Here is a 72,089-nt window from a genome sequence, read left to right as displayed (position 1 = left end):
CATCAGTCAATCCTTTAAACAATCCGTCTTCAGGTATTTCTTGGTCCAGTCTTGATGCTTCTCCTTCTGAATCTTGCTCAGCAGTGGTCGGGCTCAGCCTTCCTCAGCTCGGCCATGTCTCTGAGCACTGGAGACCTCGTACTTCTTGGCCTCCAGGGAGGTTGCTTTTCTGGAATATGACAACAGTGGAGGATAATGGCTTCCTGTCCGCTTCACGTTTGATTTTTCTCATATCTTTAGCAGTTAATGGGCATCTTTTTTTCTCAACACGTTTTTTTTTGCCACCATGTTGACTATTTTCAACAAAACTGGTGCTCGTCAATATGTTAACAATTTCAAGTGTTCTGCTTCCCACTATTACAATTTTTGGCTTTTCAGAGTCAGTTAAGGCCAGGTTCATACTGCATTAAAGCAGCCCATTTAAAGCATAGCGTTGATGGGCTGTGTTAACGCTGTAGCATACACGCCATCACGTTATGCTATACCGCTAGCGCAGATGATTCATCTGCGCTAGCGGTGACGGAGCCTCAGACGCTGCAGCCCACGTCCGAGGCTCCGTCACTGAATGACGGCACATCGCTAGCGCATGCCGATTATGGCATGCGTTGGCGATGCACCCGATAATAGGGGTTAATACAAGCGTTAACGGACTGCGTTACACTGCGTTATGCTGCGGTGTAATGCAGTCTGTCTAATGGACTGCCATAACGCAGTGTGACCCCAGCCTAAATCTCACTTGCCTAATAATTGTGCACACAGTGAATGTGGGCAGCCAATTATTAAAAAAGCACTCTAATCAAAATGTTATCCTCTTAATATATTGCAATCATTATATTATATAGCACGGTGTACTTATAATTGCTAATTTTGCCTTCCTACACATTTAACTCTTCTTTTTTCTGTTCTTTGCTCCATGTAGAAACAGGAAGTCACTTGTCCTTGCATGAGTCATTCCCCTCTTCAACTTCTAACTCAGCTGCTCCCTCTTCCCCCTGCCAGGGACTTTTGCAGTGACTCATGACTCATACAGGAAAAAAGCGATGTCCTGTTCCTACATAGAGCTTAGGAGGATTCAGCTCTATGTAGAGCTAGTCAGTTTTTAATCACATAATGTTATAGACCTAATGGAAAAAAGAAGAATTAACTGGGTAGAAAGGCAAAATGAGCAATTGTAAGTACACAGTTCTTTATTATATGATGACTGTAGTATATTAAAGAGGATAAAAATGTTGATGGGATGAGGAGGAGTGCTTCTTTAAAGTTCTGAATTGTTGTAGCACTGACATAGTGCATATAATGCTTATCGGACATCTCAGCTTTAGTACGAGGCATTTATGTCTCATCAGGTCAGATGGATCCTCTAAGCCATTGCATCCAGATGAGCATCCGTTGGGCAGCGCAGAGAGTTTTCAGAAAAATACAAAGCGGACCTAATAAAGTTGTATCTCAGAATTCAGTAGCAGTGCTGAGTTTGTCACAAAGTCCAGGCAGAACTGGCTCAACGGTATAAAAGCATCAGAAATGAATTCGCCAATGAGTCCTAATGCAGAATTGGCAGAGCAGCATAGCAGAATTGACTTGGTGACAGAGCTAAGCTTGTCAGAGAGTCCTAATACAGACCTGTCAGAGCAGTTAAGCAGAGTTGACGCAGCAGAGCTGAGTATGACAGAGAGTCCTATTGCAGAGCTGGCTCAGCAGTAATAGTCCACAGTACTGGCATGGATGCCAAGAACCTGAATTCTCTATGGTCAGGGAGAGTGACATTACAGAAGCACATTGGGTTGCAATGGCAATCTGGTGCGCAAAAGTGCTGAAAAAGCTAGTGGCCACATTGGATGGTGTAACACTAGCTGCGGGATCCAGGAGAGATGAATAACAATGTCTTTACTGTTGTCTTTAATGATGGGTCGTCAGTGAACGATCCGGTACAAAGAGCCGGCTGCCTGCTGTGAACGATGGGATCCGGCACCCCAGTGAGAGCCACTGAATTCTCTGAATAGCTCTCACTGGGCGTAAAATTCCAGTGTTCTGCAGAACACCTGACCCAAACTCCCCCCATTCATTAATTAAATTGGCCACCTGCAAGTGGGCGGGTTTCAGCAATGGGTAGACGGCGTTTCGGCCACATTCATTTTTTTTAAATACATATTTAAGAGGGACCCTGTTATGATAAGGTAATTCAGTACCACAATGGACATAGAGATCAGAGCACATACAGTGACCTGACAATAACCCAAAAACATAGAACGAGCTCTGAGACGTGGGAACTCTGCTGACCGCAATCCCTAATCCTCTCCAACCACACTAGAGGCAGCCGTGGATTGCGCCTAACGCTCCCTATGCAACTCGGCACAGCCTGAGAAACTAGCTAGCCTGAAGATAGAAAATAAGCCTACCTTGCCTCAGAGAAATACCCCAAAGGAAAAGGCAGCCCCCACATATAATGACTGTGAGTTAAGATGAAAAGACAAACGTAGAGATGAAATAGATTTAGCAAAGTGAGGCCCGACTTTCTGAACAGAGCGAGGATAGGAAAGGTAACTTTGCGGTCAACACAAAACCCTACAAAAACCACGCAAAGGGGGCAAAAAGACCCTCCGTACCGAACTAACGGCACGGAGGTACACCCTGTGCGTCCCAGAGCTTCCAGCAAGCAGGAAAAAACAAATAGACAAGCTGGACAGAAAAAAACAGCAAACAAAATAGCAAAGCAGAACTTAGCTATGCAGAGCAGCAGGCCACAGGAACGATCCAGGAGGAAACAGGTCCAATACTAGAACATTGACTGGAGGCCAGGATCAAAGCACTAGGTGGAGTTAAATAGAGCAGCACCTAACGACTTCACCACATCACCTGAGGAAGGAAACTCAGAAGCCGCAGTACCACTTTCCTCCACCAACGGAAGCTCACAGAGAGAATCAGGCGAAGTACCACTTGTGACCACAGGAGGGAGCTCTGCCACAGAATTCACAACAGTACCCCCCCTTGAGGAGGGGTCACCGAACCCTCACCAGAGCCCCCAGGACGACCAGGATGAGCCATATGAAAGGCACGAACAAGATCGGGAGCATGGACATCAGAGGCAAAGACCCAGGAATTATCTTCCTGAGCATAACCCTTCCACTTAATCAGATACTGGAGTTTCCGTCTTGAAACACGAGAATCCAAAATCTTCTCCACAATATACTCCAACTCCCCCTCCACCAAAACCGCGGCAGGAGGGTCAACAGATGGAACCATAGGTGCCACATATCTCCGCAACAATGACCTATGAAATACGTTATGTATGGAAAAAGAATCTGGGAGGGTCAGACGAAAAGACACAGGATTAAGAACCTCAGAAATCCTATACGGACCAATGAAACGAGGTTTAAACTTAGGAGAGGAAACCTTCATAGGAATATGACGAGAAGATAACCAAACCAAATCCCCAACACGAAGTCGGGGACCCACACAGCGTCTGCGATTAGCGAAACGTTGAGCCTTCTCCTGGGACAAGGTCAAATTGTCCACTACATGAGTCCAAATCTGCTGCAACCTGTCCACCACAGTATCCACACCAGGACAGTCCGAAGACTCAACCTGCCCTGAAGAGAAACGAGGATGGAACCCAGAGTTGCAGAAAAACGGCGAAACCAAGGTAGCCGAGCTGGCCCGATTATTAAGGGCGAACTCAGCCAAAGGCAAAAAGGACACCCAGTCATCCTGATCAGCAGAAACAAAGCATCTCAGATATGTTTCCAAGGTCTGATTGGTTCGTTCGGTCTGGCCATTAGTCTGAGGATGGAAAGCCGAGGAAAAAGACAAGTCAATGCCCATCCTACCACAAAAGGCTCTCCAAAACCTCGAAACAAACTGGGAACCTCTGTCAGAAACGATATTCTCTGGAATGCCATGTAAACGAACCACATGCTGGAAGAACAATGGCACCAGATCAGAGGAGGAAGGTAATTTAGACAAGGGTACCAAATGGACCATCTTAGAGAAGCGATCACAGACCACCCAATTGACTGACATATTTTGAGAGACGGGAAGATCTGAAATAAAATCCATAGAGATATGTGTCCAAGGTCTCTTCGGGACCGGCAAGGGCAAAAGCAACCCACTGGCATGAGAACAGCAGGGCTTAGCCCGAGCACAAATCCCACAGGACTGCACAAAAGTACGCACATCCCGCGACAGAGATGGCCACCAAAAGGATCTAGCCACTAACTCTCTGGTACCAAAGATTCCAGGATGACCAGCCAAAACCGAACAATGAACCTCAGAGATAACTTTATTCGTCCACCTATCAGGGACAAACAGTTTCTCCGCTGGGCAACGATCAGGTTTATTAGCCTGAAATTTTTGCAGCACCCGCCGCAAATCAGGGGAGATGGCAGACACAATTACTCCCTCTTTGAGGATACCCGCCAGCTCAGATAAACCCGGAGAGTCGGGCACAAAACTCCTAGACAGAGCATCCGCCTTCACATTTTTAGAGCCCGGAAGGTACGAAATCACAAAGTCAAAACGGGCAAAAAACAACGACCAACGAGCCTGTCTAGGATTCAACCGCTTGGCGGACTCGAGATAAGTCAAGTTCTTATGATCAGTCAAGACCACCACGCGATGCTTAGCTCCTTCAAGCCAATGACGCCACTCCTCGAATGCCCGCTTCATGGCCAGCAACTCTCGATTGCCCACATCATAATTTCGCTCAGCAGGCGAAAACTTCCTGGAAAAGAAGTCGCATGGTTTCATCACCGAGCAATCAGAACTTCTCTGCGACAAAACAGCCCCTGCTCCAATCTCAGAAGCATCAACCTCGACCTGGAACGGAAGCGAAACATCTGGTTGACACAACACAGGGGCAGAAGAAAAATGACGCTTCAACTCTTGAAAAGCTTCCACAGCAGCAGAAGACCAATTGACCACATCAGCACCCTTCTTGGTCAAATCGGTCAATGGTTTAGCAATACTAGAAAAATTGCAGATGAAGCGACGATAAAAATTAGCAAAGCCCAGGAACTTTTGCAGACTTTTCAGAGATGTCGGCTGAGTCCAATTATGGATGGCTTGGACCTTAACAGGGTCCATCTCGATAGTAGAAGGGGAAAAGATGAACCCCAAAAATGAAACCTTCTGAACACCAAAGAGACACTTTGATCCCTTCACAAACAAAGAATTAGCACGCAGGACCTGAAACACCGTTCTGACCTGCTTCACATGAGACTCCCAATCATCCGAGAAGATCAAAATGTCATCCAAGTACACAATCAGGAATTTATCCAGGTACTCTCGGAAGATGTCATGCATAAAGGACTGAAACACTGATGGAGCATTGGCAAGTCCGAATGGCATTACTAGATACTCAAAATGGCCCTCGGGCGTATTAAATGCAGTTTTCCATTCATCGCCTCGCTTAATACGCACAAGATTATACGCACCACGAAGATCTATCTTGGTGAACCAACTAGCCCCCTTAATCCGAGCAAACAAATCAGATAACAACGGCAAGGGGTACTGAAATTTAACCGTGATCTTATTTAGAAGGCGGTAATCTATACAAGGTCTCAGTGAACCATCCTTCTTGGCCACAAAAAAGAACCCTGCTCCTAATGGCGACGATGACGGGCGAATATGCCCCTTCTCCAAGGACTCCTTCACTTAACTCCGCATAGCGGCGTGCTCAGGCACAGATAAATTAAACAGTCGACCTTTTGGGAATTTACTACCAGGAATCAAATCGATAGCACAATCACAATCCCTATGCGGAGGTAGGGTATCGGACTTGGGCTCATCAAATACATCCCGGTAATCAGACAAGAACTCTGGAACCTCAGAAGGGGTGGATGACGAAATAGTCAGAAATGGGACATCACCATGTACCCCTGACAACCCCAGCTGAACACAGACATGGATTTCCAATCTAATACTGGATTATGGACTTGTAGCCATGGCAACCCCAACACGACCACATCATGCAGATTATGCAACACCAGAAAGCGAATAACCTCCTGATGTGCAGGAGCCATGCACATGGTCAGCTGGGTCCAGTACTGAGGCTTATTCTTGGCCAAAGGCGTAGCATCAATTCCTCTCAATGGAATAGGACACTGCAAGGGCTCCAAGAAAAACCCACAACGCCTAGCATACTCCAAGTCCATCAAATTCAGGGCAGCGCCTGAATCCACAAATGCCATGACAGAATACGATGACAAAGAGCAGATCAAGGTAACGGACAGAAGAAATTTTGACTGTACCGTACCAATGGTGGCAGACCTAGCGAACCGCTTAGTGCGCTTAGGACAATCAGAGATAGCATGAGTGGAATCACCACAGTAGAAACACAGCCCATTCAGACATCTGTGTTCTTGCCGTTCAACTCTGGTCAAAGTCCTATTGCACTGCATAGGCTCAGGATTAAGCTCAGGTAATACCGCCAAATGGTGCACAGATTTATGCTCACGCAAGCGTCGACCGATCTGAATGGCCAAAGACATAGACTCATTCAGACCAGCAGGCATAGGAAATCCCACCATGACATCCTTAAGGACTTCGGAGAGACCTTTTCTGAAAATAGCTGCGAGCGCACTTTCATTCCACTGAGTGAGTACGGACCACTTTCTAAATTTCTGACAATATACCTCCATCTCATCCTGACCCTGACACAGAGCCAGCAAATTCTTCTCTGCCTGATCCACTGAATTAGGCTCATCGTACAGCAATCCGAGCGCCAGGAAAAATGCATCGATATTACTTAATGCAGGATCTCCTGACGCAAGAGAAAATGCCCAGTCCTGAGGGTCGCCACGTAAAAAAGAAATAATGATCCTAACTTGTTGAACTGGGTCACCAGAGGAGCGAGGTTTCAAAGCCAGAAATAGTTTACAATTATTTTTGAAACTCAGAAATTTAGTTCTATCTCCAAAAAACAAATCAGGAATAGGAATTCTCGGTTCTAACATAGAATTCTGAACCACAAAGTCTTGAATATTTTGTACTCTTGCCGTGAGCTGATCCACACATGAAGACAGACCTTTAATGTCCATCGCTACACCTGTGTCCTGAACCACCCAAATGTCTAGGGGGAAAAAAAAGGCAAAACACAGTGCAGAGAAAAAAAAATGGTCTCAGAACTCCTTTTTTCCCTCTATTGAGAATCATTAGTACCTTTGGCCTCCAGTACTGTTATGATAAGGTAATTCAGTACCACAATGGACATAGAGGTCAGAGCACATACAGTGACCTGACAATAACCCAAAAACATAGAACGAGCTCTGAGACGTGGGAACTCTGCTGACCGCAATCCCTAATCCTCTCCAACCTACACTAGAGGCAGCCGTGGATTGCGCCTAACGCTCCCTATGCAACTCGGCACAGCCTGAGAAACTACCTAGCCTGAAGATAGAAAATAAGCCTACCTTGCCTCAGAGAAATACCCCAAAGGAAAAGGCAGCCCCCACATATAATGACTGTGAGTTAAGATGAAAAGACAAACGTAGAGATGAAATAGATTTAGCAAAGTGAGGCCCGACTTTCTGAACAGAGCGAGGATAGGAAAGGTAACTTTGCGGTCAACACAAAACCCTACAAAAACCACGCAAAGGGGGCAAAAAGACCCTCCGTACCGAACTAACGGCACGGAGGTACACCCTCTGCGTCCCAGAGCTTCCAGCAAGCAGGAAAAAACAAATAGACAAGCTGGACAGAAAAACAGGTCCAATACTAGAACATTGACTGGAGGCCAGGATCAAAGCACTAGGTGGAGTTAAATAGAGCAGCACCTAACGACTTCACCACATCACCTGAGGAAGGAAACTCAGAAGCCGCAGTACCACTTTCCTCCACCAACGGAAGCTCACAGAGAGAATCAGGCGAAGTACCACTTGTGACCACAGGAGGGAGCTCTGCCACAGAATTCACAACAGGACCCATTTAGGATCCTAAAGAGCCGGCTCTTCTTGGTGAGCGGGGCCGAGAGAGCCGTATCACCAAAAAGACCCGGTCTGCCCATCACCAAAGGGTAGCAGACTGGACACTGTTACAAGGTTGTAGTCAATTGGTCACAACCGCTTTTGGGGGCAGGGGAAATTGGTATTGAGGCAGTTCTGAGTACAAAAAAGACTGCCCTGAAATCTGCCTGTATATTTAACTTGTGCAGAATGTAATGCATAGCAATACAGAGGTAATGCAAATAATGATATGAACAAAGTAAAAAAAGGGCACATTAAGAATATGTAAATATCAGTAAGTTTTCAATTACATATTGAAAGTAATAAAGCATATAAAACACATATCGTTACAGCCAGTCTGTTATACACAAAAAGTAGGACCAAAATATTTTTGTTTGTTTTTTTTTGTACATTTTTTCTTTTACTTCTACCACAAAATAATAAACAAACACTCTAAAGCCAAGAACTGAAATGACAAGAATGACAAGAATGGCAGAGCTTCCAGAATGTGGTTGGACAATAATCAAATTAGTTTTTACTGTGGTCGTTTGAGCAAAACACAATAGATATGAAAGAGAGAAGAAGCTGCCTTTCATTTACGCTGCGTTCACACATTGGGACTATTTTCCATTGGAAAAAAAGTCATGTTTTCTCTGAGATTTTCCAAAATAGAAACAATTGTGGTTCTACCGTGATTGTACCATTTGTATGCATTTCTGGTTATGTGTTAAAAAATCAACATGCTGCTACCAGAAAGAAAAAAATAGCTGCATCCTTAAAGGGACTTTGCAGATATATTGATGATCTAGTGTAGGCAGTGGCGTAAATAGAGTCCTATGGGCCCCAGTGGAATATTTGGACTTGGCCCCCTCCCTTCATGTTGGTCAGATGTATGGGCCCTTGTAGCGTTCTAAGTCATATAAAGACATACATGTTGCCTCCCTTCCCCTATTATGTAGTAATGTCCATAATGGGACCCTTCTTGGTATATATTTCATCCGCGTATATATGTACCGTACCCTAGTATATATGTTCCCCATCCTGGTTCCCTTTCTGGTATATATGACTTCCATCCTGGTATATACAGTGGGGCAAAAAAGTATTTAGTCAGTCAGCAATAGTGCAAGTTCCACCACTTAAAAAGATGAGAGGCGTCTGTAATTTACATCATAGGTAGACCTCAACTATGGGAGACAAACTGAGAAAAAAAAATCCAGAAAATCACATTGTCTGTTTTTTTATCATTTTTTTTGCATTTTATGGTGGAAAATAAGTATTTGGTCAGAAACAAACAATAAAGATTTCTGGCTCTCACAGACCTGTAACTTCTTCTTTAAGAGTCTCCTCTTTCCTCCACTCCTTACCTGTAGTAATGGCACCTGTTTAAACTTGTTATCAGTATAAAAAGACACCTGTGCACACCCTCAAACAGTCTGACTCCAAACTCCACTATGGTGAAGACCAAAGAGCTGTCAATGGACACCAGAAACCAAATTGTAGCCCTGCACCAGGCTGGGAAGACTGAATCTGCAATAGCCAACCAGCTTGGAGTGAAGAAATCAACAGTGGGAGCAATAATTAGAAAATGGAAGATATAGAAGACCACTGATAATCTCCCTCGATCTGGGGCTCCACGCAAAATCCCACCCCGTGGGGTCAGAATGATCACAAGAACAGTGAGCAAAATCCCAGAACCACACGGGGGGACCTAGTGAATGAACTGCAGAGAGCTGGGACCAATGTAACAAGGCCTACCATAAGTAACACACTACGCCACCATGGACTCAGATCCTGCAGTGCCAGACGTGTCCCACTGCTTAACCCAGTACATGTCCGGGCCCGTCTGAAGTTTGCTAGAGAGCATTTGGATGATCCAGAGGAGTTTTGGGAGAATGTCCTATGGTCTGATGAAACCAAACTGGAACTGTTTGGTAGAAACACAACTTGTCGTGTTTGGAGGAAAAAGAATACTGAGTTGCATCCATCAAACACCATACCTACTGTAAAGCATGGTGGTGGAAACATCATGCTTTGGGGCTGTTTCTCTGCAAAGGGGCCAGGACGACTGATCCGGGTACATGAAAGAATGAATGGGGCCATGTATCGTGAGATTTTGAGTGCAAACCTCCTTCCATCAGCAAGGGCATTGAAGATGAAACGTGGCTGGGTCTTTCAACATGACAATGATCCAAAGCACACCGCCAGGGCAACGAAGGAGTGGCTTCGTAAGAAGCATTTCAAGGTCCTGGAGTGGCCTAGCCAGTCTCCAGATCTCAACCCTATAGAAAACCTTTGGAGGGAGTTGAAAGTCCGTGTTGCCAAGCGAAAAGCCAAAAACATCACTGCTCTAGAGGAGATCTGCATGGAGGAATGGGCCAACATACCAACAACAGTGTGTGGCAACCTTGTGAAGACTTACAGAAAACGTTTGACCTCTGTCATTGCCAACAAAGGATATATTACAAAGTATTGAGATGAAATTTTGTTTCTGACCAAATACTTATTTTCCACCATAATATGCAAATAAAATGTTAAAAAAAACAGACAATGTGATTTTCTGGATTTTTTTTTCTCAGTTTGTCTCCCATAGTTGAGGTCTACCTATGATGTAAATTACAGACGCCTCTCATCTTTTTAAGTGGTGGAACTTGCACTATTGCTGACTGACTAAATACTTTTTTGCCCCACTGTATGTTCCTCTTCCTCGGCTCATCCTGGTATATACTGTATGTTCCTCTTCCTCGGCTTATCCTGGTATATACTGTATGTTCCTCTTCCTGGTAAATATAACCTCAATCCCAGAATATATGATGCCCATCCTGGTATTTATGCTCCCTGTTCTAGTATAAATGTGCCCCATCCTGATATATATGTTCCCCATCCTGGTATATATGATCCTCATCCTGGGCCCATCCTGGTATATACTGTATGTTCCTCTTCCTCGGCTTATCCTGGTATATACTGTATGTTCCTCTTCCTCGGCTTATCCTGGTATATACTGTATGTTCCTCTTCCTCGGCTTATCCTGGTATATACTGTATGTTCCTCTTCCTCGGCTTATCCTGGTATATACTGTATGTTCCTCTTCCTCGGCTTATCCTGGTATATACTGTATGTTCCTCTTCCTCGGCTTATCCTGGTATATACTGTATGTTCTTCTTCCTCGGCATATCCTGGTATATACTGTATGTTCCTCTTCCTCGGCTTATCCTGGTGTATACTGTAGGTTCCTCTTCCTGGTAAATATGACCTCCATCCCGGAATAAATGATGCCCATCCTGGTATTTATGCTCCCTGTTCTAGTATAAATGTGCCCCATCCTGATATATATGTTCCCCATCCTGGTATATATGATCCTCATCCTGGGCCCATCCTGGTATATACTGTATGTTCCTCTTCCTCGGCTTATCCTGGTATATACTGTATGTTCCTCTTCCTCGGCTTATCCTGGTATATACTGTATGTTCCTCTTCCTGGTAAATATGACCTCCATCCCGGAATAAATGATGCCCATCCTGGTATTTATGCTCCCTGTTCTAGTATAAATGTGCCCCATCCTGATATATATGTTCCCCATCCCGGTATATATGATCCTCCTCCTGGGCCCATCCTGACATATGACCCCCATCCTGATCTATAAGTCCTCTATCCTGTATGTTCCTCATCCTGGACCCATGTTGGTAAAAATGACCCCCATCCCAGTATATATGATGCCCATACTGGTATATACCGTATGTCTTCCAGCTTGGTTTATATGTTCCTCATCCTGGGCCCATCCTGGCATATATGTCCCTCATTATGCGCCCATCCTGGCATATATGTCCCTCATTATGGGCCCATCCTGGTATATAAGCCCATCCTTGGTATTCGGTGGGTCTTTGAACCGCAATGCATTTCAGCTGAATGTGTGACCTTGGACGCACATCCAGCTGAAATTTGCGCTATCGTCAGAGGCCCCCCTCCACCTCTGGGCCCGGGCGCACACTTTGCGACCTCGGTCGTTACGCCCCTGAGTGTAGGCATCAGATGGGTGAGAGTCATGATTACGGTAGCTTTTTGCACCTCAGGCAGTAGAAGCAGCATAAGGAGCCAAAGGACCAGAGCTCAGTTCACAGTGTAGTGGCCATTCTCAGGTACTGCAGCTCAGCTCCTATTGAAGTTCATAGGCTTCAGTAAGGGAGTGGAGCCAGCACAGCACAGAACTGACTGCTTTATTGGATACTCGAGCCTAGGAAACAGAGCAGGACGCTTTTTCTCCATGTGTGTACCCGGCGGCCGGTCTGTGCTGCTTGGAAGCAGAACCTGCTATACAGTGTATTTAGAAAAACAATGATTCCTGCACTATAATCATGTTTCTATACAAAGTTTGACTGGTTCAGGGATAAAATGTTATGAAAACTTCCCGGACGTTGTATATAATACATAAGTCAGAAAATTGTCCCTGCAGTCGTCAAATTGAGCATTCATTCTTCCATTTTGCTGACTGAATGCATTTTTATAGGGTTAATCATTACTTATAGCTATGGATACTCCCATTTTAGTTACTTGATAACCCTTCACCGGGTCTCAGTATAAAGCGATCACAGCCATCCGTCCGGCGTTACTGACTGGCCATATAGTGGAGTCATGTTGGGCGCTGATGGTCCCGAGACCTCTTCACACAAGCGAGCCGTACGATCTGTGTAAAGATTTGTCACTACATGTTAGAGCGCGGCTTTGGGGATGAAAAGGTTTATAGCACAATCACTTCTTAAGTTTCTATATGTCTGTTTTTCAGTGCAAGAGACTTGGGGAAGTTTCCAAAGTGATGTAGTACGAATGATGCAGCACAATGTCACTAAAGGGAAGCCATTATCAGGAAATGATCTATTCTTTTAATCAGGTTTTTGTGTTAAATTTATTTATTTTTTTACACATTTCAGTTTTTTTTATATCACAATCTGTATTAATAATAAGATATAGATATTTTACAATTTTCACATTGGTCAGTTGGGTGTTTTTAGTCTCTAACTTTCTCTTTTTTTCCAGGAAATACACATGCGCATTAGCTGCAATAGACCCAAGGCTGACCCTGTGTTTTAAATTGAAGCATCTCATAAGCGTGTGAAAAGGTCATTGTAAAGAGAGGGGGAACAGGGTCCGCAGTGATGTATAGCCTATTGTGATGGTGTAGGGAGGTGTTACCTGTCATTGTGACCTGTAATGATAAAAAGCTTGACGATAAGCATTAGCCGACCATCTGGGATAACCACATAGGTTTGCTATACAGTATTAGCATCCTCAGGCCAATGGCTGTCTGCTCCGCCACACGGAGGACAACGGGCTGTCTGATGAGATCACTGCATTACATCCACTGCAAGACAAACCGTAAAATGAGACGGTGTTGAGAATGGGGAACTGAGGATGAGGTGAGTATAAGGTTTTTTCTTTATTATTATTTGGCGGGCTGTAGTGACATCATATGGGGGATTGTACTGTGGGGCCATCACACTGTGAATAGGCGAGCTATGGGGGCATTATACTGTGTAAAGGGAGCGGTTGGGATCACACTGTATATCAGGGCTATAGAGCTCTTATAGTGTCTGTAGAGAGCTGTGAAAGTATCATACTGTATATAAGGAGCTGTAGGGGCATTATACTGTATATAGGGTCTGTGGAGAGCATCATACTGTTTATAGGGGGCTATGAAGAACTTGTACTGTATATAGGACCCCTGAGGGCATCATACTATTTGTAGTAGTCTATGGAGGCATTATGCAGTATATAGAGAGCTGGGGACCATCATAGCGTGTATAGAAAGCTGTGAGGGACATCATACTGTATATAGGGAGCTGTTGGGGCATTATACTGTATATAGGAAGCTGTGGGGGCATTATACTGTATATAGGGAGCTGTGGGGGCATTATACTGTATATAGGAAGCTGTGGGGGCATTATACTGTATATAGGGAGCTGTGGGGGCATTATACTGTATATAGGAAGCTGTGGGGGCATTATACTGTATATAGGGAGCTGTGGGGGCATTATACTGTATATAGGAAGCTGTGGGACATAATTCTGTATATCGGAGAACTTTTGGGCCATCAAACTATATAAAGAGCTGTGGGGCCATCATACTGTGAATAGGCGAGCTATGGGGGCATTATTCTGTGTAAAGGGAGCTGTGGGGAGTTCATTGTACAGTATATCGGGGCTATGTGGGCCTTATAGTGTCTGTAGGGAGCTGTGAAGGAATTATACTGTGCAGTGGAGGAAATAAGTATTTGATCCCTTGCTGATTTTGTAAGTTCGCCCACTGACAAAAACATGAACAGTCTATAATTTTAAGGGTAGGTTATTTTTAACATTGAGAAATAGAATATCAAAAATAAAATCCAGAAAATCACATTGTATAAATTATATAAATTTATTTACATTTTCCAGTGAGAAATACTGTATATACTCGAGTATAAGCTGAGATTTTCAGCCCATTTTTTTGGGCTGAAAGTCCCCTTCTTGGCTTATACTCGAGTCATACCCAGGGGTCGGCAGGGGAGTGGGGGCTGTCTAATTATACTCACCTTCTCCTGGCGTGGTCCCTGCAGGTCCCTGGCTCCCCAGCTTCTTCCTGTACTGTGCGGTCACATGGTATCGCTCATTACAGTAATGAATATGCTGCTCCACCTCTCATAGGGGTGGAGCCGCAAATTCATTACTCTAATGAGCAGTAACGGTGACCGCTCAGTACAGGAAGAAGCTGCAGCACCGGGGAAACAGGGACTGCACAGCGCCAGGAGCAGGTGAGTATAACGGGGAGGGGAGCACAGCGCTGCGCGATATTCACCTGCTCCCCGTTCCGGCGCCGCTCCGTCTTCAGCATCTTCTGCAGTGACGCACAGGTCAGAGGGCGCGGTGACGTGGTTGGTGCACGCCCTCTGCCTGAACGTCAGTGCAGAAGACGCTGAAGATGGAGTGGCGCCGGAACGAGGAGCAGGTGAATATTGAAAGTGCTGGGGGCCTGAGCGACAGAGAGGTGAGTATGTGATTTTTTTTTTTATCGCAGCAACAGCAAATGGGGCAAGTGTCTGTATGGAGCATCTTATGGGGCCATAACGTTTGTGCAGCACTATATGGGGCAAGTGTCTGTATGGGGCCATAATCAATGTTTGTGCAGCACTATATGGGGCAAGTGTCTGTATGGAGCATCTTATGGGGCCATAATCAATGTTTGTGCAGCATTATATGGGGCAAATGTCTGTATGGAGCATCTTATGGGGCCATAACATTTGTGCAGCACTATATGGGGCAAGTGTCTGTATGTGGCCATAATCAACGTTTGTGCAGGATTATATGGGGCAAGTGTCTGTATGGAGCATCTTATGGGGCCATATTCAACGTTTGTGCAGCAATATATGGGGCAAATATCTTTATGGAGCATCTTATGGGGCCATAATTAACGTTTGTGCAGCATTATATTGGGCAAATATGTCTATGGAGCATCTTATGGGGCCATGATTAACCTTTATGCAGGATTATATGGGGCATATTTTAATATGGAGCATCTTATGGGGCCATCATAAACTGTATGGAGCATTATTTGGGGCTCCTGATTCAATATGGATATTCAAAAACACTTAACCTACTGATGTCTCAATTAATTTTACTTTTATTGGTATCTATTTTTACTTTTGACATTTACCAGTAGCTGCTGCATTTCCCACCCTAGGCTTATACTCAAGTCATTGAGTTTTCACTTTTTTTTTGTGGCAAAATTAGGGGGGTCGGCTTATACTCAGGTCGGATTATACTCGAGTATATACAGTAAGTATTTGATCCCTCTGGCAAACAAGACTTAATACCCATTTTTAATGTCCTGGCAGAGGGAAGGAGGTTGTCACTCAGAATTTTATGGTACAAGGCTCCATCCATTCTCCCATTGATGCGGTGAAGTAGTCTTGTGCCCTTAGCAGAGAAACACCCCCAAAACATAATATTTCCACCTCCATGCTTGACAGTGGGGACGGTGTTGTTTGGGTCATAGACAGCATTTCTCTTCCTCAAAACACAGCGAGTTGAGTTAATGCCAAATACCTCAATTTTTGGCTCATCTGACCACAGCACCTTCTCCTAATCACTCACAGAATCATCCAGGTGTTCATTGGCAAACTTCAGATGGGCCTGCATATGTGTCTTCTTTATCAGGGGGACCTTGTGGGCACTGCAGGATTTTAAACCTTTACGGCGTAATGTGTTACCAATGGTTTTCTTTGTGACTGTGGTCACAGCTGCCTTGAGATCATTAACTAGTTCCCCCTGTGTAGTTGTGTAGTTTTAGGCTGATTTCTCACCTTCCTCATGATCAAGGATACCCGATGAGGTGATATTTTGCATAGTGACCCAGATCGATGTTTACTGACAGTCATTTTGTATTTCTTCCATTTTCTTACTGTTGCACCAACAGTTGTCTCCTTCTCACCCAGTATCTTACTTATGGTTTTGTAGCCCATTCCAGCTGTGTGCAGGTCTATAATCCTTGTCCCTGACATCCATAGAAAGCTCTTTGGTCTTGCCCATGTTGTAGAGGTTAGAGTCTGACTGATTGAGTCTGTGGCTAGGAGTCTTTTATAATTTTATAAAGGTGACTATGTAAGACAGCTGTCTTTAATGCAGGTAACGAGTTGATTAGGAGCGTCTAACTGGTCTGTAGGAGCCAGAACTCTTAATGGTTGGTAGGGGATGAAATGAGGTACTTATTTCTAAATGCAAAATGCAAATAAATGTATATACAGTAATTTACACAATGTGATTTTCTGGATTTTATTTTTGATATTCTATCTCTCAATTTTAAAATTAACCTACCCTTAAAATTATAGACTGTTCATGTCTTTGTCAGTGGGAGAACTTACAAAATCAGCAAGGGATCAAATACTTATTTCCCCCACAGTATATAAGGAGCTATGGAAGCATCATACTGTCTATAGGGGGCTATGAAGAACTTGTACTGTATATAGGACTTCTGAGGGCATCATACTATATATAGTGGACTTTGGGGGCATTATACTGTTTATAGAGAGCTGGAGACCATCATAGTGTGTGTATAGAAAGCTGTAAGGGACATCATACTGTATATAGGAGGCATCATACTGTATATAGGGTGCTGTGGGGACATCATTCTGCTTATCAGAGAACTTTGCGGGCTTCAACTATATAAAGAGTTGTAGGGCCATCATACTGTATATATAGAGGGGCATCATACGCTAAATAGGGAACTGTGGAGACATCATGCTGTACATAGAGAGATGTAGGGGACATCTTACTGTATATAGGAGGCTAACATACTTTATATAATGAGCTGTGGGAACATCATTCTGTATACCGGAGAACTTTGAGGCCATCAAACTGTATATAATGAGCTGTGTGGCCATCATACTGTACATAGGGGCCAACATACTGTATATAGAGAGCTGTAGGGGAAGTCATATTTAATATAGGGAGATGTGGAGGCAATCATACTGTATATACAGTGAATATAAAAAGACTACACACCCCCGGTAAAATGCCATTTTTTTGTCATTTCAAAATATCATAGCAAAAAGAATAATTTCAGAACCTTTTTTCACATATAATGTCACGTATAATCTGTACAATTCAATTGAAAAATAGACTGAAATATTTTCAGTGGAAAAAGAAAAATATAGAACTAAAATAATGCGGTTGCATAAATATGCACACTCTTTAATTAACCCCTCTGTGACCTTAGACGTACTATCCCGTCGAGGTGCCCTGGGCTTATCTGACCCTGGACGGGATAGTACGTCATAGCCGATCGGCCGCGCTCACGGGGGGAGCGCGGCCGATCGCGGCCGGGTGTCAGCTGCTTATCGCAGCTGACATCCGGCACTATGTGCCAGGAGCGGTCACGGACCGCCCCCGGCACATTAACCCCTGGCACACCGCGATCAAAGATGATTGCGATGTGCCGGCGGTGCAGGGAAGCACCGCGCAGGGAGGGGGCTCCCTGCGGGCTTCCCTGAGCCCCCCGCAGCAACGCGATGTGATCGCGTTGCTGCGAGGGTCTCCTCACCTCCCTCCCTGCTCGAGCCCCGGATCCAAGATGGCCGCGGATCCGGGTCCTGCAGGGAGGGAGGTGGCTTCACAGAGCCTGCTTAGAGCAGGCACTGTGAAGGCTGCAGCGCTGCATGTCAGATCAGTGATCTGACAGAGTGCTGTGCAAACTGTCAGATCACTGATCTGTGATGTCCCCCCCTGGGACAAAGTAAAAAAGTAAAAAAAAATTTTTCCAAATGTGTAAAAAAAATAAAAAAAAATATTCCAAAATAATGAAAAAAAAAAAAAAATATTATTCCCATAAATACATTTCTTCATCTAAATAAAAAAAAAAAACCAATAAAAGTACACATATTTAGTATCGCCGCGTCCGTAACGACCCGAACTATAAAACTGTCCCACTAGTTAACCCCTTCAGTAAACACCGTAAGAAAAAAAAAAAAAAACGAGGCAAAAAACAACGCTTTATTATCATACCGCCGAACAAAAAGTGGAATAACACGCGATCAAAAGGACAGATATAAATAACCATGGTACCGCTGAAAGCGTCATATTGTCCCGCAAAAAAAGAGCCGCCATACAGCATCATCAGCAAAAAAATAAAAAAGTTATAGTCCTGAGAATAAAGCGATGCAAAAATAATTATTTTTTCTGTAAAATAGTTTTTATCGTATAAAAGCACCAAACCATAAAAAAATGATATAAATGAGGTATCGCTGTAATCGTACTGACCCGAAGAATAAAACTGATTTATCAATTTTACCAAACGCGGAACGGTATAAACGCCTCCCCCAATAGAAATTAATGAATAGCTGGCTTTTGGTCATTCTTCCTCACAAAAATCGGAATAAAAAGCGATAAAAAAATGTCACGTGCCCAAAAATGTTTTCAATAAAAACGTCAACTCGTCCCGCAAAAAACAAGACCTCACATGACTCTGTGGACCAAAATATGGAAAAATTATAGCTCTCAAAATGTGGTATTGCAAAAAATATTTTTTGCAATAAAAAGGGTCTTTCAGTGTGTGACGGCTGCCAATCATAAAAATCCACTAAAAAACTCGCTATAAAAGTAAATCAAACCCCCCTTCATCACCCCCTTAGTTAGGGAAAAATAAAAAAAAATGTATTTATTTCCATTTTCCCATTAGGGTTAGGGCTAGGGCTAGGGTTAGGGCTAGGGTTAGGGCTAGGGTTAGGGCTAGGGTTAGGGCTAGGGTTAGGGCTAGGGCTAGGGCTAGGGTTAGGGCTAGGGTTAGGGCTAGGGTTAGGGTTAGGGTTAGGGCTAGGGTTAGGGCTAGGGTTAGGGCTAGGGTTAGGGCTAGGGTTAGGGTTAGGGCTAGGGTTAGGGCTAGGGTTAGGGCTAGGGTTAGGGTTAGGGTTGGGGCTACAGTTAGGGTTGGGGCTAAAGTTAGGGTTAGGGTTTAGATTACATTTACAGTTGGGAATAGGGTTGGGATTAGGGTTAGGGGTGTGTCAGGGTTAGAGGTGTGGTTAGGGTTACCGTTGGAATTAGGGTTAGGGGTGTGTTTAGATTAGGGTTTCAGTTATAATTGGGGGGTTTCCACTGTTTCGGCACATCAGGGGCTCTCCAAACACGACATGGCGTCCGATCTCAATTCCAGCCAATTCTGTGTTGAAAAAGTAAAACAGTGCTCCTTCCCTTCCGAGCTCTCCTGTGTGCCCAAACAGGGGTTTACCCCAACATATGGGGTATCAGCGTACTCAGGACAAATTGGACAACAACTTTTGTGGACCAATTTCTCCTGTTACCCTTGGGAAAATACAAAACTGGGGGCTAAAAAATAATTTTTGTGGGAAAACAAAAAGATTTTTTATTTTCACGGCTCTGCGTTATAAAGTGTAGTGAAACACTTGGGGGTTCAAAGTTCTCACAACACATCTAGATAAGTTCATTGAGGGGTCTAGTTTCCAATATGGGGTCACTTGTGGGGGGTTTCTACTGTTTAGGTACATTAGGGGCTCTGCAAACGCAATGTGACGCCTGCAGACCAATCCATCTAAGTCTGCATTCCAAATGATGCTCCTTCCCTTCTGAGCCCTCCCATGCGCCCAAACGGTGGTTCCCCCCCACATATCGGGTATCAGCGTACTCAGGACAAATTGGACAACAACATTTAGGGTCCAATTTCTCCTGCTAACCTTGGAAAAATACAAAACTGGGGGCTAAAATATAATTTTTGTGGAAAAAAAAATATTTTTTATTTGCATGGCTCTGCGTTATAAACTGTAGTGAAATACTTGGGGGTTCAAAGCTCTCACAACACATCAAGATGAGTTCCTTAGGGGGTCTACTTTCCAAAAAGGTGTCACTTGTGGGGGGTTTCTACTGTTTAGGTACATTAGGGGCTCTGCAAACGCAATGTGACGCCTGCAGACCATTCCATCTAAGTCTGCATTCCAAATGGCGCTCCTTCCCTTCCGAACCCTCCCATGCGCCCAAACGGTGGTTCCCCCCCACATATGGGGTATCAGCGTACTCAGGACAAATTGGACAACAACTTTTAGGGTCCAATTTCTCCTGTTACCCTAGGGAAAATACAAAACTGGGGGCTAAAAAATAATTTTTGTGGGAAAAAAATTTTGTTTTATTTTTATGGCTCTGCATTATAAACTTCTGTGAAGCCCTTGGTGGGTCAAAGTGCTCACCACACCTCTAGATAAGTTCCTTAGGGGGTCTACTTTCCAAAATGGTGTCACTTGTGGGGGGTTTCAATGTTTAGGCACATCAGTGGCTCTCCAAACGCAACATGGCGTCCCATCTCAATTCCTGTCAATTTTGCATTGAAAAGTCAAACGGCGCTCCTTCCCTTCCGAGCTCTCCCATGCGCCCAAACAGTGGTTTACTGCCACATATGGGGTATCAGCGTACTCGGGACAAATTGGACAACAACTTTTGAGGTCCAATTTCTTCTCTTACCCTTGGAAAAATAAAAAATTGGGGGCAAAAATATAATTTTTGTGAAAAAATATGATTTTTTATTTTTACGGTTCTGCATTATAAACTTCTGTGAAGCACTTGGTGGGTCAAAGTGCTCACCACACCTCTAGATAAGTTCCTTAGGGGGTCTACTTTCCAAAATGGTGTCACTTGTGGGGGGTTTCAATGTTTAGGCACATCAGTGGCTCTCCAAACGCAACATGGCGTCCCATCTCAATTTCTGTCAATTTTGCATTGAAAAGTCAAACTGCGCTCCTTCCCTTCCGAGCTCTCCCATGCGCCCAAACAGTGGTTTACTGCCACATATGGGGTATCAGCGTACTCAGGACAAATTGGACAACAACTTTTGAGGTCCAATTTCTTCTCTTACCCTTGGAAAAATAAAAAATTGGGGGCAAAAATATAATTTTTGTGAAAAAATATGATTTTTTATTTTTACGGTTCTGCATTATAAACTTCTGTGAAGCACTTGGTGGGTCAAAGTGCTCACCACACATCCAGATAAGTTCCTTAGGGGGTCTACTTTCCAAAATGGTGTCACTTGTGGGGGGTTTCAATGTTTAGGCACATCAGTGGCTCTCCAAACGCAACATGGCGTCCCATCTCAATTCCTGTCAATTTTGCATTGAAAAGTCAAATAGCGCTCCTTCCCTTCCGAGCTCTCCCATGCGCCCAAACAGTGGTTTACTGCCACATATGGGGTATCAGCGTACTCAGGACAAATTGGACAACAACTTTTTGGGTCCAATTTCTCCTGTTACCCTTGGTAAAATAAAACAAATTGGAGCTGAAGTAAATTTTTTGTGTAAAAAAGTTAAATGTTCATTTTTATTTAAACATTCCAAAAATTCCTATTAAACACCTGAAGGGTTAATAAACTTCTTGAATGTGGTTTTGAGCACCTTGAGGGGTGCAGTTTTTAGAATGGTGTCACACTTGGGCATTTTCTATCATATAGACCCCTCAAAATGACTTCAAATGAGACGTGGTCCCTAAAAAAAATGGTGTTGTAAAAATGAGAAATTGCTGGTCAACTTTTAACCCTTATAACTCCCTAACAAAAAAAAAATTGGTTCCAAAATTATGCTGATGTAAAGGAGACATGTGGGAAATGTTACTTATTAAGTATTTTGTGTGACATATCTCTGTGATTTAATTGCATAAAAATTCAAAGTTTGAAAATTGCGAAATTTTCAAAATTTTCGCCAAATTTCCGTTTTTTTCACAAATAAACGCAGGTACTATCAAAGAAATTTTACCACTATCATGAAGTACAATATGTCACGAGAAAACAATGTCAGAATCACCAGGATCCGTTGAAGCGTTTCGGAGTTATAACCTCATAAAGGGACAGTGGTCAGAATTGTAAAAATTGGCCTGGTCATTAACGTGCAAACCACCCTTGGGGGTAAAGGGGTTAATACTATGTTGAAGGACCCTTTGAATGTATGACAGCATTTAGTCTTTTTGGGTAGGAGTCTCTCAGGTACTAAAATATGAAAGCATGGAGGTTATAGTTCATAAGGGTGGATGTTGTGGAGAGTTTAGTTAATAAGGGCGAGCAGTGTGGAGGTTATAATTCCTAAGGAGGGAAAGGGTGGAGGTTATAGGTCATAAGGACAGATAGTGTGGTGGTTATAGATCATAAGGAGTGATGGTGTTTTATATTTCATATAGTTGGAATATTTCATAGGAGAGGACAATGTGGAGGCCATTTATCATAAGAGGGACAGTGTGGGAGACATATTTTAGGCAGTCATTGAAAAACGGACAACACGTGGATGGCATTCAAGTGCTGTTCTTTTGTTTTCACAGATCTATTGTCATGCTGCTGCAGTGCGGTATAGCACAACCTCAACCAGGGGGAGCTTGAGAGGGACGTGAGACTGCGCACACAGAGTAGCACCACAGAGCAGCAGCACAGGTGCCACCAAGTGGCGAGAGAGTGGTCAGACAAGCTGAGTCAAAAAACAGTCAGAAGTAGAAGTACCAGAGGTTGCAGCAGTAGCACCACAGAGCAGCAGCACAGGTGCCACCAAGTGGCGAGAGAGGGGTCAGACAAGCTGAGTCAAAAAACAGTCAGAAGCAGATGCACCAGAGGTTGCAGCAGTACACCTGGTCAGGATCAAGCCAGGGGGTTCAGCAATGGTCAGAAGCGGATAAGACAAAGACAGAAGCCAGAAGCGAGTCCGAATACAAACCAAGTCAAAAACAAGAGAATCAAACCATCAAACAGGGAAACACTGGGAAAAGGGCAGACAGGGAGTCAACAGACATGGGGCAAGTCAGGGATAACAGTAGGATAAATCAAGAGCTACCAGAGTCAGGTACACATGCAGAAGGCAGAACTATAGCTGACACCGCCAGCAGGGTGCATCGGAGCTAAATAGCAAACCTGAACCCAGAATGAGGGAGAGCAAAGGTAACGCTTGACATGATCTGCCCGGAAAAAGGGCAGACAGGATTAAACCCTGGAATGGATCATGACATCTATAGACTTGCATGGGCAATTTTGAGCCAACACTTGGATCTATATTGGACAAGTCTACTTGCTTTTGTGAGGATCACTCAGAGGTAAAAATCAGATGTGAACTACGCCATAGACTATTATAGGTACGAGTGCTATCTGTCACAGACATGGATAGCCCTCGTATAAGATAACCTAATGAGTGAAGGAGCCCTACGAGTAAATTTACACTGGCCAATTGTAGCAAAACGGTGTTCCAAGTAAAGCTCCTTTCTCAATAACTGTTCAGTGTAAACAGATTGCCGATCACCCGAAGAATGAGCAAAACATTTGTTTGTTGGGTGAAATTATTTTTAAGCTTGCTTAAAGATCATTGTTATCAACAGCAGATCATCCTGTATAACCAGTATGTGCCATCGAGAACAATAGCAGCTTATAAGTACAGAATGTCGTCAAATATCTTGAATTCCAGAATCCTGGGTGCCCACATTGGTACTCCATGGCAGGCGGACCAGGATTCTGAGCACCTTCCCATTTTTAAAGTCATGGAGGCTTTAAGATTGTCATGAACCTTAAATAACTGTTCCTCCTGACTCCCCTGACAAAGATGTACGCCTGATTCAACAATCTTGAATGTGGTTTTAAAGGAAAAAGGAAAAATTAGCTACTTGACCCATGTTGTGGTCATTTATCTCCTGCGGAGAACCAAACGTGTTGACATTTAACAAGGTTTAACCCGAACACACCCAAGCGCAATGCACAATTGAGCCAAAACTGGTAAGATCTTTCCACTAAAAAGTGTTTGGGTAATAGGCCTAATATTAGACTGATACTCCTTGTTCTTCACATGGACTGACTCAGACCCAATTTGCTTCTATAGAAGTATAAACTGGGTATGCTCCCCTTGTAACATCACCTATTGTGAATGATGAATCCTGTTTTATCTACTGTTTATAGAAGTGGTGCATGTCATTGTAATCCTGTCTGTGATGACAATGAGACTGCTGAAAAATCTTCTGTGAAGAACAAGAAGTGTGGTTCTATTATAAGGCCTAATGGCCAGTGTAAAAATTACTGAAAAATGTAAAATGCATCAAACATTTAAAAAAAGAATACACTAAACATAACAACTGGACATAGAAGCCATCAGACTTGGTAACCAGTTCTAGTGCTAGTGGGCAAGTAATAAAATTTGCCCCAGGTTGTACTAGGATGGGTGGCTAATGGTGGTTAATAATTATCAGCAAGTCTAGTTTATTGTCGATATGTTCTGATAGCTAAATGAGGCCATGCATGGCTACTTATATAAGAATGTCCGACGTGATGTATACAGGTTCTTGGGCCCACACCCTGAAGAATACAAAGACATTCTAGACTGAGAATTCTTCTGGAGCAGGCGGCTTCCCGATGGCTCACCCCATTGTTTTCATTATTACGTAAGTCTATGAATATGCATTGCCCTTTGTTTTTGGCATGTGTGAGTCGCCAAGGCTCCCTATACAGAAGCTGAATGAGTTCGTAGATCCCTATGCACCTAACATATGCCCAAAAATGTTCTTTCCAAGACGTATACCTGCAAAGAAAACTTTGCCCTGATTCATCATGCAGTTTTGTGTTGTAAAACTTGTCATTTTGCAACTTTTGACGTCTTCACACCGTGTCCACCAAAATGGAAAGTGGGAGCAGCTAAGCCATGTGTCCAAGCATGGACGACAAATTCTACGTAATTTCCGCAAAACGAGTGGTGTAAACTACGACAGAAATGGACTCCAGGCCCTGAATGAAGTACATACCTTGTGGAGGCACAACCGTCTCAATGAATTTAGGACATCTTACTCCAGCCCACTCCCGTTTTGAACCCCAATCATGATGAATCAAGACCTAGGTGTGATCAGAACTTTATTTCTTTCTATAGCACGTATCCTATTTTTCTATTTCTATTGCTATTATAAAATAAAATACTGATTATTTTATGCTCCTGGCAGACCCAGGATTTTCAGAGAACGTGACGACAGCACCTTATCGAATACCATATATAAGACTGAGCTAAAACGTCTCTGGAGTCATGTCCCAAGAAAATATCAGAACTTAATCTCCAAACCAAAAGCATTTCAGCTTCTTAAGAAATTATTCATGAGAGAACAAAGATGTACCTGCATTACTGAAACATACCCTGCAGCTAAAATCAGCCTCAGGCATATTTGCTATAATTTCACAAAAATATAGTTTCACTCTCTGACTTTGCACAATGATAGTAATACTTTAAGACCAATATTAAGTTACAGTGCGTGAGATCACTGATCTCCTTCTAGGTATCATATCAATGGCATTTTCCTAAAAAGTAGTGTACGGTGTTTGCTTTGCTTCTTTCCTGTTGTTGTGCTTTGTTGTACGTTGCTTTCTCCATTCATAAACAGAACTGCTTGCAAAATGTTGCAGGTTGCACTTTGAAACAGGCAGATTTGTGGATTTACTACAACTTCTGACATGCTGTTTTAACCAAACAACTTTGCTGCAACTGGGTAACTGGTATTTCAGTTCCCACACTGTGTGTTCTTTGGTAACCCTAAATCTTCAGAATTCTTTTTTTTGTTTTCCTTTTGCTTTAGGCTAGGCTCACATTGTGTTAAAGCAGCTCATTCAACACATGCGTTAAATGGGCTGCGTTAACGCAAGTGCCGAAAAGCGATCGCGCTAGCGCTGATAGAGCTAGCAGATGCTCTATCTGCGCTAGCGGTGACGGACCTGTTAACACTGCAGCCCGCGCAATGACGGCACATTGCTAGCGCACGCCCATTATGGCATGCGTTGGCGATACGCCCAAAATAGGAGTTAATGGCAGCGTTAACGGACTGCGTAACGTCGCGTTGTGCCGCGGTGTAATGTGGTCTGTCTAACGGACTGCCAGAACGCAGTATGAACCCAGCCTTAGGCATTAGTGGATTAGAAAAGTATTGAAAACCATAATTACAATCCAAAAAAATAAATAAATAAAAAATATTTACAGCGCAACTTTAGATTACGTATAGAGTTGATCCCAATGAAGTAAGTGCTAGCTCTGAGCTCACTTCCCCTGCCCTGCTGTAAGCATCCAATCGGTCAATACTTTGAAGCATCTAGAAGTCCATCTATAGCATTTTTCGAGACTCACAGATAAGAAATACATGTTTAAAATCTTTGAAATACTCTAAAGGGCAAAAGCACACATAATAGGGCAGTACTGTTTGGAAAAATAGACCACTGAGGGGGTGGGTGCACTCACCTGTTGGTGTCATGTCAAGGCCCAACACCTGAAAATCCACTGCTGCTGTCCCTTGGCTGGAGGCAGAGGCGTAGCTAGGGTTTTGGTTCATGGGGGGACGAAGCTTCTGAGTGGGCCCCTAACCAGGTAACCTTGATTACAACTGGGTGACGCACCCTAATAGTGGAGGAGAACCTCAGCAGATGACAGCGATATTACTGAAGATAATCTCTATATAAAGACCAACACTGATATTACCTCCATATGGTCAGTGGTAGATACCAGTCCTGCAGAACATATAACAGATCACTGCACAGTTACAGATGGTGACTTACCGCTGACGTTCTCTTTGATGGAATCGTTCACTTTTCCGGTCTTTTCCATCTGGCCCAGACCGACACAACCTCTTCCACCCAGGACTCGTCTGCAGAGAATACAACAAAGACACATTTCACTTCTCATATTTTCAGCCCGTCACCATCTATTCCCAACCTCCACAAACTCCTCATCCTACGAGTACCCCAATGCTACTGCCGTATGTGACCCTATTACTGCACCTATTGTGTGGTTCTCTGTGCCTTCTAAATTCTAAAGCACCCCTCTATAGTATAGTAATGCCGGGTGCAAGTGCCCTAGGAAATAGTGCCCACATTTTGCTCCCTATAAAGTAATAATGCCCTGTGTGCCCCTTTGATAGTCACAGTAACCTGAGTTCCCTTATAACAATAAGTGCCCACTTTACATTTACCAATACCAATGTCCCGAGTCTCCGCCCTGTACAGCTCCTCTATACACAGTATGATGCTCTCTTATACATAACATGATGCCTCCTCACTGTAATGTACCCCCGTTCAATATACTGACCCCTTAGTAGCCCAAAATCCCTGCTGCAGTGTGTGCAAACTTGGTCACGATCTACAGGAAACGTCTGATCTCTGTAACTGCAAACAATGGTTTCTGAGAAAACATCACCCCCTGACGAAGGAACTTTTTGGGTCCGAAACGCACTTCGGGGTGCACATAGTCTCACATTGGCGGTCCTGGAAATATCTTCCCCAGCTTTATAAGTAAGTAGCATTGGATCATATGTTCGTTTAGTACTTCTTCTATGGAGATTTCTTCTATGGAGATTATGTATGGCATACATAGCAAACCGTATCCTATATAACCTGCACATTGCACCTTCTGGTTTGCATTTCTTGCATACTCTATACACATAGAATTTGCATAGCAACTCATTCCTTATACAATTTGCACGTAGCACTTTCTTTTTTGCATTCTCTGCATGTTATATGTTATATCTAACACAAATAAAATCACTTCACCTGTGGGGTAATATACACCTCTATAATATTTTTTTAGTTTTTTACTTACACATTTTTTATACATTCAGGTTCTGCTTTGTATTTTCTTATATATAAACTTTTTTATATATTTTTTACATATGATCCCTACTTTTATACTTACAATTTTATTTACCGGGGTATCCAGTTTATCTAAACAAAATAATTTTTGACCTGCCTGGTGCAAATTGGAAATTGCACTATATATATATATATATATATATATATATATATATATATATATACCTCTTTAATATGTGCACATAAGAAAAACATATGTTATAATTATACATATACATAACTATTTTATTTTAATATTTTATTGGTTACTGTCTGTTACTATACAAAAATAAAAGTGATATATTTAAATATTCCCTGAGATCCTTCTTCTGTTCTGGCTTGATTCATGTTCAGTGCATGTTTTCTCTGTTCTTTTAGTGGTTCCACTATACTACTTTGACACAGGTGGTGGCCGGGTTTACTATTTGATATTTATTTATGGGTGGACTATTGATACATTGGCTATTCCTTTATATGTAATACCTGGTTTTACTCCTGTGTCCACTTTAAACAATGGTTTCTGTACGAAAAATTAAGTTCTATTTTTCTATTGTATCATATACTTATTATTTCTTGCAATAAAATGCATATTAATTATGTAACAATGTGATTTTCTGGATTTTTTTTTAAGATTCTGTCTCTCACTTTTGAAGTGTACATACGATAAAAATTACAGACGTCTCCATTTTTTGTAGGTGGTAAAACTTTCAAAATCATCAGTGTATCAAATACTTATTTTCCCCACTGTAAAGGTTTTTATCACAAAATTAGAATAAAAATAAGAGACACCAGGCCCTACAATGCAGACGAGCTGAAGGCTGCTATCACAGCAACCTGGGCTTCCATAACCCCTCAGCAGTGCCACAGGCTGATCACCTCCATTCCACGCCGCATTGATGCAGTAATTGATACAAAAGGAGCCCCGACCAAGTATTGAGTGCATTTACTGAACATACATTTCAGTAGGCCAACATTTCGAGTTTTAAAATCATTTTTCAAGCTGGTGTTATAAAGTATTCTAATTTACTGAGATAATGACTTTTGGGTTTTCATTGGCTGTGAGCCACAATCATCAACATTAACAGAAATAAACACTTGAAATTGATCACTCTGTTTTCATCCAATATCCAGATTAATATCGGACATGTCTCTGTGATTTTGCGCTGACCGCTTAGTCCACAAAAATAAATCAGACATGTGAACAGTCCTATAGACCATACTAGGTGTGAGTGCTATCTGTGAAGAACACGGAGAGAACTTGTATGCGAAAAACATGAGCCCTAACCAGAAGGGAAAGACAAAACTAAAGTGCAAAAACAAAAATTAGGTCCGACAGGAAAGGATTATTGGCAGTTTTTTCAATTAAGTCACCAATGTCCAGATATAATGACTGACACTTCTCAATGCATACTAATCCAAATTCGGTCTAACCTAACAAAACAGCCGAAATGAAGCGATCCAGAGTAGCAATAAAATATATTAAAGGGAACCTGTCACCTGAAGTTGGCAGGATCGGTTTTCGGTCACATGGGCGGAGTTTTTGGGTGTTTGATTCACCCTTTCCTTACCCGCTGGCTGCATGCTGGCCGCAATATTGGACTGAAGTTCATTCTATGTCCTCTGTAGTACATGCCTGCACAAGGCAGTGGGCAGTGTTATATACTACATGGCTGCTATATACTGCATGGGCAGTGTTATATTCTACGTGGCTGCTATATACTGCATGGGCTGTGCTATATATTACGTGGCCAGTGTTATATACTGCGTGGCCTGTTATATACTACGTCGCCTGTGTTATATACTGCGTGGCTGTTATATACTGCGTGGGCTGTGTTATATACTACATTGCCTGTGTTATATACTGCATGGCTGCTATAAACTGCATGGGCTGTGTTATATACTACGTGGCTGTGTTATATACTGCGTGGCCACTGTTATATATTGCGTGGCCTGTATTAACGCATCCGGTATTCTACAATATGTATGTATATAGCAGCCACATAGTATATAGCACAGGCCACGTAGTATTTGTCTGCTCTATACTACATGGCTCCTATATACTATGTGGCGTGTACTATATACTATGTGGCTGCTATATACATACATAAATACATATTCTAGAATACCCGATGCGTCAAAATCGGGCCACCATCTAGTGTGATAATAATTGTTTACAATAAAGCTTTCATATATTTTATTGCTACTCTGGATCGCTTCATTTCGGCTGTTTTGTTAGGTTCGACCGAATTTGGATTAGTAGTTTTTTCAATTAGTAGATCCCAAATAGCGTGCACTCACCTCAATTATACAGGGGAGTTTCCACTTCTTATTTTATACTCTACTCCTGCATTAATTGATCATTAATAGGCCTCTATTTCTGGGACTGTAGGGATTGACACATATTTTAAACAGTTTGGAGGGGAACCAATCCCCATGTATGCAGTTTGCATTGTGAAATCTGCTGACAGATTTGCTCTAAGGCGATGTACCTGAATAATTAAATCTATAACATGCATTCACCTGCAATCATCTCAGAGTGTAGATAAAATTGTGGCTATTTTTTTTTTTTTGTTGTTGCTGTTAGCGGTTTCTGAAATCCATTCTACAGTTATGGCCAAAAGTTTTGAAACTGACACAAACTTTGATTTTTGCAAAGTTTGCTGCTTCAGTATTTTTGTACGCGAAAAGTTTGTGGTTACTGAAGTCCAATTATCAGCATTTCGTACGTTTTCAATAATAGTAATTAATGAGTTTCTGCATAAACTTGATGTACGGTATTTATCAATAAAAGTCTAAAAACTTATGAAATACTTATAATTGTATTTCAGAGACCATAGAAACATCTGACTAAATGAGCACTAACAGCAGCAAACTTTGTGAAAACTAAAACTTTGTGTCAGTCTCAAAACTTTTGACCATGACTTTACGTCTCTTTTTTTTTTTTTGTAATGATAGGCCACCTGGTGGTGCATTGCAGATACTGCAGCAGGCTATTTGAAGGGAACTTTGTAGAGACTGACCCAGCTGCTCTCTCCTCCCTCCTGCCAGGGACTTTTGCAGTCATGACTCAGGAAGGGAAAAGAGACCTCCTGTTTCTACATAGAGCTTAGAAGGCTCCAGCTAGTCAGCATTTAATTATGTGATGTCATAGACCTAATGGAAAAGAGAAGAATTAACTGGGTAGAAAGGCAAAGTGAGCAATTGTAAGTACACAGTGATATACAATATGATGACTGCAATATATTAAGAGGAAAACTTTGATGGGAGGAGGAGGAGTGCTTCTTTGAGTAATTAGTAGTGATCTGCCATACGAGACATCAAGAAATTCATGGATGGTTTCATTTAAAAGGTTTTCTCCTGATGGAAGTGCACTAAAAGTACTAACAGACTGTGATTTACTGTGCATTGAGAGGACATTTGTCTCGCCCAGGTCCTGCTTTATCTTTATGACTTTTACGATAAGAGGAGGTGTGAACTATAAATTCCTTTCTGTCAGAGAAATAACTTTGCTTTTTCATACAACTACAGAATTTACCTAAAATTACTCCCAATTTAATTAATGTATGACCAATAATATGTGTACTAGTGATGAGCGAGTATGCTCGTTGCACGGATGATCTCCGAGTATTTGTTAGGCTACGTTCACATTAGCGTTGTGCAGGGCAGCGTCGGGCGCAGCCGCGGCGACGCATGCGTCATGCGCCCCTATATTTAACATGGGGGGCGCATGGACATGCGTAGTCTTGCTTTTTGTGACGCATGCGTCATTTTGGCGCAACTGTCAGGACGCAGAGGATGCTGCATGATGCAGTTTTTTCTGCGCCACAAATCATGCAAAAATGAACGCATGCGTCACAAAAAGCTGCGTTGTGCATGCGTTTTTGCATGCGTTGTGCGTTGCGTCGCCGACGCTGCCCCACACAACGCTAATGTGAACGTAGCCTTAGTGCTTAGAGATTTAGTTTTCATCGCCACAGCTGAATGATTTACAGCTACTAGCCAGCCTGAGTACATGTGGGGGTTGCCTTGTTGCTAGGGACTTCCCACATGTAATCAGGCTGACTAGTAGCTGTAAATCATTCAGCTGCAGCAAGGAAAACTAAACCTCCGAGCACTAACAAATACTCGGAGATCACCCGAGCATGCTCTGGAAAACCCGAGCATGTTCACACTGGCCACTAAACAGACAACACCCAAGATAGAGACATAATAAGTAAAAACCCTGCAGTAAATAAATAAACAAACAGCAATATTGCATGAAAATAATATAGGGTACTTAGTTAACATAATTGTAATTTAAAAAAATGCACAAGCCATCCCACCACGTCAAGGTGACCCTAATCAGGACAGTCCTAACCTCAAATATTTAAACCTTACCGTTTGTCAAGTGACATGCATGTGAATTAGGGCTGAGAAGGACTGAACCCGGCGAGTAGACACAAAGCCATGGGGAACGACATGAATATAATGTCCAGCTCAAAAAAAGCGCAGGCCACATACGTGCACAGGGTGCAAACAAACTGACCAAAAAGTAAAGAAATAAACTGGGCGGTCACTTGACAAATGATAAGGTTTTAATATTTGAGGTTAGGACTGTCCCAATTAGTTTCACCGTGACGTGGTGGGATGGCTTTTGCATTTTTTTTAAATCAAAATTATGTTGACCAAGTACCCTATATTATTTTTATATACTATTGCTGTTTATTTACTGAAAGGTATTTGTTCGTTAGGTTTCTATCTTGGGTTTTGTTGCAGTATAAGATTTAATTAAATGCAGGACTGGTTATATGTTCTGTATGTACAGTACTGGGCAAAAGGCAGGCAGTAGTGATGAGCGAGCATGCTCAGGTAAGTTGTTATCCGAGTATGCTCGTGTGCTAACCGCATGGCTTTGGCGTGCTCGAATAATTTGTTGTTTTGTGTCTCTTGGTTCACCATGTCCCCACCACTGATTGGCAGTTTTCTAGCCTTGTGAGCACTGCTAGATTTGCTGCAGAGAATACAGGGACTGCAAGACTGCACCAAGCAACCCAGTACCCAGTAAGTTTTATATATATATATATATATATATATATATATATATATATATATATATATATATATGGAATCAGGGTCTCTGCGCCTACATCATGCTGCTCTCAGATTACATAGCAAAAGCCATCTAACAGACTACCTTTGACTACACTATTCCATTCATACAACAATGAAAAATAGTGAAAGCTGATACTAAGCTATATAAGTTATTGCTTTTTTCACTATAAAGTTCTATCAGCTATGTCCTAAGAGTGGTTATGGCATCGCCTTGCCTTGGCATTACATATTGTCCTGACATCTGCCGAGTGCTGCTCCTTGGAAATGTCTATGTTCAGCATCATCTGCAGCTCAGCAGTGACATCTGCTGGTAGTATTGCAGAATGAAGATATTTGCAGCCGTTGATCTGTTGCAAATAAGGAAAGCATAGATACGGTAGTTTATGGACTACCTATTTCCTTAAGGGCATAGCTCCAGTTAAGGAAAACAGTTGTCAGAGTTGAGTCTCACTTTAAACTCTCTTTTTGATCCATAAAGGAGAACTGCTACTTGAGCTGCCATTTATCAGCCATGTATGGCTGCATCGTGTGATAATCACTACTGTTAGGTAGCCATGGAGCCCCAACCTAATACATATTGTAATGTTTCAAATGACTCCTAATATAATGTTGGAGCGCCCCATAGGGCTGTGGGGTACTAGGTACCGGGTCCGACACAGTTCTTAAATGGGAAGGTCACGGCAGCAGTGACCCGGTCCATGGCCCTGGGCGCCCATAAATAAATTGCTGTTTTGTGGTATAAAGGTTATGGGGAAAATGTTTGTGACGCCACCCGTGGTGTTCGGCTACAATAGCCGGCGCTGCAGTCAGATGCTCTGGGGCAAAGATGGTGCAGCTTGACACGGGTAGAGCTAGCCACAGGGCAGATGTAGAGTTAAGTGTTAAGATTACGGTTGTGGTTGTTCCAGGCAGGTGACACAGTAATAACTAGAAGGACACAGCAAGGTGCAGTTTCCACTTTATTACTTACAGTTCTCCAGTCCACATATGCCATCCGGATGCTGTGTTCTCCAGGTCAGCGGCCCAACAAACTCCCAGGTAAATTGGAATGCACTTTTTAAGGACTCCTTTCTTTTGTCTTTATCTGGTCGTCTCACTACGCTGGCTTCCACTTCTCCTGCCCAGCGTCTCACCCACAGTGTCCCAAGCCAGCAGCAACGAACCTGGTCAGGCGACATCCTCTGAGTCCCCTGGATTCTATCCGGCTGCCTTTTTGGCAAATTATGGGGAGATATGGCTGTGACACTTACAGATGCCACAGCCTCCTGTTTCTTAGCTGAACTTTGAAGATTTCCACTAAGTTGGGGCCGGTCCCCTGACTGCGACCTGGTCAGCCTGGATGCGGGTCCCATGGGTGGCTTCTGCACTTCCCATGCCCCTAGGACCCCTTCTATTATCCCAGGAGCTTCCTTCTGTCTCTCTCTCACTTCTCAGCCACATTCTTCACTCCGCTCCCTTTGGTCTCCTCAGACCAACTGCTCTTTTACACTGTTCTCCTGCCTTCCAAGCTCCTCCCCTTTTTCTACCTACCCCACCCACTCCCACCACCCAGTCCTATCCAGCCTGGGATGAGGCCATCCTCCCTAAGGGTACACCCAGGTGCCCTGACTGAACTGGTGTGATAGAGTTCTGGGTAGTGACCCCTCCTTACCTGAGAGTGGGATACCACACCTCTGGATGAGGTGCAGTACCTCTGTGGCGACTGAATCCTCAGGGGCACCACAATATCATTACAAGAAATGCTCCATAAATCTGGGAAAAGGGTCTTTAGATTTATAGTGAGCTTAAAGCGCACCTGTCCTTTTCCCCTAATGTTCAGTTTTTGCTCTTACTTTATTCCTGCAGCTCCCCTGAGTTTTCCATTCTTTGTTGTTTTTTTTAAATCTGCCATACGGTTCCAGAGATGTGGGCCTTCTTATTTAGTTCTAGTGTTTATGTCTTTAACAAAGGAGGCGTGGCTCACAAGATCCTCTGGGGCATTACTTAAGGCTGCTCTGCATAATTACCATATGAAACACACCCTCTTGTGAAGACCATAAACATTAGGACTAAATAAAAAGGCCCATATCTCTAGAACCGCATGACAGATTTAAGAGAAACAAAAAACTGGAGTACTCAAGGGAGCAGTGTGAATAAAACACGAGCAAAAACTTGACACTTTTCACCTGGTCACAGGTGTTCTTTAAAGTTGCCTTTGTTGCTCATACAAGTCTTATATGTCCAGGATGAGTTTCAATTGTCATTCTCTGTACCTTGCCATCTGCCCTATTTAAATGTGAAGAGTCCCCCTATGTTAGCATTCTACCAGTATTATAGGTGCTAAAACTTAATTTTCAACACTTACCAGCATGCATTGCATCTTCCTTTAACCAATGGATTGCCTGCTAAAGGCCCACCTCTGTGTTATGCAGTTTGGGAGACAGGAGAGAATGTGCAAAGGGGAAAAGACCTGTGCTCACTTCATGCATTCAGTCTCAGTGTCATGTTCACACTTCTCAGCATGTGACCTGAAGTGTGCCTGCAAGGGTTAATGTATATCCTCTTACTCATTCCAGCTCTCAACCCCTGTTTTACATTATAAAGTGAGCATAAATCACACCCAATACATTCAGCATACCCTGATTACATAATGCTGCTATTACTCATCAAACACACAGGGTGATGAGTCCCCATGTTACTGCGAGACAATCAAAAGGTCACACATTCTCTTAAAGGCTATTGGATTCTTTGATAGCATTCAAGGTTTAACTTATTAAAGATGAGGGAATACTTAGCTAATTTAAATGAATTTAAATCTCTTGGTCCAGATTAATTACATCCTAGGGTACTGAATGAGTTAGCAGAGGAAATTGCAGAACCACTAGCCAGAATGTTTGAAAAATCCTGGAGGACAGGATAAGTCCCAGAAGATTAGAGAAGAACAAATTTTGTCCCTATCTTCAAAAAAGGAAAGAAGACAGAGCCAGGAAATTACAGGCCAGTGAGCCTTACTTCTATACCAGGAAAGTTGTTTGAACAAATTATTAAGCAGCGTGTATGTAAGTACTTGGATAAGAATACAGTAACCAGAGCCAGCATGGGTTTTTAGTAAACAAGTCATACCAGACTATTCTAATTTCCTTCTATAATGGAATCACTGACTGGGTGGATTAGGAAAATGCCGTAGATATAGTATATCTTGACTCCAGCAAAGCTTTTGAATAAGTATCTCATACTATCCTTATTGAAAAAAATGACTAAGTATGGGATTGACAAGGCTACGGTTAGGTGGATTCATAACTGGCTCAGTGATCATACTCAAAGAGTGGTAATAAATGGTTGCACATTCAATTGGAAGAGTGCTTCAAGTGGGGTACCACAAGGCTCTGTCCTGGCCCCAGTGTTGTTCAACATTGTTATAAATGATATAGATAAGGGATTGAAAGAAAACTAATAAAATTTGCAGATGATGCAAAGCTAGAAGGGATAGCTAACACTAGAGAAGACAGAGAAAGGATTCAGAAGGATCTAGATAATATTGAACAATGGGTAGCAACTAATAGAATGGTATTTAACAGGGAGAAATGCAAAATTCTACTTCTGGGCAAGATAAATAAAAATGACAGAATGGGAGGAATAAAACTAAGCAACAGCTTGAGTGAAAAATGCTTGGGTATACTAATAGATCACAGACTGCACATGAGTCAACAGTGTGATGCAGCAGCAAAAAAGGCAAACATAGTTCTAGGATGTATAAAGAGAAGCATAGAGTCTAGTTCATGGGAATTAATTATTCCCCTCTACTCCTCCTTGGTCAGGCCTCATCTGGAATATTGTGTCCAGTCCTGGGCGCCACATTTTAAAAAAGACATTGAAAAACTGGAGCAGAGAAGAGCTACCAGGATGGTAAGCGGACTGCAAAGTATGTCCTACAGGGAACTATGAAAGGACCTGTGAATGTTTAGCTTGCAAAAAAAGGCAAAGAGGAGACTTAATAGCTGTCTTCAAATACCTGAAGGGATGTCACAGTGTAGAGGGATCATCCTTATTCTCATTTGCACATGGAAACACGAGAAGCAATGATGAAACTGAAAGGGAGAAGATACAGGTTAGATATTAGAAAAAAATTTGACAGTGAGGGTGATGAATGAGTGGAACAGGCTGCCATGAGAGGTGGTGAGTTCTCTTTCAATGGAAGTCTTCATACAGAGGCTGGATTATTTAGTGAATCCTTCATTGAGCACGGGGTTGGACACGATGACCCTTGATGTCCCTTACAACTCTTACATTCTATGATTCTATGATTTTAAGCTTTAATATAAAAAATACAATGCTTACAATAAATATATAAAAAAGTAAAATAAAACTATAAACAAATATTCAAAACAGTTATAAAATAAAAAGGAAGAAATGCCTAAACGTTTCCGTCTACAGTTATTGTCTGTTTCCTGAGGGAAGATATGATTCATTGATCGCATTAGCCCTTAGGCAGCGTCCACATGTGAAAACTTCTCTTTGTGTCACTCAGCTTTTTATAGTCCTGATCATATTTCCAGGATGACTTAGATTGTCTCCTTCAAACTTTGATGTCTTTGAATGAACAATGAGCCAAGATGTGGAATTTCAAATACCCTGTGTCTTCCCCCCTTCCTTCCTCTCTGTATACAAACAATAGGAAATATTCCTTCTAGTTACAACCATCTGCTAGCTCTGTAAAGTTGCCATTTTTGACACCTTTACATGGAGATTCCTCACTGCTGCCCTACATAAGGCTATGTGCACACGTTGCAGATTTTGATGCGTTTCCGCAGCATTTTTGGACATTCGGAATTGCATCAAATCAGCGGTGTAACATAGTAACATAGTTAGCAAGGCCGAAAAAATACATTTGTCCATCCAGTTCAGCCTATATTCCATCAGAATAAATCCCTAGATCTACGTCCTTCTAAAGAACCTAATAACTGTAACATACAATATTGTTACGCTCAAGGAAGACATCCAGGCCTCTCTTGAACCCCTTGACAGACTTCGCCATCACCACCTCCTCAGTCAAGGAATTCCAGATTTTCGCTGCCCAAACAGTAAAGAATCCTCTTCTATATTGGTGGAAAAACCTTATCTCCTTCAGACGCAGAGAATGCCCCCTTGTGACCATCATCTTCTTTGGTATAAACAGATCCTCAGAGTGATATTTGTATTGTCCCTTTATATACCTATACATGGTTATTAGATCGCCCCTCAGTCATCTTTTTTCTAGACTAAATAATCCTAATTTTGCTAATCTCTCTGGGTATTTTAGTTCCCCCATCCCCTTTATTAATTTTGTTGCCCTTTTTTGTACTTACTCTAGTTCCATTATATCCTTCCTGAGCATCGGTGCCCAAAACTGGACACAGAACTCCATGTGCGGTCTAACCAGGGATTTGTGCAGAGGCAGTATAATGCTCTCATCATGTTTATCCAGACCTCTTTAATGCATCCCATGATCATGTTTGCCTTGGCAGCTGCTGCCTGGCACTGGCTGCTTCAGGTAAGTTTATCATTAACTAGGATCCCCAAGTCCTTCTCCATGTCAGATTTACCCAGTGGTTTCCCATTCAGTGTGTAATAGTGATATTGATTCCTTCTTCCCATGTGTGTAACCTTACATTTATCATTGTTAAACCGCATCTGCCACCTCTCAGCCCAAGTTTCCAACTTATCTAGATCCATCTGTAGTGTAGTGCACAACCAATGTTAGTCAATGGGAAATTGAGAATTGGTGTGCACATGCTGCGGAAAAATATGCGCGGATTTGTAGCGTTTTCCACAGCATGTCAATTCCTTTCGCGGATCTGAAGCGTTTCTGCACCCATTAACTTAATTGAGTCAGGCAAATCCACAGCAAAACTGCAGGTTTAAAAAGATCTGCGGTTTTGCGGTGGAGTTGCGTGCGAGATACACTGCAGATCGGGAGGAGGAAGAGTGTGTGGGCGGAGACTATGTGTGTGCAGTGAATATGTGCTGGTGTCTGTGTGTATGTGTGTGTGTGTGTGTGTGGGTGTCTGCAGGGGTCTGCGGGGCTGTGTGTGTGTGTGTGCGGGTCTGTATGTAGGCAGGCATCGTCCGATGGGACTACTAGTCCCATCCGGCTATACCTGCTACAGTGACGGCTAACCAATGATGGGACAGTAGTCCCATCCGGCTACTGTGTTCAAGTGTAAAAAAAACACACACACACATACAGTACAGATACTCACCATACAGCTAATCCCCGACGCCCTCGATCACCGGTAAAAAAAAATAAAATAATAAACCAACAGTATACTCCCTGTTCCGACATAATCCATTTAATAACGAGTGTCCCATGACGATCTCCCGTATGTCAGCTGATGTGACAGCTCTATAGGGAAGATCATCGTGGGACAGTCTTTATTAAATGGATTATGTTGGAACATGGAGTATTTGCGTTGGTTTATTATTTTATTTTTATTACAGGAGATCGAGGGCATCGCATGGATTAGCTGCATTTCATTAAAATACTTTATTCTGGCTGTGTGTTTAATTAACCGCTTAGCAACTATAGGATTAGTAATGGATAGGTATCTTATTGACGCCTCTCCATTACTAAGTCGGCTTGATGTCACCTTACAATACAAAGGTGACATCAACCCCACAAATATTACCCCATATACAACCACTACAGGGCAGTAGGAAGAGAGAGGCTAAGTGCCAGAATTGGCACGTTTTAGAGATGCACCATTTCTGGGGCGTCTGTGAGCTGGTGTTTGTAGCCTGGGGGGCAATATCCATGGACCCTTCCTAGGCTATTAATATCAGCCCGCAGCTGTATGCATAGCCTTTTCTGGCTATTATTATAGGGGGACCCCACGTCATTTTTTTGAGGGGGTCACCCTATTTTAATAACCAGTAAAGGCTAAATATACAGCTGTAGGCTGATATTCATAGCCTGGGAAGATCCATGGGTATTAACCCCTTTCTAGGCTATAAACATGGGCCCCCAGTCACTGGCTTTCCCTCTCTGGCACAGAAAATTACGCAGGAGTCCACTCCATTTTTTTCAGCTTTTTAAAAAATTAAACAGATATTGTGTTTATGGCCGGGGTCACAGTTGTGAGAAACTTGCACGAGTCTCGCACCTCAGTACCTGGCACTGCTGCCGGCACTCGGGACCAGAGTGTGAGGCTGCATGTATTTCTATGCAGCTGAACGCTCTGGTCCGCGTGCCGGCGGCAGTGCCGGGTACTGAGGTGCAAGACTTGTGCGAGATTCTCGCAAGTGTGACCCCGTCTTAACGCAGATTTTGTGTGTGCGTATTTATTTAAATATTTATGTACCATTTTATTACGTTTATTACTAAACATCGGGCTTGGTAGGTATTATCTATCAATAGCTATATCTATCTATCTATAGATCTATCTATCTATCTATAGACCTATTTATCTATCTATCTATAGATCTATTTATCTGTCTATAGATCTATCTATCTGTGTGTGTAAACATTATTTTTTAATGGAGTATGTAAAAGAAGAGGTTGGACAAGGAAATTACATCACAATTCTTTCCTTTTTTTTGTTAAATAATATATCTTTATTTAGCTTACAAAAGCTCATACAAATCCGCATGAAAAAAAACCCCATGAAAATCCGCATAAAAAACATGCGGGTTTTTAACTGCGTTTTCTGCTAAGAGATGCAGAATCTGCGCAGAAAATTCCACAGGCAAATCTGCAACATGTGCACATACCCTAAGAGCAGACAGATGCTGTTTCCTTTGTGTGAAGGCAATATGTGGATGGATATTAACCAGTTGTTCTATTGACATTATAGATTACCTTACAATTTCATACTTCCTTCAAACTCAGCTTTTCTGCCACAAGAGATGGATTACACCTGACAACAGGCAGGGGACGGCAAGTTATACAGAAGAGAGACACCTAGTGGCTGGCACTTTGAAGTTTTATTTTTTTGGATCGGTAAGTCAATTAAATAGGAAAAAAATATTTGCAGATTGTCGATTTATTACATTATGTACACAATAAGAGCAAGTCATCTGAAAGTCCAATGACAGTCAAAACTCCTCGTGGTTCTCCTAAAGATCCAGAGAAGACTATGACTTCTAATGATTGTTGTGTAATGTCCTACAAAGCAGCTCCAAAAATGAACCTACACTTTTGCTCTCCCTCTCTTCCTCCCAATATGTGATGTTAACTGCTCTCGCTTTACTGTGAGAACCAGAAAACAAAGATGATATTGGAGTTGCGATGTCCTTAGGGACCCGGCTAGAATAACAATTATACAATAGACTGGATTCTCAGATTTAAAGATATTCAGTATCGTAAATGACAATGAAACCTCCCTAAAAGGTCACAAGACGGAGTCCCTCTCCAGTCTGGGATGAGACATGAACCCATTACAGACCCTCTGTCCTCCGCTGCCAAAACGCTTCTCGACACTGCGCTCAACTAAAGGAGAATGGTGAGTGGATTGGACTTATGTGATGTCTATTATTACAGGACCAGGAGAGGGTTTTATCCACAAGGTTAAGTAAATTACAACAAACAAAGTTCCCCCCCCCAAATCTTTGGTTTATAAAGTCAGTTAGTAAAATTATGCATTTTTTCCATTAATTAATACTTATAGGAAAAGGCTTCAAATTTTCTGATTGATGGAGACAATAAAAAGGTTGCTGTACAGATCAGTACAATCTGGAATTGGTCCTGGTTAGACTATGTACAGGCAAAAAATTTTAGGGTTTCTTTTAGCTGGTCTACAAAAAAAAACATCTTTGTGTATGTGCACACAATGTCTTTTTCAAGCAGAAGAGCTATAGGATTTTTTGGTAATTCTCTGAGCGCTTTTTCAACGTTTTTGACCACTGGCAGTTTTTTTTTTCCGTTTTCTCCAGCATTTTTGAGGAAACTAACGTGCCAGCGTTTTCCAAACATTTTTTTTACTTAATCCAACAATGACAAATTTCTAGCTGTTCTTAAGGGTAATAATGCTGACAAAATGTTCTGAAAGACACTTGGGAAACTTAGAGGCGTCTTTTGAGTCTTTCTATTGACTTGTAGTCGAAAAATAAATCGGTCATTCTTTTAACCACTTTGCATCTTTGGAAACCTGAAGCAGTTAAAAGACGTTCCAAAGGGTTTTTTAAAATCTTTTTTACATAGACTTGAATACGTCCAATCTTTTAAGCATTTTTTTTGCATTTTGTGCTTTTTGTGCTTTTTAGGCAGGTTTCTGACCGGACCCCATTTAAACCCACATGAAAAAAATGTTGCGTGAACTTAAAAACACTTGAAAGACTTTTACTATTCATTTCAATGTTACTCCTCTAAGGGTATGTTCACACTAAGGGTTTTTTTTTACATTTTTTGTTGTTTTTTTTTAGAGTGAATCCTCTCCAAAATCTTTAAAAACTACTTTAAAAAGAAAACTCTTTTAATAGGTTTTTATGGGAAATCCACTTAGATAGTCATATGAGGAATTTTTTTAGCATTTTTTTCAATTGTGGTTTTGAAAAATGCTCAAAAAGATAATAAAACCAACATGTGTTTTTACAGCTTTTAGAAATGCACTAAATGCACATGTAATCTACACATGGCTATAAAATAACAGGAATATCAGAAAGTATCCAAAACAAAGTAGTTTTATTTAAAGCATGACAAAAAAACAGCTGAAAAAATGAGATAAAACTGCTTGTAAAAAAAAATGCACTCAAAAATAGACCAAATACTTAAAGTGGGAACCTAGTCTAAAAGATGCCACAGACTCATACCAAAATTCATACCAATACTCCCCTAAAAAGAAAGTCTCCTGAAGATGTTTCAGTTTGAAAAACTCATTATTCTGTATGTGCAGCCAACAATCGGCAGGAAAAAAGGAGTCTATAAAAGCCAATTTTTTAATGAAACATAGTTTCAAAAACTATTTTTTCGTCAAAAACATTTGCCTTTAAATTAAAAAAAAAAGTCCTCAAAGATGTCCTTAGCCTTTATTAAGTCACGTGATTTTTTATATACATAAAAACAAAACAAGCAAAAAAAAAAAAAAAGAAGATTTTTATCAGTGTGCTGGACCTGGCTTTCATCCATTTTTAGTCAGTGTGTCTGGTCCATCAATCTTCCATGGAAAAAGCAAAGATGAGACATGGAAGATAAAAATGGACATATAGAACAAAAACGATTGAAATTCGGATCTGGGGTACTGATGAAATTTGTTCCATTTTTTAGTTTATGGGAAATAAAAACTAGTGAAAAATAACAAACAGATGCAACTTGGACGGCATCCCTCTGCCTTCTATTTTCACATGGACCCATTCAATTTAAAGAGCAAGTATAAAGGGAAAGTGCCAGTAGGATCAACCCTTCTAGGCCGTCTATCTGTGCATGTAGGTCATTGGAAGCTGAATAAAATGATACCTTGTTTTCTGTGAACCGAAGTTTTGTTCCAGAGAAATCCAAGTTTATCTTCTCCCTGAGAATCTGCCTCCAGAGCATATTTTAAAAGTAAGAGACATGAAATGACTGACAGTCTGATCTCCAGATCTCACTGCAGAGCTGTGTCTGATAATAACCAACACAGTACAGCAGAGTTTAACTTTTTCCAGCTGCAGTTGTCCTCTTATGGTGCTTCAGCTTCCATCTCACAGAAAGCTAGGGTACAGAAAGGGCAGCACAGAAAGGGTACGTTCAGACTAGCGTTGTGCTAGTGTGCGTCGGCGCCGCGTCGGGCAACGCAGCGGCGACGCACGCATCATGCGCCCCTATGTTTAACATGGGGGACGCATGCGTTTTTGCTTGTTTCCTTTTGCGACAAATGCGTCTTTTTTGCCGCAAGCGTCGGACCAAGAAAACGCAACAAGTTGCATTTTTCTTGCGTCCGATTTTCGGCAAAAAACGACGCACGCGTCGCAAAACGCAGCGTTTTTGCGTGCGTTTTGCCGCGTTTTTCGGTGCGTTGTGCGTCGCGTCGCCGATGCAGCGGCGCACAACGCTAGTCTGAACGTAGCCAAAGGCAGACAAAAATGTAAGAGGACAATGGCTGCTGGAAATGTGTGAAATGTGTTTGTAATGAGACAAAGCTCATCTCTGCTGTACTGTGTTAGTTGTAATCACACACAGCTCTGCAGTGAAATAAGGAGAGCAGTCAGTCATTACATGTCTTACTCTGGTAACGCCACCTTTCACTTATAATAAGAGCTGGAGGCAGATTCTTAGGGAGATCTAAGTCCGGCCCTTAGATATTAACAATTCATTTACATATTATGAAAAATGTTGATTTCTCTGAAATATGACATCGGATCACATATATCAAGGTATCATTTTGTTTAACTTTTTATGACTTACATTCCCATATAGATGGCTTAGGAGGGTTGATCCTACTGGGAGATCCCTTTACTTTGCAAATTCAACAGAAATTGGACAGTGCATGTGAATGAGACCATTGACTATAAAAACCATGTATGTGAAAATAGAACATGTGAATGGGGCCTTATCAGACACTAACAAAAAAAATGAGCTGTGAGTCGCATCCCTCAATGGCTTAATATGAAATATCCAACCTTAAATATCCATGAGGATCAGTTGTTAGAGAGCAAGGAGCCCGTATATCGCTCTTGTACAGGGGATCCCTGCTGTCCGTGTCCATCCCTGTGCTCCATATACCATAAAGCTGGTATGGAGCAGTAACACTGTCTTGTGTATGAGCCCAAATAATGCAGAACTGCTGGTAAACCTCCTGTCTGGTACATAAACAGAGAAGGAGGCTGGCTTTGGCCTTGAAATGAGCCGCCAGTCAGCCCCTATCGCTTATTCCATTGGTCAAGTGTTGTTCTGGGTCAAGCACAGAACTCAGACACAGCAGGATCAGGGCATCGGAGCTAATAGGAAAATACGAATAAGTTATCTTAAAATTAATTTGTTATATTTTTATAGGCTGGAAACCCTTTCAAACACATATAAAAGTGCTCAATGTACTGGATTGAGAATAAAAAAAAATTATATTCTTTCTTTTTTTTTTCAAAAAATTACAGGTTTAGGGAGGATATTTAGTGCTCGACCCCTGGATAAATATTCTTGAAACTTCTATAAAATCAAAAGTCTCATCAAGTTTTTATTGAAGCCAGGAGATCTTCCTATAACACAGAACTAAAGCTGCCAGTTATTATTCCTGTCAAGCATGATGTGTTGGTAAGTCTGCCCTGGTGAAATATCTCCATGTGTGCTTTTTTATTTGGAGCATCTGTCATGGATATCATCAAGATCATCTTTACTGTCCATTGCTCGGGATGACAGATGTGTATAATATTGGAAGCTCTTCAAAAGTGAAGTTTATCATTTGCCATTTGCCATTTATTACCTGCGGGTTCCTAGTAGTTACAGATGGACGTAGGCAGCAAAACTTCATAAAACCTCTCTATAGAGGATCAGGCCATATCCTCCATAGATAGGGTCCTTATGCACATGACCATGAGGAAAGTCTGTAGCATACCGTGCTATCCGTACTATTTTTTTCTTACCATGTTTCCACATGGTGCTACTGAAATTTAGCATGTATATCGATCAGCCACAACCTGAAACCACTTACCTAATACAGTGTAGATTTATCTTGTGATAGTAAAACAAGTCTGTCGAGTTGAGGTATGGACTCAACAAGACCTTAGAAGTGACGTGGTATCTGTCACCAACATGTTAGTAGCCGATCCTTTCACTTTACTTTCAAGTAACTTTTCAGAATAGTGTGTGCAAACAGGAAAAATCACACTGGCCATTATATGACTTGTATCCGGCATTTTCACCAGTTTTCTTATCAGGCTCTAGCTCTAAATTTGCAGTTGTCTCTGAGCTGGTGGACAAGACTAGCTGCTGTGATGTTTCCCATATATATCACACAAAGAAATGAGAGATTCCTGCTCTTTTGTTGTGAATTCTGTGGCAGAGCTCCCTCCTGTGGTCACAAGTGGTACTTCGGCTGATTCTCTCTGGGAGCTTCCGTTTGTGGAGGAAACTGGTACTGCTGCTTCTGAGTTTCCTTCCTCAGGTGATCTGGTGAGGTCGTTAGGTGCTTCTCTACTTAACCCCACCTAATGCTTTGATTCTTGCTTCCTGTCAATGTTCCAGTGTTGGACTTGTGTTTCTCTGGATCATTCCTGTGGCCTGCTGCTCTGCATAGCTAAGTGCTTCTTTGCTATTTGTTGCTATTTTTTCTGTCCAGCTTGTCTATTTGTTTTGCTGGAAGCTCTGGGACGCAAAGGGTGTACCTCCGTGCCGTTAGTTCGGTACGGAGGGTCTTTTTGCCCCTTTCCGTGGTTTTCTTTAGGGTTTTGTGTAGACCGCAAAGTTATCTTTCCTATCCTCGTTCTGTCTAGAATATCGGGCCTCACTTTGCTGAATCTATTTCATCCCTACGTTTGTCTTTTCATCTTACTCACAGTCATTATATGTGGGGGGCTGCCTTTTCCTTTGGGGTATTTCTCTGAGGCAAGGTAGGCTTATTTTTTCTATCTTCAGGCTAGTTAGTTTCTCAGGCTGTGCCGAGTTGCATAGGGAGCTTTAGGCGCAATCCACGGCTGCCTCTAGTGTTGTTTGGAGAGGATCAGGGATTGCGGTCTGCAGAGTTCCCACGTCTCAGAGCTCGTTCTATTATTTTGGGTTATTGTCAGATCACTGTATGTGCTCTGACCTCCATGTCCATTGTGATACTGAATTGCCTTTCATAACAGTACAGGAAGCCAAAAGTACTAATGATTCTCAATAGAGGGAAAAAAGAAGTTCTGAGACCATTTTTTTTTCTTGGCTTTGTGTTTTGTCTTTTTTTTTCCCCTAGACATTTGGGTGGTTCAGTACACAGGTGTAGCGATGGACATTAGAAGTCTGTCTTCATTTGTGGATCAGCTCTCGGCAAGAGTACAAAAGATTCAAGACACTATTGATCAGAAATCTATGTTAGAACCAAGAATTCCTATTTCTGATTTGTTTTTTGGAGATAGAACTAAGTTTCTGAGTTTCAAAAATAATTGTAAGTTATTTCTGGCCTTGAAACCTCGTTCCTCTGGTGATCCAGTTCAACAGGTTTTGATTATTATTTCTTTTTTGCGTGGCGATCCTCAGGACTGGGCATTTTCTCTTGCGCCAGGAGATCCTGCATTAAGTAATATCAATGCGTTTTTCCTGGCGCTCGGATTGCTGTACGATGAGCCTAATTCAGTGGATCAGGCAGAAAAGAATTTGCTGGCTCTTTGTCAGGGTCAGGATGAGATAGAGGTATATTGCCAGAAATTTAGAAAATGGTCAGTGCTCACTCAATGGAATGAATCTGCGCTGGCAGCTATGTTCAGAAAGGGTCTCTCTGAAGCCCTTAAGGATGTCATGGTGGGATTTCCTATGCCTGCTGGTTTGAATGAGTCTATGTCTTTGGCTATTCAGATCGGTCGACGCTTGCGTGAGCGTAAATCTGTGCACCATTTGGCGGTATTACCTGAGCTTAAACCTGAGCCTATGCAGTGCGATAGGACTTTGACCAGAGTTGAACGGCAAGAACACAGACGTCTGAATGGGCTGTGTTTCTACTGTGGTGATTCCACTCATGCTATCTCTGATTGTCCTAAGCGCACTAAGCGGTTCGCTAGGTCTGCCACCATTGGTACGGTACAGTCAAAATTTCTTCTGTCTGTTACCTTGATCTGCTCTTTGTCATCACATTCTGTCATGGCGTTTGTGGATTCAGGCGCTGCTCTGAATTTGATGGACTTGGAATATGCTAAGCGTTGTGGGTTTTTCTTGGAGCCCTTGCAGTGTCCTATTCCATTGAGAGTTATTGATGCTACGCCTTTGGCCAAGAATAAGCCTCAATACTGGACCCAGCTGACCATGTGCATGGCTCCTGCACATCAGGAGGATATTCGCTTTCTGGTGTTGCATAATCTGCATGATGTGGTCGTGTTGGGGTTGCCATGGCTACAAGCCCATAATCCAGTATTGGATTGGAAATCCATGTCGGTGTCCAGCTGGGGTTGTCAGGGGGTACATGGTGATGTTCCATTTTTGTCAATTTCGTCATTCACCCCTTCTGAGGTTCCAGAGTTCTTGTCTGATTACCGGGATGTATTTGATGAGCCCAAGTCCGATGCCCTACCTCCGCATAGGGATTGTGATTGTGCTATCAATTTGATTCCTGGTGGTAAATTCCCAAAAGGTCGACTGTTTAATTTATCCGTGCCTGAGCACACCGCTATGCGCAGTTATGTGAAGGAATCCCTGGAGAAGGGGCATATTCGCCCGTCATCGTCGCCATTAGGAGCAGGATTTTTTTTTGTAGCCAAAAAGGATGTTTCGCTGAGACCTTGTATAGATTATCGTCTTCTTAATAAGATCACTGTTAAATTTCAGTACCCCTTGCCTTTGTTATCTGATTTGTTTGCTCGGATTAAGGGGGCTAGTTGGTTCACCAAGATTGATCTTCGTGGTGCGTATAATCTGGTGCGAATCAGGCGAGGCGATGAATGGAAAACTGCATTTAATGTTATGGCTGGCAATCAGGCAACACAGCGTGCAGTAATCAGCGCACATACAGAGATCTGGCAACAACCCAAAACAATAGGACGAGCTCTGAGACGTGGAATCTCTGTAGACTGCAGTACCTGATCTATCCTCACACAACTGTAAGCAGCAGTGGATTGCGCCTATCCACTACCTATGCAACTCGGCACTGCCTGAGGAGCTGACTAGCCTGAAGATAGAAATACAAGCCTGACTTACCTCAGAGAAATACCCCAAAGGAATAGGCAGCCCCCACATATAATGACTGTTAGCAAGATGAAAAGACAAACGTAGGAATGAAATAGATTCAGCAAAGTGAGGCCCGATATTCTAGACAGAGCGAGGATAGCAAAGAGAACTATGCAGTCTACAAAAAACCCTAAAACGAAAACCACGCAAAGGGGCAAAAAGACCCACCGTGCCGAACTAACAGCACGGCGGTGCACCCCTTTGCTTCTCAGAGCTTCCAGCAAAAGTTAATAGCAAGCTGGACAGAAAAAACAGAAAACAAACTAGAAGCACTTATCTAGCAGAGCAGCAGGCCCAAGGAAAGATGCAGTAGCTCAGATCCAACACTGGAACATTGACAAGGAGCAAGGAAGACAGACTCAGGTGGAGCTAAATAGCAAGGCAGCCAACGAGCTCACCAAAACACCTGAGGGAGGAAGCCCAGAGACTGCAATACCACTTGTGACCACAGAAGTGAACTCAGCCACAGAATTCACAACAGTACCCCCCCCTTGAGGAGGGGTCACCGAACCCTCACCAGAACCCCCAGGCCGACCAGGATGAGCCACATGAAAGGCACGAACAAGATCTGGGGCATGGACATCAGAGGCAAAAACCCAGGAATTATCTTCCTGAGCATAACCCTTCCATTTGACCAGATACTGGAGTTTCCGTCTAGAGACACGAGAATCCAAAATCTTCTCCACAATATACTCCAATTCCCCCTCCACCAAAACAGGGGCAGGAGGCTCCACAGATGGAACCATAGGTGCCACGTATCTCCTCAACAACGACCTATGGAATACATTATGTATGGAAAAGGAGTCTGGGAGGGTCAGACGAAAAGACACCGGATTGAGAATCTCAGAAATCCTATACGGACCAATAAAACGAGGTTTAAATTTAGGAGAGGAAACCTTCATAGGTATATGACGAGAAGATAACCAAACCAGATCCCCAACACGAAGTCGGGGTCCCACACGGCATCTGCGATTAGCGAAAAGCTGAGCCTTCTCCTGGGACAAGGTCAAATTGTCCACTACCTGAGTCCAGATCTGCTGCAACCTGTCCACCACATAATCCACACCAGGACAGTCCGAAGACTCAACCTGTCCTGAAGAGAAACGAGGATGGAACCCAGAATTGCAGAAAAATGGAGAGACCAAGGTAGCCGAGCTGGCCCGATTATTAAGGGCGAACTCAGCCAACGGCAAAAATGACACCCAATCATCCTGGTCAGCGGAAACAAAACATCTCAGATATGTTTCCAAGGTCTGATTGGTTCGTTCGGTCTGGCCATTAGTCTGAGGATGGAAGGCCGAGGAAAAAGATAGGTCAATGCCCATCCTACCACAAAAGGCTCGCCAGAACCTCGAGACAAACTGGGAACCTCTGTCAGAAACAATATTCTCAGGAATGCCATGTAAACGAACCACATGCTGGAAGAACAAAGGCACCAAATCAGAGGAGGAAGGCAATTTAACCAAGGGCACCAGATGGACCATTTTAGAAAAGCGATCACAGACCACCCAAATGACAGACATTTTTTGAGAAACGGGAAGGTCAGAAATGAAATCCATCGAAATATGTGTCCAAGGCCTCTTCGGGACCGGCAAGGGCAAAAGCAACCCACTGGCACGTGAACAGCAGGGCTTAGCCCTAGCACAAATTCCACAGGACTGCACAAAAGCACGCACATCCCGTGACAGAGATGGCCACCAGAAGGATCTAGCAACCAACTCCCTGGTACCAAAGATTCCTGGATGACCGGCCAGCACCGAACAATGAAGTTCAGAGATAACTTTACTAGTCCACCTATCAGGGACGAACAGTTTCTCGGCCGGACAACGATCAGGTTTATTAGCCTGAAATTTCTGCAACACTCTCCGCAAATCAGGGGAGATGGCAGACACAATGACTCCTTCCTTGAGGATACTCGCCGGCTCAGATAACCCCGGAGAGTCGGGCACAAAACTCCTAGACAGAGCATCCGCCTTCACATTTTTAGAGCCCGGAAGGTATGAAATCACAAAATCAAAACGAGCAAAAAATAACGACCAACGGGCCTGTCTAGGATTCAAGCGCTTGGCAGACTCAAGATAAGTAAGGTTCTTATGATCAGTCAAAACCACCACGCGATGCTTAGCACCCTCAAGCCAATGACGCCACTCCTCGAATGCCCACTTCATGGCCAGCAACTCTCGGTTGCCCACATCATAATTACGCTCAGCAGCAGAAAATTTCCTGGAAAAGAAAGCACATGGTTTGAACACTGAGCAACCAGAACCTCTCTGTGACAAAACCGCCCCTGCACCAATCTCAGAAGCATCAACCTCGACCTGGAACGGAAGAGAAACATCAGGTTGACACAACACAGGGGCACAGCAAAAACGACGCTTCAACTCCTGAAAAGCTTCCACGGCAGCAGAAGACCAATTAACCAAATCAGCACCCTTCTTGGTCAAATCGGTCAATGGTCTGGCAATGCTAGAAAAATTACAGATGAAGCGACGATAAAAATTAGCAAAGCCCAGGAATTTCTGCAAACTTTTTAGAGATGTCGGCTGAGTCCAATCCTGGATGGCCTGAACCTTAACCGGATCCATCTCGATAGTAGAAGGGGAAAAGATGAACCCCAAAAATGAAACTTTCTGCACACCGAAGAGACACTTTGATCCCTTCACGAACAAGGAATTAGCACGCAGTACCTGGAAAACCATTCTGACTTGCTTCACATGAGACTCCCAATCATCTGAGAAGATCAAAATGTCATCCAAGTAAACAATCAAGAATTTATCCAGATACTCACGGAAAATGTCATGCATAAAAGACTGAAAAACAGATGGAGCATTGGCAAGTCCGAACGGCATCACCAGATACTCAAAATGACCCTCGGGCGTATTAAATGCCGTTTTCCATTCATCTCCCTGCCTGATTCTCACCAGATTATACGCACCACGAAGATCAATCTTAGTAAACCAACTAGCCCCCTTAATCCGAGCAAACAAGTCAGAAATCAATGGCAAGGGATACTGAAACTTAACAGTGATCTTATTAAGAAGGCGGTAATCAATACACGGTCTTAGCGAACCATCCTTCTTGGCTACAAAAAAGAACCCTGCTCCCAATGGTGACGACGATGGGCGAATATGTCCCTTCTCCAGGGACTCCTTCACATAACTGCGCATAGCGGTGTGTTCAGGTACGGACAAATTAAATAAACGACCCTTAGGGAATTTACTACCAGGAATCAAATCGATAGCACAATCACAATTCCTATGCGGAGGTAGGGCATCAGACTTGGACTCTTCAAATACATCCTGAAAGTCCGACAAGAACTCTGGGATGTCAGAAGGAATGGATGACGAAATAGACAAAAATGGAACATCACCATGTACTCCCTGACAACCCCAGCTGGTTACCGACATAGAGTTCCAATCCAATACTGGATTATGGGTTTGTAGCCATGGCAACCCCAACACGACCACATCATGCAGATTATGCAGTACCAGAAAGCGAATAACTTCCTGATGTGCAGGAGCCATGCACATGGTCAGCTGGGCCCAGTACTGAGGCTTATTCTTGGCCAAAGGTGTAGCATCAATTCCTCTCAACGGAATAGGACACCGCAAAGGCTCCAAGAAAAATCCACAACGTTTAGCATAATCCAAATCCATCAGATTCAGGGCAGCGCCTGAATCCACAAACGCCATGACAGAATATGATGACAAAGAGCACATTAAGGTAATGGACAAAAGGAATTTGGACTGTACAGTACCAATAACGGCAGAGCTATCGAACCGCCTAGTGCGTTTAGGACAATTAGAAATAGCATGAGTAGAATCACCACAATAGAAACACAGTCTGTTCAGACGTCTGTGTTCGTGCCGTTCTACTTTAGTCATAGTCCTGTCGCACTGCATAGGCTCAGGCTTACTCTCAGACAATACCGCCAGATGGTGCACAGATTTACGCTCGCGCAAGCGACGACCGATCTGAATGGCCAAGGACATAGACTCATTCAAACCAGCAGGCATAGGAAATCCCACCATTACATCCTTAAGAGCTTCAGAGAGACCCTTTCTGAACAAAGCCGCTAGTGCAGATTCATTCCACAGAGTGAGTACTGACCATTTTCTAAATTTCTGACAATATACTTCTACATCATCCTGACCCTGGCATAAAGCCAGCAGATTTTTCTCAGCTTGATCCACTGAATTAGGCTCATCGTAAAGCAATCCCAGCGCCTGGAAAAATGCATCAACATTACTCAATGCAGAATCTCCTGGTGCAAGAGAAAACGCCCAGTCCTGTGGGTCGCCGCGCAAAAAAGAAATAATAATCAAAACCTGTTGAATAGGATTACCAGAAGAATGAGGTTTCAAGGCCAAAAATAGCTTACAATTATTTCTGAAGCTCAGGAACTTAGTTCTGTCACCAAAAAACAAATCAGGAATCGGAATTCTTGGTTCTAGCATCGATTTCTGATCAATAGTATCTTGAATCTTTTGTACATTTACAACGAGATTATCCATTGAGGAGCACAGAGCCTGAATATCCATGTCCACAGCTGTGTCCTGAAGCACTCTAATGTCTAGGGGAAAAAAAAGACTGAAGACAGAGCTAAGAAAAAAAAATGATGTCAGGATTTCTTTTTTCCCTCTATTGGAAATCATTGAAGGGCTCCTTGTACTGTTATGGCTGGCAATCAGGCAACACAGCGTGCAGTAATCAGCGCACATACAGAGATCTGGCAACAACCCAAAACAATAGGACGAGCTCTGAGACGTGGAATCTCTGTAGACTGCAGTACCTGATCTATCCTCACACAACTGTAAGCAGCAGTGGATTGCGCCTATCCACTACCTATGCAACTCGGCACTGCCTGAGGAGCTGACTAGCCTGAAGATAGAAATACAAGCCTGACTTACCTCAGAGAAATACCCCAAAGGAATAGGCAGCCCCCACATATAATGACTGTTAGCAAGATGAAAAGACAAACGTAGGAATGAAATAGATTCAGCAAAGTGAGGCCCGATATTCTAGACAGAGCGAGGATAGCAAAGAGAACTATGCAGTCTACAAAAAACCCTAAAACGAAAACCACGCAAAGGGGCAAAAAGACCCACCGTGCCGAACTAACAGCACGGCGGTGCACCCCTTTGCTTCTCAGAGCTTCCAGCAAAAGTTAATAGCAAGCTGGACAGAAAAAACAGAAAACAAACTAGAAGCACTTATCTAGCAGAGCAGCAGGCCCAAGGAAAGATGCAGTAGCTCAGATCCAACACTGGAACATTGACAAGGAGCAAGGAAGACAGACTCAGGTGGAGCTAAATAGCAAGGCAGCCAACGAGCTCACCAAAACACCTGAGGGAGGAAGCCCAGAGACTGCAATACCACTTGTGACCACAGAAGTGAACTCAGCCACAGAATTCACAACAATTTAATACGCCCGAGGGTCATTTTGAGTATCTAGTGATGCCATTCGGACTTGCCAATGCTCCATCAGTGTTTCAGTCCTTTATGCATGACATCTTCCGAGAGTACCTGGATAAATTCCTGATTGTGTACTTGGATGACATTTTGATCTTCTCGGATGATTGGGAGTCTCATGTGAAACAGGTCAGAACGGTTTTTCAGGTCCTGCGTGCTAATTCTTTGTTTGTGAAGGGATCAAAGTGTCTCTTTGGTGTGCAGAAGGTTTCATTTTTGGGGTTCATCTTTTCCCCTTCTACTATCGAGATGGATCCTGTTAAGGTCCAAGCCATCCATGACTGGACTCAGCCGACATCTCTGAAAAGTCTGCAAAAGTTCCTGGGCTTTGCTAATTTTTATCGTCGCTTCATCTGCAATTTTTCTAGTATTGCCAAACCATTGAACGATTTGACCAAGAAGGGTGCTGATTTGGTCAATTGGTCTTCTGCTGCTGTGGAAGCTTTTCAAGAGTTGAAGCGTCGTTTTTCTTCTGCCCCTGTGTTGTGTCAACCTGATGTTTCTCTTCCGTTCCAGGTCGAGGTTGATGCTTCTGAGATTGGAGCAGGGGCTGTTTTGTCGCAGAGAGGTTCTGATTGTTCAGTGATGAAACCATGCGCTTTTTTTTCCAGGAAGTTTTCGCCTGCTGAGCGGAATTATGATGTGGGCAACCGAGAGTTGCTGGCCATGAAGTGGGCATTCGAGGAGTGGCGTCATTGGCTTGAAGGAGCTAAGCATCGCGTGGTGGTATTGACTGATCATAAGAACCTGACTTATCTCGAGTCTGCTAAGCGTTTGAATCCTAGACAGGCTCGTTGGTCGCTGTTTTTCGCCCGTTTTGACTTTGCGATTTCGTACCTTCCGGGCTCTAAAAATGTGAAGGCGGATGCTCTGTCTAGGAGTTTTGTGCCCGACTCTCCGGGTTTATCTGAGCCGGCGGGTATCCTCAAGGAAGGAGTAATTGTGTCTGCCATCTCCCCTGATTTGCGGCGGGTGCTGCAAAAATTTCAGGCTAATAAACCTGATCGTTGTCCAGCGGAGAAACTGTTTGTCCCGGATAGGTGGACAAATAAAGTGATCTCTGAGGTTCATTGTTCGGTGTTGGCTGGTCATCCTGGAATCTTTGGTACCAGAGAGTTAGTGGCTAGATCCTTTTGGTGGCCATCTCTGTCGCGGGATGTGCGTTCTTTTGTGCAGTCCTGTGGGATTTGTGCTCGGGCTAAGCCCTGCTGTTCTCGTGCCAGTGGGTTGCTTTTGCCCTTGCCGGTCCCGAAGAGACCTTGGACACATATCTCTATGGATTTTAATTCAGATCTTCCCGTCTCTCAAAAGATGTCAGTCATTTGGGTGGTCTGTGATTGCTTTTCTAAGATGGTCCATCTGGTACCCTTGTCCAAGTTGCCTTCCTCCTCTGATTTGGTGCCATTGTTCTTCCAGCATGTGGTTCGTTTGCATGGCATTCCAGAGAATATCGTTTCTGACAGAGGTTCCCAGTTTGTTTCGAGGTTTTGGCGAGCCTTTTGTGGTAGGATGGGCATTGACTTGTCTTTTTCCTCAGCTTTTCATCCTCAGACTAATGGCCAGACCGAACGAACCAATCAGACCTTGGAAACCTATCTGAGATGCTTTGTTTCTGCCGATCAGGATGACTGGGTGTCCTTTTTGCCTTTGGCTGAGTTCGCACTTAATAATCGGGCCAGCTCGGCTACCTTGGTTTCGCCATTTTTCTGCAATTCTGGGTTCCATCCTCGTTTCTCTTCGGGACAGGTTGAGTCTTCGGACTGTCCTGGTGTGGATGCTGTGGTGGACAGGTTGCAGCAGATTTGGACTCATGTAGTGGACAATTTGACCTTGTCCCAGGAGAAGGCTCAACTTTTCGCTAATCGCAGACGCCGTGTGGGTCCCCGACTTCGTGTTGGGGATCTGGTTTGGTTATCTTCTCGTCATATTCCTATGAAGGTTTCCTCTCCGAAGTTTAAACCTTGTTTCATTGGTCCTTATAGGATTTCTGAGGTTATTAATCCTGTGTCTTTTCGTCTGACCCTCCCAGATTCTTTTTTCATACATAACGTCTTCCATAGGTCATTGTTGCGGAGATACGTGGCACCTATAGTTCCATCTGTTGACCCTCCTGCCCCGGTTTTGGTGGAGGGGGAATTGGAGTATATTGTGGAGAAGATTTTGGATTCTCGTGTTTCAAGACGGAAACTCCAGTATCTGGTTAAATGGAAGGGTTATGCTCAGGAGGATAATTCCTGGGTTTTTGCCTCTGATGTCCATGCTCCCGATCTTGTTCGTGCCTTTCATGTGGCTCATCCTGGTCGGCCTGGGGGCTCTGGTGAGGATTCGGTGACCCCTCCTCAAGGGGGGGTACTGTTGTGAATTCTGTGGCAGAGCTCCCTCCTGTGGTCACAAGTGGTACTTCGGCTGATTCTCTCTGGGAGCTTCCGTTTGTGGAGGAAACTGGTACTGCTGCTTCTGAGTTTCCTTCCTCAGGTGATCTGGTGAGGTCGTTAGGTGCTTCTCTACTTAACCCCACCTAATGCTTTGATTCTTGCTTCCTGTCAATGTTCCAGTGTTGGACTTGTGTTTCTCTGGATCATTCCTGTGGCCTGCTGCTCTGCATAGCTAAGTGCTTCTTTGCTATTTGTTGCTATTTTTTCTGTCCAGCTTGTCTATTTGTTTTGCTGGAAGCTCTGGGACGCAAAGGGTGTACCTCCGTGCCGTTAGTTCGGTACGGAGGGTCTTTTTGCCCCTTTGCGTGGTTTTCTTTAGGGTTTTGTGTAGACCGCAAAGTTATCTTTCCTATCCTCGTTCTGTCTAGAATATCGGGCCTCACTTTTCTGAATCTATTTCATCCCTACGTTTGTCTTTTCATCTTACTCACAGTCATTATATGTGGGGGGCTGCCTTTTCCTTTGGGGTATTTCTCTGAGGCAAGGTAGGCTTATTTTTTCTATCTTCAGGCTAGTTAGTTTCTCAGGCTGTGCCGAGTTGCATAGGGAGCTTTAGGCGCAATCCACGGCTGCCTCTAGTGTTGTTTGGAGAGGATCAGGGATTGCGGTCTGCAGAGTTCCCACGTCTCAGAGCTCGTTCTATTATTTTGGGTTATTGTCAGATCACTGTATGTGCTCTGACCTCCATGTCCATTGTGATACTGAATTGCCTTTCATAACATCTTTATTCCTTAGCAAGCGAACAGTCAGAAGCAAGAGCAACACAGAGGAGATTATATTGGTGTTCTGAGCAGGGTAGATGTGAATCCAGTTCTGGGGTGAGTTAAAAGACTTGTTAGAAAACTCAAGACTATGTTCCAGTTCTGGGGTGAGTTAAAAGACTTGTTAGAAAACTTAAGACTATGTTTCTGAATCTCCTTTTCCTTTTTTCACACACCGCTTATCGCCAATCCTTCCCCTTCTCCTCTCCATAAAATATAACAAGAGGTGTGACCTGACATCTCACTTTGCTGGCTGTCTGCTTTGACAAGAAAGATTTGAGCTGTTTTTCAGCGTGGATGATAAATTAAGAAGCAAAGAAAATAGGAAGAAGTGGCTCATAAGTGTAGAAAGAAGCAGATATATCTGATAATATATATTACAAAGTTACTTAAATTCAGTTGCTCTTTGATATATACAGAGTTTGTTGAAAGTCCATTTCACATTTAAGTCCTGTAAGTCGTGAGATGGAGCCTCCGAGGATCAGAATTATTTTTCCAACACTGTTGTGAATTCAGCTCTTGGGTTCCCTCCAGTAGTTGTTGGTGGGAATGCAGTTGTCTCTGACTCGCAGTCCTGGCCAGGTGTATCGGATAATTACAATTCTGACTGGGATATTTTGGTGTGCAGGATCCTTTAGCCCTTGCCAGTTGTCAATGTTTCTCTGGAAGTGTTGGATCTCTGCCTGGCCTCTCCTGCTTATCTGCCAGTTCAGCAAAGATAAGTGTCTGTTTCTTTTCCTGTGGCACACATGCAGTGTGCTTATTTTCAGTACTGTTCGTTTGTTTTACTTTTGTCCAGATTAGACTGTGTCTGTGTTTTCTCAGTCTGATTGGTTTCACTGGAGTTGCAGATATACGCTCCTACATCTTTAGTTAGATGTAGGAAGTTTTTTGTATATTCTGCTGTGGATTTTTTGAAGGGTTTTAATACTGACCGCACAGAACTCTGTCCTATCCTGTCCTATCTAGCTAGAGTGGCCTCCTGTGCTAAATCCTGTGTATGTTTTTTCCTCTCCGACTCACCGCCAATATTTGTGGGGGGCTGTCTATCCTTTGGGGATTTTCTCTGAGGCAAGACAGTATTCCGATTTCCATCTTTAGGGGTATTTAGTCCTCCGGCTGTGACGAGGTGTCTAGGTGTGTTAGGTACACTCCACGGCTACTTCTAGTTGCGGTGTTAAGTTCAGGTTTGTGGTCAGTATCATTATTGCGGTCAGTCATCATTATTCCTGAACAGTTTTTATAGTTTGTCAAGGAAATTTATCCTTCTGAAGCGATCACTAACATTAGTGAATACCACTGTGTAATATTTAGGAAGGTGCCACTCATCACATCCACGTCAATGTCAAAACCTGAAAGTTTCCAGCAGAATATTACTCAGCACCACACTTTCTGTGCCGACTTGTCTTTTTTTCTTTTTTTGCATAGTGCATTCCCAGGTTAGGGATAGACACACACTCAGCCCTCCTCATGTTGTCAAAGAAAGCATTGTTCTTCAGACCAGACCTCTTATTTCATTGCTCCATGGTCCACTTCCGAAGTTCACGTGCCTATTGTAGAATTGTAGGAAGTGAAAAAGGGTCAATTTTTCAGCAATAGTAGTTTTCCCCAATCAGACCAGATGGACTAGCCTTCACTCCCCACAAAGAGCCTTGGGCATCTTCACCCACTCGCTGGATCATCACTTGCCCTTCCTAGGACCACTATCTACTATTTTGGAGATACTCTCACCCAGTCAGAAAGCCACAAAATATTTTCTTTCAGATCCTTACATTTACCCATTTTTTGCTGGCAACATAACAAATCTAATTCACCCTTACCTGTCTTTGGATTTACGGTTATAGCTGATTGGTATCCCATTTACTTCCAGATAATAATTGATGCAATTTCTGCTTCAAAATCAGCAATTTAGTTGTATCTGTATATTATCGGTTTACATTTACTATTTATTGCCAAGTTTTTAGCATCCATTGTCTTATAGTATGTGGTAAAAAGTATGACCTACAGTGCGGAAAATAAGTATTTGATACACTGCCGATTTTGCAAGTTTTTCCCACCTACATGAAGAATGGAGAGGTCTGTAATTTTTATCGTAGCTACTAGTGAGGAGCGAGTGTACTCGTTGCTCGGGTTTTCCCGAGCACGCTCTGGTGGTCTCCGAGTACTTATGACTGCTCGGAGATTTAGTTTTCCTTGCTGCAGCTAGATAATTTACAGCTACTAGCTAGCCTGAGCACATGTGGGGGTTGCCTGGTTGCTAGGGAATCCCACATGTAATCAAGCTGGCTATTAGCTCTAAATCATGCAGCTGCGGCAAGGAAAACTAAATCTCCGAGCAGTCATAAATACTCGGCGGTCACCCGAGCGTGCTCTGGAAAACCCGAGCAACGAGTACACTCGCTCATCACTAGTAGGTACACTTCACCTGTGAGAGACAGAATACAAGAATAAAAACCAGAAAATCACATTGTATGATGAAATTGCATTTCATTGTGTGAAATAAGTATTTGATCACCTACCAAACATTAAGAATTTTGGCTCTCACAGACCTGTTTTTTTTTTAAAGAAGCCTCCTACTCTGCACTTATTACCTGTATTAATTGCACATGTTCGAAATTGTTAACTGTATAAAAGACACCTGTCCATACAATGAATCAGTCACACTCCAACCTTTCCACCATGGCCAAGACCAACGAGCCGTCTAAGGACATCAGGGACAAAATTGTAGTCCTGCATAAGGCTGGGAAGGGCTACAGGACAATAGGTGGATGGGAAAATTTGTTAAATCTGCAGTGTATGAAATACTTATTTTCCCCACTGTGTATAGCATATGATTAACCGTGGCACACTTGTTTTATTATACTGTACACTATACACCATGGCACACAGAGGTAGGAATTCATCAAACTGGCGTTTTCATGCACCACTCTTGATCTAGGGTATGCTGGAGTAGGATAGATTAAGTTAATTTAGAGGGAAATATTTTAGATGTCCGCGTGCCAGAAATGTATCCCGCTAATGGACCGGAGTACATTTCTGCTGTAATTTGCTCCACTTTTAAGTTATAAGGAATCTGTCAAGCTGTGCCAACCACTTCCCTTTCTGCTTTTGTCATTTTTCAAAAAGTTGGCATAAAAACACCAAAAAATATTGTACAACTACATGTTGTGCAAAAATTTCATTTTCTGGCAAAAAGGGCTTGATGAATTGGCTCCAGAATATGACCAAAAACCTTTCTAAAAAACACATATTGTGTCACATGTAAAAAACCCTCCATTGAATAACTCCTTCAATTACGGCTTAGTACATACGTGCGAGACCTAAAGCGTCTTGGGCTTTAGTGCTAGTCTACATATTGGTAGCGATCCAAAAATCCTAAAAATCTGTCCCGAACCTAAAATGGTTTCTCCAGGACTATAAATATGATGACCTATTCTTAGAATAGGTAAAATTTAGGGTCATCGTGAATTGGACAATCAGACAGCACCTAGCCTAGATGGGTCTTAAACGTGGTCTACAATCCAAGAAAAATATTTACCGCGGTGTACAATGATGCACCATTATATTTTATGTGTTCATGATTTTAAGACTTTTGCTGGACTCGAGTATAATTTTGCATTATTTCTTCTCCATTTGAACAGTCCGGCTCTCTGCATGAAAATCCATGCCCGAGCGTAATGGGGGCTTGACTAACTTTTCATTCAACTCTGTCATCAGAAAACCTACCGTATATTCAGCTTTGATGTCCTCCATTTCTCAACATTCTTAATCGTTATTCTTTTCCTTTTTTATGAGGGTTTCGTTGTTCCTGCTGACTTGGACGTCAATGACTGGACATTATGTCTTAGCCGGTAAGAACAATATTAATTGCATTAACCGTGATTTTAGATCAATGATATGATACATAAAATATCAGTTGTTATGTACAGGCCATTTTATTATCTGGATCAATGTTTACTAGCCTGTGGATCTCCATCTATTGCAAAACTAACCCTCCCCACAATGTCATTCTAGGAATTGTTTTATTTCGGCAGGTGGAGAGACCACCTACCTTGATGATGCATGGGTCATTTCTAGGACTTTGGTTTATGCAATATAATTGATTTGTATAAATACAGAACATCAAGTCCTTATACATTTACAGTGAACTGGTATTAACCATTATACCACAGACTACATGGAGAAGTTTTTTTTAATTTTCTTAGGACTGTAAAATGCAGCAATTATTGGATTTAATTCATTGTTTTAATATTTGAAACCAGAACAGAACAGAATATTCAGACCAGTTGTACTAACTTCATGAGTGGGACAAAGGGTTGACAAAGTAGCAAACCAAAAGAAAGGACAAAATTAGTCACCATATTTCACAATACATTATTGAATAGCTCTATTAACACCCGATGAGGCTGGTGTACTTACTTTGAAAATCCATATTAGAATGGTTGTATAATTCTTTTGCAATATTTAATCTTTAACCATCTAACCTGATTGACAGCTCCTCAGTGTCCTTCCTTCCTGCAGCTGTTCAATCTCTGCCCATCTAGCCTCATTGACAGTTCCTGAGTGTTCCTGATCAGATCTCACACTGCTCAGTACAAGCTGCAGCTATCAGTCAGGCTGGGTGGGCAGAGACTAAATACACCTGGACTCATGAGCTCTCTCCTTCTATAGCGAGACTAGACGTTCTATGAGATCCTTTTACTAATAGATGCAATGTGAAATCTGGTGACAGATCCTCTTAAAAAACAACTAAGGCTAGGTTCACATTGCGTTAATGGGTTAATGCTAGTGGACTCCGTTACATGTCGAAATTGTCGCAATTAGCGCCATGCAACGGATTCGTTAGTGCACCCATTGACGGCAATGTGCTAACGGATCTCTAGCACATCGCTAGCGCATGCTATTTTCGGCACACGCTAGCGATGTCCCGTTAGTTTCGGACAGACCGCGGACACTGCTTGCAGTGTCCGAGGTCCGTTCCTCGCTAGCGCAGATCGGGTATCTGCGCTAGTGGGATCGCCGAATGCGATCCCTTTTGGGACATTGCGTTAGCGTAATCCGCTAGCATATGCGCTAAACGGATTGCCCTAACGCAATGTGAACCTAGCCTAAGATTGGTGAAAGATGGAGGGAGTCAGGAAAAGAGCAGCAGATCCCTCTACAGATACATTACAGACTGGTCAGCTGGACCTGGATTGGGAACTGAACGTATGTGGATGGGATAGGAGTGGAGGGAATTCTGGGCTTTGTTTTAATTAGTTATTTAATTATGTAATTAAGCAAATGACTCGGTATCCATCAAAAAGAAACCTTGAAGGTCATTTTGAAACCCAATCCTTGGGCACCAAGAGAATTTGACCAAACCATGACCTTCTGTCTCTTCACCAATGTACTTTTCTCAGGAAACCATTGGTGGTCCAAGTTTATGAAACCCACCAATATGATCTATCACATATCAGGAGATCATTTTGACTGGATTTTAGAGATGAGTAAAATGATTGGAATTTGGATTGAGTCACAGAAATGAACACAGCCCTGATCCGGTTAACACGGAGAACCAGACTAGATGCCGGACAAGGGTAGTTGCACTCTTATTGTTCATCTCTACTGGATCTCCCCTTTGCTAAGTTCTATAGACTTGCATGTATGATGATGACGACCCCTCTGTACATTGTCTTATTTCCTTCTCGCCTAAAGCAATTATTTTGCATTCTCTTCCAGCAAACGACCTGTGTTCGTCAAAGGGTCTTCAGTGTCACAAAGATGCAGACTGCATGAGCACCATTAGTGGGGACTACTTTTGCGTTTGCAAAGATGGATATTCCGGTAATGGACAAGCATGTACTGACATTGATGAATGCTCCACCTCACTTCACCAGTGCCACCTACAAGCCACGTGTACAAACACACTTGGAAGCTACTCGTGCCAATGCAAACCTGGCTATAATGGAAATGGTTTAAATTGCACAGACATTAATGAATGTGCCAGTGGTAATGGCGGGTGCCACCCCGATGCACTTTGTACTAACATACCTGGAGACAAGACTTGTCAATGCCGGACGGGATACACAGGGAATGGACTCAATTGCTCAGATATTGATGAGTGCAAGAAAGCCAATTTATGCCACTGGAATGCCACTTGTATCAACAGTCCGGGGTCATTCCTCTGCACTTGCAATTCTGGGTTCAAAGGCAATGGTAACTATCTGTGTGTGGATATAGATGAATGCACGGATACCCCTGGAGTTTGCGCTCATGCTTTTGGATTCAGTGGGTGCAAAAACCTTCCCGGATCATACCAATGCACATGTTCAACCGGATATCAGAATACGGACAACAGGTGTGTGGACATCGACGAATGTGCCAACCGCATATGCAGTCCGTTCTCCACCTGTACCAATTCCCCGGGGTCTTATAGTTGCATTTGCCAGGAAGGTTTTAATGGAAATGGCTTGACTTGTGTAGACATTAATGAATGTGTGACGGGCAACAGATGCCACGCACAGGCCATCTGCAGCAATTTTTTGGGTAGCTATAACTGTACGTGCAGACAAGGCTTCTTTGGAAATGGACTTGCCTGCTCTGATATCAATGAATGTCTACAAGATAACACATGTCCTAGTGAATCCACCTGTCGCAACACAGAAGGATCGTTCCAGTGCGAATGTGCTTCAGGCTACATGATAAATCAGAGCCGGTGTGTTGATATAGACGAATGTAATATTGGGATCTGCAGTCCTGATGCTTCATGCCAAAATTTCCCAGGGAGCTTTAGATGTTCCTGCAAAAATGGTTTTACAGGAGACGGAAGAAGCTGTACAGATATAAATGAATGTGGGCAAAACAATGGAGGATGCCATGCCAATGCCAAGTGCACCAACCTCCCCGGATCTCTATCTTGTGCGTGCTTAAGTGGATTTTCTGGTGATGGCGTAAAACAATGCTTGGATATCGATGAATGTGCGTCGAACAATGGCAACTGCCTGTATGGAGCCGCATGCCTGAACTCACCTGGCTCGTATCGGTGTCTCTGTGCCACCGGTTTCCAAGCTGTTAACAATACGTCATGCCAAGACGTGGATGAATGCGGCACGATGGCTGGGGCCTGCCAACTCAATGCACAGTGCTTTAACACCTTTGGGTCTTTCTACTGCGAATGCCGATCCGGATTTAGTAATAACAATGGACTTAGCTGCAATGACATCGATGAGTGCCTGAGTGGCCCCTGCCACGGACAGGCCACGTGTACCAATACATTTGGTTCATATGACTGCAGATGCAACAGTGGGTTTGAAGGAAATGGCTTAAACTGTTCAGATATTGATGAATGCAGGAACCAGTTGACCTGTCATGAAAGCGCGTTGTGTTCCAACTTCCCTGGAAGTTATAGATGTCAGTGTTTACTGGGGTTTACTGGTGACGGATTTCTATGTAAAGACATCAATGAATGTTCATTAAGCAATCGTACCTGTATGGAAGGCGCCATATGCATCAACTCGGCGGGATCCTATGTTTGCTCCTGTCTGAATGGCACTCTGGTCCTTAATGGCAGCTGTTCTCAGCCGTCTACTGCCTGCAAGCCATCTTGCCACCCTAAGGCTCTTTGTCATGGCACCGCCGTTGGATACAAGTGTGTATGTGATGTAGGATTTCAAGGCAATGGTGTAGATTGTATAGACACCGATGAATGCCTAGAAGATGTGTGCAGAGATAACACAACCATCTGCGTGAACACCGTGGGGTCATATATGTGCATCTGCAAGTCGGGCTTCAGGCTTACCGGCTCTCAGTGTTCAGGTAAGACTTAGTGACTTCCGGAGGAACAATTAAAGGGGGTTTCCACTATACAGATAGATAAACCTATATAGATAAGTCTTCTATCTGCCATTTATTGTGATTTTGTTTCTAGTAGTTCTTAAAGGGTCAGTCTCTTAAAGATATCCTATGTTCTATCAGGCCATATGTTTGGAGGGATGTCTGCCTAGAATCATTTTTTTATGATCCTGAAGGGAGAACACCTCCTATTCTTGTGCATCCAGATAATCCGTGTGCCACATGGATGACTATACAGCAGCTGAGTAGTTAGATAGGAGACGCCAGTTGTGACAACTCCTTAATTATATTGGACATATTAAAGTAAATTTCAATTTGGCCACGAAATTCGATTTGCACTGAATCGATTTCTACAAATAGCCCCCAATTGCCCTAAAAGACATGTATGTGTGATTAATCACACTGATCAGACAAGGAATCACTGCCAGCTATGCATCCCCCATTGATCCTGCCTTACAGACTCTCCTATCTTTCCCTATCGGTATGATTTTATTCTCTTTTCCTCCCATACTAATCGTCTTCACTGCTATACTGTCACCCTTTGGGGCCAATCATTAAAGGAGTATTCCTATCTCCAAGATCCTACTCAATATGTAGTAGGTGTAATAATAATATTGTTAAGTACCTCCAATTAGAAATGTGGTACAGTTTTTCTGATTCACTATGTCTTTCATCATGCGCATGCATTGCAGGACCTTAGGTATCCATGGTTACGACCACTAGGAACTAGCTAACTGTTACTATATCAGTGTTCGTAACCATGGACACCTAAGGTCTTTCAATTCCCTGCACATGAGGAAAGAGACATAGCGAATCAGAAAAACTATACTACATTTCTAATTGGAGGTATTTGCTAATATTATTATTATTATTACACTCACTACATATTGAGATAGAATCTTGGAGATGGGAATACCCCTTTAAGACTCCCATAGCGCACGCTCGTGCTACTCCACTCTTGCTGCAGAACACAGTGCCAAATTCATTAACCCTGCTGTTGTCTTCGGTCTGGGGAGACCTATTTTGAACTTTGGTATTTTTTGGGGTGTTCAAGATGCTGTTCTGAAACTTGTGGTTGATTGACTTAAATGAGGATGGGTCGGTCGGCCACGGGTTTCAGAGCCGCATCTTGAATATTTTAAAGAATATTGAAGTTCAAGGTCGGTCGTTTTTGACCGAAGACAACAGCAGGGTTAAGAGGTGCATGCCATTTAATTAATTCTGTGCATCTTCTGATTGGCGTGCACCACCGTGCGCCACGCTAGAAATGCTGCTGCGTTTCGGCCTTTTGGTACATAGGTTGCTATTGATTTTTCCAGTATGGATTGTGAACATGTGAAGGTAAATGTAGACCTAACATGTATGGATTCTGTGCATTTCATATGTAAATATCACGTAACAGCCTGTTTTTCCCTCTAATCTCACAGATATTGATGAATGCACCGCTAACGGCCACGACTGTCACACCATGGCCAACTGTTACAATACAATTGGTGGCTATGAATGCAAGTGTAAAATTGGATATCAAGGAAATGGAGTAAATTGTACAGGTGAGTTAATATACGAAGTCCTGAGTGTGTTGTATAAAATCAGTAATTATCAGTAATGTTCATGTATATATTTCATAAGGGATTATACGTTTTGCCTAGACTTCATTATGATAAACTGTAAACCTAATTTCCGACCCCAAATGCCTATAAGGGATCCCATGGGCACTAATAGCTAGCCAGTCAGCTTTTACATTTACATACTTGACTTCAATACATGTATATCATTTTATGGACTTTGTTTTGGAATTCTGGATCATTGAGAGGCATCATTAAAGGAGCCCTAACAAGTATGAAACAGTATGAAACAGGATTACAATGACAAGTAACAAAAATTTAGGAGATTTCACACCAGACCCTGCTTCCCCTTCTTTCACATTGACTTTTGCACACATTCATTAGATGCTTCAATAGAAAAAGTCAGAGTCTGTTCTTTGCTACTAATATGCATGTGCATTTCCTGAAACAATAGGAAGTTAGAGTCTAAAATATCCCTAGTGGCCAATGTGAATATTGCAAGACTTCTCCTTTTTATTTGAACAAAGATTGTGATATGTGGAAAAAATTATTGTCAAAATGTTTTAAAAATATGTAATTTAAAACAAGAAAACCTTACTTGATGTTAGGGTATACTATATATGCAGGGTATGTAAAAGAAGTTAGCGTATTTATCTGTATATATAACCTATATATCTGTACATATCTATATCCATCTATCTATCAATATACATGTATATATACATATATATTTATATATATATATATATATATATATATATATATATATATATATGTATATTTCCTATGGTCTCTGGATCTAGCTAGTGATGACAGTTTATCACTGACATAGACAATACTTGATTATATGTGAGCAAGGTGGAAAACAGTGCTAAAACAGATAAGTTATTGAGCAGTCTCTCAGTTGACTAATCAATTTCGTAAAGTATACAGTTGTGTGAAAAAGTGTTTGCCCCCTTCCTGATTTCCTATTCTTTTGCATGTTTGTTACACTTAAGGGTAAGTTCACACAGGACTTTTTTGCTGCGTATTTTTGCTGTGTTTTTTTATGCTAATTTAGGTGCGTATTTGGTGCGTTATTTTGGTGCGTTTTTTTTCTCTTTTTCCAGGCTAATGTCCTCGGATTTTCAGCAGCAAATAATGATACCTGCGTTTTTGCTGTGTTTTTGCTGCGTTTTTTTCAACACCCATTGAAGTCAATGGGTGAAAAAACGCTGAAAGAAGTGACATGCTATGTCAAAAAAACGCAGCAAAGCACAAAATACTGATCAAACAAAAAACCAATGTGTATGCATGAGATTTCTGAAATCTCATAGGCTTTGCTGGTACTGTAAAAAGCAGCTGAAAATTACCATAAAAAAGCAGCAAAAATACGCAGCAAAGAAGTCCTGTGTGAACTTACCCCAAATGTTTCAGATCACCAAACAAATTTAAATATTAGCCAAAGATAACACAAGTAATCACAAAATGCATTTTTTAAATTAAGGTCTTTATTATTAAGGGAAAAAGAAATCCAAACCTACAGGCCCCTGTATGAAAAAGTGATTGCCTCCCTCCAAAAAATAAACCCATAAATGAACTGTGGTTCATCATATCTTTGGGAAGCTGAGTTTAAATTCCCTAGCCACACTCGGGCCTGATTACTGCCACACCTGTTCTCAATCAAGAAATCACTTAAATAGGTCCTACATGACAAAGTGAATTAGACCAAAAGATCCTCAAAAGCTAGACATCATGTTGCGATCCCCCCAAAAAATCTGAGAAAAATGAGAAACAAAGTAATTGAGATCTATCAATCTGGAAAAAGTTAGAAAACCATTTCTCAAGCTTTGCAACGCCAGCAAACCACAGTGACAGCCTTTATCCACAAATGGCAAAAACAGGGAACAGTGGTGAGCCCTCCTAGGAGTGGCCGGCCAACCAAAATTACCCTAAGAGTGCAGCAACGACTTATCCAAGAGGTCACAAATGATCCCACAACAACATCCAAAGAACTGCAGGCCTCACTTCCATCAGTTAAGTTCAGTGTTCATGACTCTTTCATAGGAAACAGACTGAGAAAACCATTTCTGAGCAATATGAACATAAAGTATCTTCTAAGTTTTGCCAGAAAACTCCTTGATGATCCCCAAGACTTTTAGGAGAATACTCTATGGACTGATGAGACAAAAGTTTAACTTTTTGGAGGGTGTATGTCCCATTACATCTGGTGTAGAAGTAACACAGCATTTCAGAAAAGTAACATCATACCAAAAGTAAAATATAGTGGTGGTAGTGTGATGGTCTGGTGCTGACTTTCTGCTTCAGGACCTGGAAGACTTGCTGTGGTAAATGTAATCATGAATTCTGCTGTCTACCAAAAAAATCCTGAAGGCCAATATCCGGCCATCTGTGCGTGACCTCAAGCTGAAGCTCACTAGGGTTATGAAGCATGACAACGACCCAAAACAGACCAGCAAGTCCACCTCTTAATGGCTTAAGAAAAACAAAATTAAGACTTTGGAGTGGCCTAGTCAGGGTCCTAACCTTAATCCAATTGACATGCTATGGCAAGTCGTTAAAAAGGTGGTTTATGCCTGGAAATGCTCCAATGTGGCTGAATAACAACCATACTGCAAAGATGAATGGGACAAAATTTCTCCAGAGCGTTGTAAAAGACTCTTTGCCAGTTGTTGCAAACACTTGATTGCAGTTGTTGCTGCTAAGGAAGGCCTAACCAGTTATTAAGTTTAGTGGGCAATCACTTTTCCCACAGGACCCTGTAGGTTTGGATCTCTTTTTATCTTAATAATAAAGACCTTCATTTAAAAACTGCATTTTATTTTTACTTGTGTTATCCTTGTCTAATATTTAAATTTATTTGGTGGTTTGAAACATTTAAATGTGACAAACATGCAAAAGAATAGAAAATCAGGAAGGGGGCAAACAATTTTTCACACAACTGCCCAACTGCAGTCAAGGAGCAGCAAAAATGCAAAGTATATAGTTCACCCTCCTCACACAATGTTGCACTATACTTACAATAAGATATCAGGAACCACTAAGATCCACTATTCAGTTGATCTGTCATATCCATCATGCATTCTGTAAACACAGAAGCCATAATGCCAGTGAGAACAGGACCAAACATATCCTCCATATTTTGCTAAATGGGATCTATTTTGATGTGTTCTATGGGTCATCTAAACACTGGAGTTTTACAAGAACCTTTCTATATGCTTTATTCATTCACTCTGATGATTATATGTTGGATCTGTTATAATGATTTCCTGGTTTAGAATATGCTTAGAGGCATACTAAATATATACTCTTATTAATGACATTGTATTATTGCTACACCTAATATATCACTGTTATTGCCTAATGAATAAGAGACTGCCAGTACAGTGCTTAATGCTATAATATGATTAGGGTACTATACCATGCCCATTGCAGTACCTAATGGTTTGAACATCACACAGAGCTATTCCAGTTACTAATATGTCCTAAAACCTACCTAATAACATAAGTTACCGTAGTCATTTGGATTGTCTTTTCTGTGTTATTTTCTTCCAATTCATCACTTAATTAATGATCAGTATATATTCATAAGGAGAATGTCACCATGTCCTGACACTTATTTTGATAACAAATTATAGACATTGATGAATGCCAGACACATAATGGAGGATGTCACCAGAAAGCTACCTGCACAAATACGCCTGGAGGCTACAACTGCTCATGTCTAAAAGGTTTCATGGGCGATGGCAAGGAATGCTGGGACATTGATGAATGCCAGGACTATATGAACGTCTGCAGTAATTATTCACGCTGTGCCAACACCGCAGGTTCTTACCACTGTGCCTGTATGCAAGGATTTCAGGGGGATGGCCTCACCTGCACTGATATAAATGAATGTTTAAATGGACATGTTTGTGGTAACAACTCGGACTGCGAGAACACCTTTGGATCTTATATATGCAGTTGTCAAGAAGGATTTGCACTTGCAAGTGGCATCTGTGCAGATGTGGATGAGTGCCTCAACCAGACTGTCTGCCATGAAAATGCCAGTTGCATTAATATCCATGGTTCATTTCTATGCAGGTGCAGATCAGGTTTTATGGGAGATGGCACAACCTGTGACGATATCAATGAGTGTGTCTTAGAACCCTCTGTCTGTCCACAGACATCGACTTGCTTTAACAGTGCTGGCTCCTATCATTGTGCATGCTGGGAAGGCTATGAAATCAATGGAAGTGCCTGCAATGATATAGATGAATGCTTAAACACTACCAGTTGCCCTCCTTATAGTCTGTGTATCAATATTCCTGGCTCATATTCCTGTCTTTGCATTGACGGCTACACTGGAAATGGCTCATATTGCGAAGATGTAGACGAGTGCATGCAGGAGAATCTAACGGTCATATGTCACAATAGTTCTCAGTGCATTAACACAATAGGCTCATACCTATGTCAATGTGATGTAGGTTTTCACTATAGTGACGATATCTGTATAGACATTGACGAATGTGCTCTGGGTATATCGAGTTGCAGTATACATTTCATTTGCGTTAATACTGTTGGGTCTTACATTTGCCAGTGTGAAGAAGGCTTCATCAATGATGGTGAAAGTTGTATAGACATTGATGAATGTCTGTCCAACCCTACTGTATGTCATAACTTGGCCTCCTGTACCAACACACTGGGATCATATAGTTGTGCGTGTCATCCCGGATTCTTTGGGAATGGTGAGATATGTGATGACATTGACGAATGTTTTAATAGCTCAGCTTGTCGCCATCATATGGTCTGCCGTAACTCACCAGGTTCGTTCTATTGTCTTTGTGACAAAGGATACACATCCCAAGGCGATTCCTGTGTGGATATCAATGAATGCCTAAACAAAACGGCCTATTGTGACTCTTCAGCCATTTGTGTAAATGTTCCCGGATCATATTATTGTACCTGTCCCCCAGGGTACATTCAAAAGGCCAACACATGCCATGACCTAGATGAGTGTACCACGGCATCAAGCATTTGTCCCAGGCAAGCTCTCTGCGTGAACACCCCAGGATCCTACTTCTGTAGATGTGCCGAAGGTTTTGCATCCATTGGAAGCATCTGCA

At 42.5% G+C, this 72,089-nt stretch overlaps 1 protein-coding gene across 1 annotated transcript; it reads left to right on the top strand.

Moving 5' to 3' along the window:
- Positions 1-45,210: 45,210 nt before the first annotated feature.
- Positions 45,211-65,394, top strand: LOC138637667 (latent-transforming growth factor beta-binding protein 4-like). Its single transcript, XM_069726504.1, has 3 exons — positions 45,211-45,321; positions 61,382-61,437; positions 63,308-65,394. Exons 1-3 carry the CDS (start codon positions 45,311-45,313, stop codon positions 65,392-65,394), a joined length of 2,154 nt encoding a protein of 717 aa, XP_069582605.1. The 5' UTR covers positions 45,211-45,310.
- The last annotated feature ends 6,695 nt before the right edge of the window (positions 65,395-72,089 follow it).

The sequence above is a fragment of the Ranitomeya imitator genome, chromosome 5 (genome assembly GCF_032444005.1).
Source record: "Ranitomeya imitator isolate aRanImi1 chromosome 5, aRanImi1.pri, whole genome shotgun sequence".
NCBI classification, from domain to species: Eukaryota; Metazoa; Chordata; class Amphibia; order Anura; family Dendrobatidae; genus Ranitomeya; species Ranitomeya imitator.
This window is presented reverse-complemented; position numbering and strand designations above follow the sequence as displayed.

Bases quoted from the DNA above. Each gene is read 5' to 3' on its own strand.
- LOC138637667 (XM_069726504.1), top strand. The intron at 61,438-63,307 runs GTAAGAACAATA...ATTCTCTTCCAG, and splicing joins TGGACATTATGTCTTAGCCG to CAAACGACCTGTGTTCGTCA.